The sequence below is a fragment of the Thalia democratica genome, chromosome 3, assembly GCF_965202585.1.
Source record: "Thalia democratica chromosome 3, ktThaDemo2.hap1.1, whole genome shotgun sequence".
Classification (NCBI taxonomy): domain Eukaryota; kingdom Metazoa; phylum Chordata; class Thaliacea; order Salpida; family Salpidae; genus Thalia; species Thalia democratica.
This window is the reverse complement of record NC_139167.1, coordinates 37306782-37378870: the sequence shown is the minus strand read 5'-3', so window position 1 is coordinate 37378870 and position 72089 is coordinate 37306782. Positions and strand designations below refer to the sequence as shown.

General features: G+C 26.6%; 3 protein-coding genes across 3 annotated transcripts; all 3 read right to left on the bottom strand.

Annotated features, from left to right (window-relative positions):
* Nucleotides 1-14022: 14022 nt before the first annotated feature.
* Nucleotides 14023-21203, bottom strand: LOC145832743 (small ribosomal subunit protein eS17-like). The gene is made up of 2 exons (XM_082940071.1): nt 21177-21203; nt 14023-14541 (listed from the first exon to the last, which is right to left on the bottom strand). Exon 2 carries the CDS (start codon nt 14518-14520, stop codon nt 14146-14148), a length of 375 nt encoding a protein of 124 aa, XP_082796197.1. The 5' UTR covers nt 14521-14541; nt 21177-21203; the 3' UTR covers nt 14023-14145.
* Nucleotides 21204-25134: 3931 nt separating this feature from the next.
* On the bottom strand, nt 25135-29149 carry LOC145831225 (phytanoyl-CoA dioxygenase, peroxisomal-like). The gene is made up of 5 exons (XM_082938374.1): nt 29039-29149; nt 28428-28509; nt 26361-26542; nt 25945-26094; nt 25135-25323 (listed from the first exon to the last, which is right to left on the bottom strand). Exons 1-5 carry the CDS (start codon nt 29147-29149, stop codon nt 25135-25137), a joined length of 714 nt encoding a protein of 237 aa, XP_082794500.1.
* Nucleotides 29150-34781: 5632 nt separating this feature from the next.
* Nucleotides 34782-57809, bottom strand: LOC145831978 (sodium/myo-inositol cotransporter 2-like). The gene is made up of 16 exons (XM_082939335.1): nt 57750-57809; nt 54057-54136; nt 53925-53996; nt 53715-53819; nt 52548-52607; nt 51128-51232; nt 50959-51064; nt 50714-50790; nt 46144-46279; nt 45761-45868; nt 43864-44014; nt 42023-42191; nt 41281-41496; nt 40889-41021; nt 40425-40535; nt 34782-35409 (listed from the first exon to the last, which is right to left on the bottom strand). Exons 1-16 carry the CDS (start codon nt 57751-57753, stop codon nt 35195-35197), a joined length of 1848 nt encoding a protein of 615 aa, XP_082795461.1. The 5' UTR covers nt 57754-57809; the 3' UTR covers nt 34782-35194.
* Between the last annotated feature and the right edge of the window lie 14280 nt (nt 57810-72089).

The following is a 72089-nucleotide window of genomic DNA, read 5'->3' as shown; positions in this document are numbered from 1 at the left end:
GTTGGCGTCGAATGTTCAAAAATCGGTCTGACCGTGAAAGACCGCACATTTCTAGCCGGAATAATCTACCTGAACCCTCTGCTGCAGAAATCAGTACGGGTGAGGATGCCAAGGTACAGCTTCGGCAGGTTCGCCAACAGAAACGACGTGCTGCAGGTCTGCCCGGATGCAGATCCGAGCATCCTCACGGACGAGATGCCTCAAGGCTTCCTGAGCGTTTCAAAACAGCAGTACGGCTTCAAAGACGAATGGATGCGGAAGGTGAGTGAAGTGGTGAAGGATCGAGTACACGCCAGACACGATGAAATTTTGCACACCTACATGGGCACCTCCAGCCCCTGGCTGAGCAAGCAAACCCCGAAAAGCGTTCGATCGAGCGAGGGCAGCCTGCTGAAGGGAAAGGTATACGTCACCATGACAACCGAGTACAGGTGCGATTACTTGCTGTTGCAAGAAACGGAAAACCACTTCGGATACATGCCCCCGTGCTTCAACGTCAGGGCAACGGTCGCTTTTCCACCGGTTTGCGAAAATGAGGTTTGGACTGTGGGCTTCATACAAGCTGTGACGAAAGCCGATGACTTTCTACACAAAAATAATCCCATGGACAAGTAAGTTAACCTGTTTTATTTTTATACAACAATTTACAACAAAATAATATTAAAATAATTATATATAACAGTTATTATAAGCATTTAGTTTTATTCAAACATGCCTGCTTCACTTGTAAAGTTTTTTAAAAAATCACTTTGTTTTATATTTTCAATTATTAATTTTTAGACTTTCTTTTTCTGAACCTCTCAGACTTGTTTTAAACTTTAACAAAAACTTACAGAACTTATTCGAATCTTATTAACCTCGACGAAGGGCTGCCTTACTGCATTGACAATGAAGCCGGGTATCCTTGGGCTCATGCGAATCAAACTGTCTCATTGGAAGGATCAACAAACAAATACACCCTTTTGCAGTTTTATGTTAGTTTTGTTGTGGATAGTTTTTTTCAAAAAAATTATACAAAAGTTTGTAGTTTTCAATAAGTCGTAATTTGGAATCTGAGAAATTAGTAACCTTAATAATAAGTACGTAAAAGTATGATTTATTTTAGGTTTTGATAATCAATTAATATGCTTTAAGTATTTTTGTGATATGAGATCATAAAACATTAGTTGTTCAGTCTTCTTTTACATTATTTAAATAAATTTTATGTTTTCTTAATTGAAGCATATTTGTATTAAAGAGTATCTTTCTTTTTCTCAAACAGTACAAACTAAAAGCAAGGTGTTTTGAAATGTACATGCTTGTATTACAATTTTACATTTTCGTTTATAACTTAAAAATTACTAAAACTTTTTTTTTAATGTAAGCACGTAAAAAAACGCTATTTAAATATTAAAAATGATAAATTTTATACAGCTTAAAAGTACTTTTCGAGTGTTACAAAAATAATCGCTTTTTCTTTTCAATACTCATAAACATCAACTTAACAGCACATGGACAACCCGTTCAGAGTGGTTCATCTTTCGGACGACAAGGGAAGGAGCAGTAAAAAGTTTGTGAGAGACTTGAAGTTTGATCTGATGCTGGCTGCTGTTGAAGAAAATTCAGGTCACATGATCGTTCTCTCCAATATTGAATGGGGAATCAAAGTCGACTTTCAGATTGACAACTCGCGGCTTATGCACTCGAGAGTCAAACCGAGGGAGTTTGAATACACTTGCCGTTTCAATGAAAGTTTGTAAATGTTATTTACTTGCAGAATGTTTTAAACTCGTAATCTACATTTAAAAGAATTTTAAGTAATTTCATAAAGTTTTTACAAAGGCATTGTTTGAAATATACGCAAGCTTTGTTCACTTAATTTTTTTTAACTAGACTATGAAAAAAAAAATTCAAAATAAATTAAAAATTCAACTTAATAATTTACATGGTAGTTGCAAAAGCTTATTTTTCAGATAACTTAAAATCTTTGACACCCGTTCACGCCGTCAGCAAACTGTCAGAAGCAAAAAAGCGGCCGGAAACCGACAACAAGATCTACAGCGCGTTGCACGGCCCGCCCGCCAACAAGTCGGCGTTCTTTTACGAGTACGTGCTCACACCTGAAGACAAAGTTGTGAGAAAAGAGCACGACTACGGAATGCGAAAAAAGTGGAAGAGAGTCGAGCCGCTGTACTTGTACCACGGCGAGAGGTTCTGTGTCAACGGTGAAGACATTGAAGATGTGGATCTCTTCAGCAAGGACGAAGACGGATCGAAGCAAATGTATGCTTACCACGACTCGATATACGATAAAGCCAATTCTGAGAAGCATTGCAGGAAATTGCTTCGCCGGGTCATGGGCGTGAATTATTTTTCTAAATTAGAGTATCCAACTAAAAAAGAGTTTATTTAACAATGGAGTTTATAATACGTTTCTTATATTGTATTGCTAAGTAAAGAATTACTTTTTTAAAGGGGTCTACAACCAATTGGTTTATATCCATTAAGGAATTTTAGATATTGAAAAAGCATGTATTTTTAACACATGAAGTTATTAATTTAAAAAAGAATAAGTTTTATCTTAATAGGTTAATACTTTATAGTTTAGTTTAGTGATTCTTAAATCGTATAGAAGGTTTGAAAAATAATAAAATGGTCTTGAATATATGTTTTTTTTTTTTTGAAATGTTTAGTAAATTGAGTATTTATAACTTAAGTTTCTTTTTACTGTCAAAAAACAAGTAAATTAGTTTAATCCAAAAGTCATATTTCAAAACAAACGTATAACTAATAACATTCATCTAACAACAGATTTTTTATTGGTAATCAACTTTAAGTATTTTGTTATTTAGAGAACCACTACTTTAATCAACCTTTAAATGCACTTTTTTCGTGTAAAAAAAGTATAATGGTATTAAAATAATATTTGAAAAAAACAATCTCTACAACTGTCAGTTATACTTTTAATTAAACTAAAGCGAGAAAATCAAAAAAAAGTAGTTGCTTAACATAAACATAGTAGACTGGAAAAGTTTTACAATTTGGAAACCCTAAAACTATATTTTTTTTTTTTTCTGAAGGGTTGCGGTTCCTACGTATTTCTACACTTTAATTGGGTTTTAAAGGATAAATGAAGATATAAAACGTACTGTGACTTTTGCTTAATCTGTGCGAGCTACGTTATAATCTAATATTATCAAATTCAAACGATGCGTAGAATTTTATTTTCACGATTCAAAACAGGTTAAGACTAAATAAAAACTATTTGTGAAAGGCTATACCAGTTGATTTATCTTATCGACAGCTGTGCACACTAAACTACTAAAGAAAAACTTTAGTGCACACTAAACTAGTAAAAAATAAGTTTAGTGAACATTAAACTAGAAAAACTATAAAATGTTATTTAAAACTAATAATTCATTTTATGGTTGAGTGTTTTACAATCTAGATAACGTGCTAACAACTACTAATTTATGTTATAACTACCTTTTTACAAAATACAAAAATAAGCCAAAGCAAAAATAAATAAATATATAAATTCATCTTTTTTTTTCTGTGCACAGTAGAACTATTTCTATGCAAACTGATGTGCACAGGTGCACACTGTGAAGATCAATTAAGAATTCATGCGATAAAAAATATAAACGGGTAATCACAAACGGACAATTCAATAGCAATTGTTAGAAGGTAGAGCTTAAGAAAAGAAAAATACCCTACACTTGGTGACTTTTAAGCTGAGTGACTGCATAAATGACACGCTTTCAAAAAACATTGGTGATACTTGTGCGCTTTCAACAAATTAATGTGCGTTTTGTGCAATTTCTACAAAACGCTACTCAGTTTTTTGTAAACTTATTTTTTACACTAACTTACATGAAAATATTTTAAAAAATAAATACTATTTCCAGTGCATTTTGAAACAAAATGCACTATTTTATCATTTAAACAATAAAAGAAAAACTTGTAGTCTATTTGAAGTCAAAACCGTAATGATACTTAATTACCTTGTTTAAGTTTTTAGTATGATATATATGTTAAAAAAAATATCAACAACTAAACGGTTGTTCTATTATCAAAACTTTCACTTTATTAAAATAAACCAACAAAAGAACTTAAATGGTTATTCAGTCAGTATCAATAGTTATATATAAATTTTTTAAAGAAATAAGCAAAAACATTTAACAGTAGCTGTCAATAAAACAATCTCTTGAACTTACTTGAAAAAGTATTAACGTATTTTAAAGTTTTATAATATAAGCTTTAGGTTAAATTTTAAGTATATTATTAGAAAATATATTACATTGTAGTCAATATTTTGGCAAAAATATTCTTTAAAAAATTAATACGAATACAAAATACTCGTATATATATATATATATATATATATATATATATATATATATATATATAAATTTTGTACTAACATTCCGTTTTGATTATAATTCAATGTGAACCAAAAACTTAAAACGTCGAAATAAAATTTTTAGAAAAATTCATGCTTAAATGTCAATTTGGTAAAGTATTACTATTAGCTGCTAATCAGTTAATTGAAAACAAAACGAAATGTAACAGGAGCAACATCTGTAAAACTATTCGTAGAAATTCGTTCATCTTCTAACGAGCTGTTGTACAGCGAAAGCAGCTCTCTAGATATTCTCTTCCTAAAGTGTCTTTTAACAATGCTCGTGCTTTTAGTTTTACCAAGCCCTTTTATATAAGTCATTCCAAACGAAAAAGGGCTAACAACATACGCAAAGTAGACTCTGTATTCCAAAAGAGCGATAAGGAAAAACTCTTGCTCCAAATAACTGCATTCCGACTTGTTCGAGAAGCAGTCCTCCAAAGACAAGTTCAAAGGCAGCATGTAGAGCTGGGGGAAGCATTTAGCTCCCATGTCGTAGAACTTTTCAAAAAGGAGGAAATTTTCCTCGCTGTTTTGATCCTTCGCCACCGTCAGCACCACGTTGTCGTCGCTCGCGTCCGAACCTTTCATCCGGTCGCAGCCTCCCTCGCCCAGCATGAGAGTGGAAAGCCGCAAGAGGCCGCTGCTGTGCACTTGCACGTTGAACTTTGCTGAAAAATATTTGCTTAAATGCTGTATAAGTAGCATTTTGTTTGGACACGTGCTATAGTCTCCTATTTTGAAAATTTGAACTCCAAATAAAATTAAACTTATAAAGGTTAGTGTACTTAAAACTAGATACTTAAAAAATTAGGAAGTCAGATTTTTTTTTAAATTAAATTTATGATCGAAGAAAAGCTTTTTTCTTTTTTGACATAGAAACTTAGCTTTCAAAATAACACACAACGTTATACAATCAAAAGTATGTAAATTTTTGCATTTTAATGTTAAAATTATTTGTTCTTAGATTTTTAATAACCCAAAAACTTTATCAAACAATGAGCCATATAGTATTTAATATGTATACAGGTAACTTTTCAATTATTAATATTAAAAAATATTTTTTTGATTAAAAAACTACATTTTAAAGATAAACGATTTCTACAGAAAGTTAAAATTGTATTTAATATTGTATGTATACATATAAGAAATATATTATTTAGCTTTGTGACAGTTTGTAGGTAGTATAATGATCACCAACTGAAAAAAATATACATAAAGAATTTTAAGTTCACATTTCATATTATAGAAGGTAACTATAAATGCTACTATTTTTAATAAAAAAGTAGTCTTAGTTTTCTTCGTAAGTCTAAGAAAATTTTAAATCTTTATTGAACTTGTTTTTTTTTTTGCTTTTTTTTTAAGTTTTATTTGTATATATAAAACACTACATAACTAATAGAAAAGCTTTTGAAAATAAAGAAATTAAAGTTTAAGTTTACATCACTTTTTTTCAAAACTTTTATGCTCCTTTATGTTCTTCAAATAAAACAAAACTAATTATTTTTTTATTCTTACTTAATTTGATTCTTAGATTAAAAAAGATATAATTAAGTAACTTAAAACTTTATATAAGAATATAAATACAACAGTTCAAACATCAAAAAAAAGTGTTCCAACTCACAATACTTGCAGTCTTCTGCTGCACTGCTTTCGGTGGATCCCTGAACACTCAGCCACCTTTTAGCACTTTTACCTATGACGTAACAATCATATGTTTCGTTATCATGACTCCTCATTTCAGTTACTAAGCTGACGTTAGATGCTTTCCAATAATCAAGAGCCAAAATTTGGTTGATAAGTAGGAAAAAATAAAAAGGCTTCATGATAGGTAAATGAAAAGAAGCTCTGGATGTGTAATTTTTTTTATTTTTAGTTTTATAAACTAACATAACTAACAATCTACAAAAGTTGGATATACTATTTTAAATTATTAATTAAGCAAGTATTATTAAAGTATTATTATTAAATTTCTGAAAAAAAGTACCAAGAATATTATTTCTTATCAAAATAAAATCTATTTTGTTAGTAAAGTTTTTTTAAGATTAAAAACAAAAAATTATCAAAAACAAGTGCTATTTGAAAAAATCTTTATATTTTTTTATCGTTAAAAACTTAAATTATTTTGTTCTCAAGTTTTTAAGATTTAGAAAATATTTATAAGCTTTTATTTTATTTATGTAATAATAAACGTAAACATAAGTAAAACTTTTGAAAGATGAAAGACTTTTAAAACTTTCATACAAAACATTTTAGCTTGTTAATAAAGACAGAGAAAAAATTTAAGTAAACATTTTATAGAATATTTTAAACTTCATTCAAAAAAAATTTAGCTTTACAGTTGAGTTTAGAGAGTCGAAAAAGGAAGTTTTCTGTCTCTGTTTACCAAAAATATTAAAACAGCTTTTGAAGATGCTTATTACAGCAAAATGAGACAAGTGGTATTTGTGAACAGGAAGCATGCCTCAAATAGTTCAAATACCAGACACGCCGCGATATTTTGTGTCTGGTCATTTTTCTTCTGGAGCTTATTTTATTTTGAACTTTTGACCTGCGGAGCAATCGAGTCAGACATAAACGTTTTGTGTGTTTGAGAAAAACTTTTAAACATTTTGCAAGTAACTTTAAAAATATAATCTACCTTACATACTAAACAAGTTTTATTTTACGTAGTAATATTTAGGTTGTACTGTTAATCGTCAAATTTTTGCGACATAAAATTAGTTATTAACTTTATTTATTTTATAATACTTAAATATTTCTTACAAAATTATTTTAAATTTAACTTATTTTAAAAAAGGAGTCACTATTTTTGAGCTTTATTTGCTATTCGTGTTTGTCAAATTAAATTGAAATAAATATCTTTAGAACTTTACTAAAGTTATAAGAGTATATGTTATAAATTTTTGCTATATAATAAGCAATAACGTTGATTATAATTCATTTCAGCATGTAAAAATACCTTATTTCTTAAAATGTTTACATAAAAAGAAATATTGAAAGTATACAGTATAAAAGCTCTTAAACTGGCTTCACGAAAAACTATAAATATGTTTTTAAAGGCTGAAAAACTGTTAAGTAATTACTGTTGAAATTTAACTTGAAAAAAGTTTTTATTTAAAGCGTGTCAACATAGTCATATACCTAACAGGTTACATGACAATTCAAATTCGGACAAATCAAATTCCGACAATTCAAATTGTTAGAAAAATATCAAAAAGACTATATCTCAATAAGTAATATAAATATGATAAAAATAAAAATACATGTGCAGATCTTATTAAGATCTACAAGGCATTTTTTTTCTTTTAGAAAAATCTTAAACATTTTTCAAGATATCTTAAAATTACTAAAAATAACTATGTTTTTTACTTTATTTAAGCCATAACTCAAAAAATATTTAAGGTTTAGCAAAAAGAAAAAAATGGCTTGCAGATATTAATATCACCTACATATTTATTTTTTATATTTGACAAATGTACATTACTTTTTTTATTTGTGGCCCTTTCAAATTTTTTTAAAGAATTTGAATTGTCGGAATTTAAATTGTCGGAATTTGAATTGTCCGAATTTAAATAGTCGTGCACCCACTTTACAAGTTTTGAAAAATGTGAAATTTTTTTACAAAGAAACTTTTAAAATAAACTATGTAAGCATTTAAAGATTTGTTAAATAATGTGAGAATAATTTTTTGAACAATGATTTTTAACATGTAAAAAAAATTATTTCATAATTTAGTACGAATAATTAATAAGTTCTTCTTGTTTTATTCACTATCTACAAAAAAAACTTCCTTTAACAATACTAACAGATTAAATCATAGAAAAATTAGTTATATAGAGTCTTTATCCAGCTCACCTTGTTTCTACCTTTTAAATGAGCATTCAATAAATAGTAATATGGAAATAAAAAGAGTTATATTCAAGCAATTCAATATAATAAAAAGAGCAGTAACGTAATTTTGCAGCTATTATTAGTAGAAGTAAAAGTTAACTTCAACCATTTTTTGTATACAAATTTAGGTTTTTTAAGTTTAATGTTTATGTTATTTTTTAGTATCTCTCTAAAGCTGATGGCTTTTTGGATTATAGGTATTAACTTTTAATCTTTTTTTTATTTACTTCTGATTTTTAGCTTACTCTCCTTTTGAAAATATAATAACTTTTACATTTCTAAGTAATTTTTTCCAAATTTTCACTGAAAACTGAAAGATTGCAACAGAATGCGATAAACTTGAAACAAGTTCCTAAATTTTATTCTAAACTTTTTTCGAAACATATCAGTTAAGATAAATATGTTTTTAGAATCATTAGAAAAAAAGTAATAAAAACCTTGAGATAAAACGTTGTACTTTTTATGTAGTATAACAAAACTTTTCTTATAAACAACCATCAACTTTTTCTGGACATGACGTTAAAAGTACCCAAGTTGTGTGCGATTCGACAAGCAGTATTTTTTTTTCGTGCATCAGGTCCTAGGACCAAATATTTTGAGTACTTTTTTTTGTCCTTCAATAAACAATATATCAAAAACTTTATACCAATCAATATGTTTGTGGATATCAGTAATTAAATAAAACGGAGCGAGTTTCAATTATAAAGTTTTAATCTTGCTGCCGTAATTTCTTGTTGAAATACGGTTTTGGATAAACACAAAACATTCATAAATTAACGTTAGAAATTCAATCACAGCTTCCTTACACCAACAAAGCAATTTTATTTTAAAGCTTTAAAAATGTAAAGATTTAACTTGTAAAACCAGGTACTTCTAAAATTATAAGCTTCTATATTTAAACTTAGTTTTCTTTTCATAAGTCACATTAAGTACTGTTTATTGTGTTGGGCAGAACAAATAAAGCAAGAAATAATGAAATTATTATACTGATTGTTAAAGCAGTTAATTTTTTTAATATAAATGGTATATTGGAAGTGTTAGAAGCTATAAAAATAAAATGATAAATTAAGTATACGCTAAAAGTCCTTATGTATAGTTTATTTTTACTAAATAATTACAAGTTTTATTTTTAAAACACAGGTAAAGTATGTAAATTACAATTGAAAAAAAAAGCTTTTAAAAAACTATCAAATTTTAATAATTAAAATGGAAAGAACTCTAGCTTATCAGAGTAGTGAACAGTTGACTGAACTACCTAACAACTTAAAAGACTAAAGCTATTTTTGAAAACTCCTGGTCGAACATAGGCTTGTTTAAGTAAGAAACTATTGAATAAAAAAAAATTAAAAAGGCAACATAGAGGCATTTAAGAGATAGTTTATAAATGTTTAATGACTAGATAGTTTATCTAGTCATTAATGGTTATATTAACTAGGTTTAGCTGACATTAGTGTTGTCTCGAATTTCGACTGTAGCATATTTTCATTTTATTATAAGTATACGTTAGATTGTTTGTAAACTATTAAACTGAATAGGTTCTATTAATTAACAAGTATAGTCATGACTCAATTTTTTTTTGGTCTTTTTAGGAGATTTTAAGTAAAACAACCATTTTTTGTAACTGAAAAAGTTTTAGTTAATACTAAGTGTTGTGTAGCTCGATGACCGTATGTTTTTTCATACACTAGGTCCTTTGATCATACCACCGGTTTCTTGATTTTTGTTTCATGTTCAATAAATTTTTTACTACTACAGGTACAGTCAAAAAAACTAAATCATCACAACCTTAGTCTCGGACATTTTTAACACTACAACTTGAGGTAATAGTTAAACGGACGTACTTGAAATGCGACATAGTAATATTTTAAGGTTCTAGACTGCTAGCTGAGTTTTTTCTTCTTTTAATTAGCACTAGACTGCACGATATACAAACGTTGTTTTCGATAGTATGAACAAACAAATCTTGCAGTATTTAAAACATTTTACAAAAGTTTATCGTGACTATATACTTGATAGTTTATAATAATAATGAAACCAAGGTCGTAGTCTGCTGCAAAAAAAATACTGGTAGACACACAACGCAATGTAGTCCTTTTTCTTAATTTTTAATAAAGTATAATGTTTTTTAAACACTTTTTTATTCTTGAAAATACTCTAGACACCTGTAAAAAAACTTTTTTTAACTTTTTTTTTTTCAAACTTTTAAAATGAATTAAAGATTTTATGATGAACTTGCTCGGTTGCACAGAGGTCTTAATAACGGTATTAAAAACTTTGATAGATAAATATTTTTTGATGAAAACTGGATAGTTGGCTACATTAGTAAGGTTTTGGAAGTTTCTAAATTCACAATAATATTCAAATGAGGTTAAAGTATTAATGCAGCAATATATTGCTAACATCTAAATCTTTAAAGCAAATTTTACCCAAAGGTTTTTAATTACACACGTACCTCTATAACCTAAACATTTTGCAAAAAAAAGTCAATTTTTTTTATTTTATCTTCAAACAAAAGTAAGTAAAACTTTAGCCAATTAGAAGCGCCAAGAAATTGCAGCTGACAGAAAAAACATAAAGCTGTTTGTTTAAATCTTTCAACATTTCGGTTTTGCTAAATCTTGTTAACTTTTTATAACTTATAGTCATCGTTTCATTTCACTACCATAATTTTTTATTTAGTCACTAAGCTGTTTACTTCTAACTTTCTTAATCATTATACATTTCCTATAAGCGTCAAAACGATAAACACTGAAAGTAAAATTTAAAAAAAAATTGATTTAATTCCAGAGTCGGTAGCCTTTTATGAGGAGCGGAATAAGTTTTGTAATTAAATGCTGGCCATTAAAAAAAGAAAAACCGATGCCGGCTATAAAACTTTTATTTTAAAGAAAGTATTCTCACTAAGAAAAAAAAAATTTATGAAGTAAATTTAAAATAGATACTAAGCAAATAAAAAACTTGTTTGTAAACTTTTAAAATTCAGAAACTTTAAACTCGTCCTCTTGCACATTAGCTGTTTTTTAGCTGAAAGAAAATCGATAGTTAAAAAAGTTTTCCTGGCGGGAAGCATTTTGCCCGCAGTTTGCCGACTCTTGATAATAGCTTCAAAACTTTGTCATAAACTACCACGGTGCTTTTTAACAGGGTCCGCGAACTGCGGCCAGCTATGTACTTTTAATTAATCAGCTTTTTTGAAACAATGAATTAGCTTTTTTTTTGGAAACTTATATTGAGACTCTTAAATTGATAACTTCTGCATTGTTAGTTATGTTTTAATTTAAAATAATTTTTTCTATAATATAACTACAATTATTATCAATAACTATGGTTCGCAGAAGACTTTATTTTATATAGTGCGGCAGACAGGCAACTATTTTAGCAAAATAACTTTTTACTTACTGCTGATCCGTGCTTTATACACAAGTGATATCCAGTAAAAACAATTAAAAATTGATATTAAATTCTAATACCTTTACTAAAATCAGAAATTTGATAAGAATTTAGACTTTTGCTAGCATTCCTTTTCTTAGCCTAAAGTAAACAGAATGAACAAAAAGGATACAAATTATTACGCTCAATTTTGTCATAAAAAATGTCATTAATTAAAACTATTTATGTTTTACTTATAAAAGCCCATTAATTTAATACTTTACGGATATGAGATGTATGGTAAATCATATATTTATTACATCACAACATACTATTGTGTTCTTAATCAAGTTACATTTTTTAGATGTTACTTCCGTGCGTGAGCTGCAGTTTGGTCATCGAAAGGTCTTTACACAACGAGTTAGCAGGCCGAGGTTTTAACCCTGCGTTCGATCAGGTATAATTAAGCTTTACACAGCTTGTTCAGATATCCGGACAGTTTCAGTCGAAAAGAAAATTTAAAACATTTGAAACTATTAAACACAAACATTTTTGATTTATACAAAAAATTAGGCTTATTTTAAAAACTATACTTAACTTCTATCAAAAGTTAGGGCAGGTGGAATTATAAACGATAAATTTCACTTGCTTGACCCTCAAAACCATTGTAGAGGGTTAGTAAGTCTGATAGCTCTAACTTAGAAAAAATAATAAATAAGTTAACCTATTTTTAACTTTTAATATTTTCATTTTATTGTCTAACGCTCATGATTACTATTTGTACTTACCATAACACTTGTTATTTTTTATGCATAGTATCCAGCTGTTATGTTTTTTGTTCTTATCCGGACATATAGAAAAAGCTTGCCCAACATGTCCGGATAAGTGAATAAGCACTGTACCGAGTTTTAAAATCGATGCAAGTATTAGTTAGATTACACATGGCTGCTAATAGGTTTAAGCAAAAATACTGCATTGTTATCCTAGGCAGATGATTTAATAGGCGTGTGGTTTTATTTATCATAAGCAAATTAGGGTGCAATATTTCAAAGAATTAGCTCTTAGCACAACTAGAAATTAAATAAACAACGTTATTAAAGAGGTTTACACAAGACTAGAATTTTAATTAGATTTTACAATGTGTGGTTAATATATATATTATACTTATAACTAAGCCCTCACTTTAATTACTAGCATTTGGTAGTGTTTTATTATTGCACATTTTAATAGTTCAAACTCTTCATCTACTAGTCCTTAGCAATGATTGGTTGCCACTCGTTTTCTCAAAAAAAAAAACAGGTTTTCCAAACTTTTTCAGGTTTTTAAAAGTACAAATTTGTGTTAAACAGTATAATAACATTTTAAAAAGATACTCTTAGAGCTATTTTAAATATATTAGAAAAAAAAAATTTCTGTATGACAGATTTTTAGAGTCGAATCGAAATTTTACGACTTTACATGTTAAAAATTCCAGGTTTTTTGCCTAAATTGTCAAATTCAAGGTAAAGTGGCAACCCTGTTTAAGAAAGTGGGCTAGTCTCTTTTGGAACCCTGTTAACCCATATGGTATAAAAAAGAGATTATCAAGGGACAGGCGTTGAATATTCTAATGAGTATACAGGATCTTGATCACTTTAATTTGAAGATCATACTACTTGAATCGCAACGAAATTATAGCTTATTAATGAATGATATCAAAATAAATCTTCCTATTTGTTGATTCCACACTAAAACATCGATTGGCATAAATATGTTTGTACTTTTAATTTGACCAAGTTAGTTTTCAGTTGTATTGGCAGAAATAAAGGATGGTCATTTTGGGAAAACAAACCAATAAATTTCCAATTTTTCTTCAATTTTAAAGGAAACTTCTTAAGTACAGGAGCTAGAAATTATAAAAACCATCCTTAGATTTTCCTTTTTCCATTAAGCTACTCAATTTAGAATACATCCCTACCTAAATTTAAGCTATAAGTTCTTGAATTAGTAATAGTTAGTTTCGTAAACCCAATTTTAGCCGATAAATAAACATGATTATTTGCAAGAGGTAATTCAAGTACATAAAAATTTAAGATTTAATTGAAATTCAAGTTAATATCGAAACAGTCCATTGGAAAATAAAAATAATTAAATTTTACATATACATGATCTTATTGATCAACTTATCAGTCCTATTAATTTTGATGAGCTTAGCTGATTCAAGAACTAAGTATTGAAAATAACTTTAATTTAAAACAATATAATAAAAGTTTACTTGATTCAACAAATATTTTCTTTTTTATTACAAAAATTAAGATTTAATCCATTACCAAAATTGTATTTAATAAAGTTTAATACTATGATTCAAAAACAATTTATTAGAATAAAAACAACAAAAGTGTTAATTAGCTACTTAAAGCCTTTTTTTATTTCCTAAAAGATCAAAAACAAGAACTAAAAAAGAAATGCAACCAAACGCAATATTTGGTCAATTACTCCGTTCTTAACTCCGCTTTGAGATCTTAGTATTTGTTGACCTCGACTTTCTGCATGTTGGGAAGATCGGTGAATTCGAGCTCCTTCAACATGGCGTCGGTGGTGGCGTCGACCTCGACGGTGGCTTCGAGAGCTGAGACGGCTGGCACGTAGTTGTCGCGACGTTCACGCTCCTCCTCCTGCAGCTTGATGGAGATGCCTCTCACCGGTCCCTTGATGATCCTCTTCATGAGATGGGTGACGTAACCGGCGATCTGGTTCCTGAGCCTCTTGGAAGGAATGACTGCTACGTCCTCGCACACGCGCTTGTTGGTGTGAAAGTCGAGGGTGAGCTTGGTGTAGTATTTCTCAATGATGACCTTGGCGGACTTCTTGACTGTCTTGGTGCGAACGTGACCCATGATTGCTATTTAGGTTTTTAGCTGTTGAGAATGTCAATGATTAATTTTGGCACTTTATCATAAACTTAGTTACAAAATTAAAAAAAAAATATTTACAATAAAAGGTTTGCATAATAAGGTCAACAAATTGTCTACTAAATATTTGGTGAAAACTTAGTAGGTAAAACAGGTTTTATTTATTTTTGTGCACACAATATTTAAATCAATTATAAGTTTGATAATCAAAGAAGGACAATCACCTCAGCCTGACTCAGATGTAAAGTTTTCATACTTGTAACATATATTTTTACAAAATAAGAGAAAACACATAGTTATAGATTAGAAATTTAACAGCAACTGAAACCAAAATAGCATCAATTTATACAAATTTTAGGCTTCTTAAATTATTTTTAAAATATTATGTTTATGTACCCAAGACATGTTAAATTTCAATTTCTACATAGTATCAGGGTTACCACTAGTTCTTTCAAAAAAATTTCCAGGTTTTCAAAAGTTCCTTCAGGTTTTTAATAGTACACATGTTTAGGTCTATTTATAGTTTTCAAGTTAAGTTAAACGTAAAAAACTGTGTAAAATAGTATAAAAACATTGAAAAAATACTGAAGCTACTTTAAATGTGTTTTTGATAGAAAAATCTTTGTTGATGACAAAAAAAAAATCTATATGATAAATGTTTTGTGTCATATTAAAAATTTTCTACTTTACATGTAAAAATTGTTCAAAATCTTAGGTTTTTTTCAAAATTCCAGGTTTTACAAGTTTTTTTTTTGCCTAAATTGTCAAATTCCATAGTTTTAAAGGTTAAGTGGCAACCCTGATAGTATGAGACCTATAAAAAACTTTCATTATCATAACTAAATCAATTCAAAATCAAAAACTGTAGTTAGAGATATTCAAATACTGTAAATTCAATACTAGTAATTCAATACAAATCAAGTTTAAAAAAACATCACAAAATCAACTTGTATTTCTTTTAAGTGAATTACATGAACCAAATGTCAATTGCTAATATATATTAAAATTTACAGAAAAAAATTCTATTTTTGTTGCAAAGATTTCAATAAATGCTTTTTAGACTAATTTTAAAAATAAATTGTTTTCTTCTAATTTATCTAAAATTTTGAATGTATTACAAGCTACAAGGCAATAAACATTAAACTAGATTAAAATACCAACAATTAGTCAAAATACTGTCTAGGTCAACATACTTTATTTAATCATAATACCTGGATTTATATATTTTAGACCATTGTATAAAATTAACTGTGCACAGTAGTTCTATTAAGAAACATGTTCTGTGCATATTTTACTATAAATGTCTATTTAGTTAAAACTACTGTCCAACCACTACACTCAAGTCAAAAAAATTGTGAAACATCATTTTATTATGACTAAAAAAATTTAATTAGTTTTCAATGAGATTAAAATTATACATATAAGTTACATAAGATTAATAACAATGTCATGGTTGCTAATAATGAAGCTAAATAAACCAAATTTATAATTATATTTCTTAAATTAATTACAATATTATCAATAGACTGGAATGTTTAATTTCGTAAATAAAAAATGTACTAATAGTGCAATTTTGATCAACTAAATCAAATATATACTTGTTGTACAATGATAATGTGACTAGAATCATAAAGGTTGCCACTCTCAGAGTCAAAAAAACTATAAGTGTGACTAAAAATGTCATGAGTCAAGATTTTGTTAAATCCTTATAAATCATTTAGGCATTTTTTTCAATTTTAAATAAAGAATTTAAAATGAGTGAAAATAAAGTTTTCTAAAAAATTGGAATTAAAATATAAAACATTGAAAATAGAACAATAAATCTCATTCAAGATCTAGAAAATAACTGGACTGATATTATCAAAAAAAAAGAAGAGTTTTTTTGGTCAAATGTGTCAAGAGTTGTTGAATGGTTTTCATTAAGACAAAATAATAAACTATCCATTTGTTGCAACTCTGAACCATTGGTAAGTAAATTTTCATTTTGTGAAATGTAGAGCTGACAAGTTATTAATACTTACTTGTGAACGAACTTTGGTTATAATTTTTACATTAGCTGACCAAAATATTTAATGGGGAATTAACCATAACTTTCTTTTTTTATTTTTAAGATAGTACCAAAGGTCTATAACAGCTATAGGGACAAGGTTTTCATAAAAATAGATAAAATTGACTCTTTTGATAATTTAATATGGACAACTAGCCTGTCTTCATGAAGAAACTTGAAAAAAAGATTAGATGAAGTATTTCTGTAAAAAGCTTACATAGGCAAAAATTTGGACCACAATTTTTTTTAGGGTTGCCATTGGTTTTTGACAAATTATTCAGTACAAAGGACTATTTTTCGTTTAAAAATTAGTTTAGGTGAAAAACTGTGTTAAATAGTATATCAATATAGAAAAGATACTTACTGTCAAATACAGTAAAGCTAATTTAAGGGCATAGGGGGGTAAACACCCTTTTTTGTTTTTTGATCTTATTTTATATAGTTTTTACAGATTTTAAAAATTCAAAATAATTTTTGTGATATAGCCGGTCAAAGTCGGAGGAAACAATAGGTTTCTTATGGGAGGCGCAAACTAAAACAGCAAAAATAGACTATTTCACTAAAAATCTATCTTCTACGTTTTTTGAGATAACTACCTCAAAATTTTAGGAAACGTTTCTTGATATATTTAGAAAGTTCTGTCGGAACAAATTTTTAAAAAATTGAAAAATAAAAATTTTATAAAAAAATTAAACAAAAAAGTTAGTTTTTTTTAGTTTTTTTATTATAAAATTTTTATTTTTAAATTTTTTTAAATTCTGTTCCAACAAATTTTCTAAATATTGCAAGGAATATTTCCTGAAAATTTGAGGTAGTTATCTCAAAAAATGTAGGAGATAGATTTTTAGTGATTTATAGTTATTTGCCGTTTTAGTTTGCGCCTCCCATAAGGATCCTATTGTAGCCTCCGACTTTGACCGGCTATATCTCAAAAATTATATATATATAATATTATTATATAATATAAGTAAAAACTATATAAAATGAGATCAAAAAACAAAAAAGGGGTGTTTACCCCCCCTATGCCCTTAATACAAAAAAAATTATTTGATGACAAAAAAATTTATCTATATGATAGATCTTTTGTGTCAAATCAAAATTTTACTACTGCACATGTAGAGTTGTTCAAAATTCTAGGATTTTTGTTAATACATGTTCTTTGTATTTGAAAAATTCAAGATTTTTTAGTTTAAACCAGGGTTTTCAAAACAGGCAATATCGCCCTCTGGCGGCATATCCTATTAGTTAGAGGCAATAATAAGTTAAGAAACCTACACTGGACATTCTTTAGTTGCAGATGAAGAGCAATAAAAAGGTCTGAGTGTTTTAAATGGTAGCCTTTTAGTAATGGTAAATTGAAAAAAATTGGGAAACCCTACTTTAAACTGTCAAATTCCAGGTTTTTGCAGGATTCCAGGTTTTGTGGCAACCCTGTATTGTGAATTCTTTGAAAAATTAAATTTCATTAAAAATCTACTTAATGAACATAAGACTTCAAATTTTTAGGAAATACTACTGAAGATTATTCCAAATTTGAAGTACTTATATGTTAAAAATATACAATTGAAATTTAAAGTTGTTGTCTCTTTTTTTTCAAATTTAAAACCTAATAAAACTATTAGAAACTTTAAAAAATTTAAGATCTGTTATAATTTTAATAATATTGATTTTAAAAGATGAAGATATTTGTTTAGTTAAATAGTCTATTTTTTGTCATTTAAGCTTTTGTTGTTCATGAGAATAGTGGAGCTCAGGGACTTAAATCCCTAATACTTTAAATTATTTTTATAACTATCAATTATTTTTTTTTTTTTAAGTTTCTGATAACTAAAATACACGTATAAAATTGTATGGGACTACCTTTTAGCTTTATTCCATAAAAGTCATTTAAAATATTTAAGTGAAATGTGCAAAAAAAATATTCTTTGGTTGATTTTATATAGTTTACAGAAGACTTAAATAAATATAGTTAAATAAAACTTAAGGGCATATGGGAAGGTAAATCATTTTTAATTATAATTTGATTTAATTTTGAGTAAGCTAAAAGTTGCTTTATACCGATTTTTATTATTCAAAATATTTCTAGAGATATAGCCATTATAAGTCAGAGACCACAATAGGCTCCATGTAGGAGTTGCAAACTGAAAAGGCAAAAAAAAAGATTATTTCACTAAAAATCTATCTTCTACATTTTATAAATATTTATCTCAAACTTAAAGTAGTGTTCCTTGCAAAATTAAGAAAATTATGTTTGATAAAACTTTTTAAGTATAAAATTAAAATTCTGATAAGAAAAAGAAATGCAATCCTTTGAAATATAAATATGAGTATGAAATAATTATAAGCAATAATACTTAATATCTTACTCTTGGTTATACTCATAAATTACAAATTAAAAAGTACCCATTTGAACATTAAATAAAATATTAATTAGTGATAAGTTTGGACTTAGTATTATATAAGGTATTTTTTTATCAATTAAGATATTAGAAATTTCAAAAAAAGAAATAATAAATCTTTTTGAAATAATTATTTTATATATAATTTACACTCTGAAATTATAACTTAATTTTTAAATGATAAGTCATCAATAAATTTTTTCTTGTGACATATTATCAGTAAATAATTGAAAAAACATGTGGATATGCAACTGATATTCATACTTGACCAAATTATATAAATCAAATATTGGCAAACTTATAAACAACCCTGAGCTGAATTGTAACATATGATAATAAGCCATTGACAAGCAGATTATAATGATTCTTAATTCAACTATATGATAGATTTTTTGTAACAAATTAAAATTTTATTACTTAATATGGTAAAATTGTTGTAAATTCTAGGTTATTCTGGAATTTTTAGTTCAAAATTATAGGTTTTTCTCAAAAGTTCTATAATTCCAGGTTTTTGGCCTAAATTGTCAATATTTAGGTTAGTAAATGCTTCCAGGTTTTAAGCAAACATCATAATAATTCACTCAGCAACAAAATAAAATTTTGGACAAAGCTTTGTAAATTTAAATAATTATTTTAAAACTTCTAACCTTTGTATACATACAATCATGAAAAAGCTTGGAAAATGATAGGTATATAATAATATCATACAATTAAATGTAGAAATTACTATATAATATAATATACAAAGATTATAACTGATATAAATTTTACATGACAATAATGAGTTACCATTTTAAACATAAAATTGTTTTTTTATTCAGGACACATAAGAATTACTGAAATTTGTAGTCTTGTAAGTTTGGAGTTTTTGGGGACAAGATGTAGTTTAAAATATATTTATACCATTGTTAATCAAAATTATTATGCTTTCCCAATTTTTTACCTAGAGAAGGGAAATTAGTTTTAAAAGAGCAGACTTCTGTGCTTTTGAACACAATATTTCATTTTTTAAAATTTAATTTTCTTGACAAACTTGAATGTATAACAATAATTTTTTCATAGGAGGATATGTTACTGATATAAATTAGGCAGTAACACTTCTTGAAAACTCTGATATAAGTAAAATTAATTTAAACTAAAAGAAAAAACTTTGAGCAAAGGTTTTGATGTCATTCTATAATGTTTAGATCTTTATTAAATTTTCAGTTAAAACAACAGTTGAAAAATTTTAATATAAAATATTTTTTAAAAATTTGCATCTAAAAGAAAAACTAGACAGAGTTTGTCAAGTGTTTATAACAAATTTTTAAGGTTTTTGAGATTTCTTCCAGGTTTTAAAAGTTTCATGTTTGGTGGTCTATTCTAGATCAAAATTAAGTTTAAGGTAAAAAACTAAGGTAAATAGAATAACAACATTGAACAGATCTTAAAATTCTAAAAAGGATAATAATAAAAATATTGATTATGACAAAAAATTTATCTATACAATAGTTTTTTTTTTCATATTGCACTGTTACCACTTAAACATGTCAAGTTAAAGGTTTTTCAGTATTTTTTGTTTGAAATTCTTATGGTCAAGGTTTTTTAGCCTAAATTATCAAATTCCAGGTTTTTATTGGTTTACAGGTTTTTTGGCCAAACATGACTTGGGCTAAAAATTGTAGAATTATTTTATCAACAAGAAATTCATAATTAGCTAATTTGTATTGAAGTTAACTATTACAATCATTAATTTTCCTCTCATGACAAAACATTACAAAAGTAAGAGTACTTTAATAAACACTTTACAATATCTGAACATACTCAAATTCAGTTGAAAAATATAATACTTTAATAACTTCGAGGTTTAAGAATAAATATATTCAGTGTCAAAACATGAAGCCATTTCTGATGAAAATAAGCAAATATAAATGCAGCTAGGTATTAAGGTTGTTGTCTTAAACATTAGGAATAAACATTAATTATTAGGTAAAACAAAATTTCAAAATCTAATTATATGAATAAAATTGAGCAAAGGTGTTCAAAATGTCTGTTAATGAAAATGTAAAGCTCTATCACATTGTTATGAGTTCACAACTTAGACCTTAATACTTTAACTCATAACTACATTTAAAAAATAATAAAGTAAAAACAAGTATTTAAAATTAAATAACATCTTTGTTGTAAAATTCTTAAAAAATATAAAAAATACTAACCAACTTCCAGCAACTGTTCTTACAGAGAAGTGTTGAATTTTTTTTAAGCTAAGTTAGTATTTTTAGACCATTTTAGTCTCAAACCATTTAAAACCAGCGACTAAAAATAAAGTCTCATTACTTTTATTAATAATTTTCAAAATAATTTTTTGTTGTTTGTAAAGTTGTAATCTAAAAACAAAAATTTCGATAAGATTATACTTTATTAGTTATAATTTTAAAAACTTATTAATATAAAAAGTTTTTTTAAAGTATATAAATAAAAAAACTAACATAAAAAACGAATCAAACTTTATAAATTTAAAGAAAATAGTTTTGCAAACTGTTTAAAAAGAAATTATTGTTTATTTCTTTAATTCAAGTGTTTAAACAAAAATAATAACTGCAAAAATAGAAATAAAAAAATTTAAGCTAAAGTTTACTTTATCTTTTTTTAAGTAATGTGTCTACAAAAATTTTAAAATCAGGTTATTTAATTGCATTATTGTACTGTTTGTTCATTAAAAATAATTTACTATACTCGAGTTTCTACAATTTAAGAATTCTGAACCCTGAACATTAAGAAAAAATTGTGGATCTAACTTAAACTGCTATGATTATGTATTTTTTCAGGTAATATATTTTTTTATTCCAGGAGTAGGTAACCCTTATACTATGGTTTCCCAACCATGGGTGCTAGCACGCCCTGGCTGTGCGAGGCAGCATTCCAGGAGTGCGAGATAGTTTTTCTTTTTTTTTTTTTTTGATAGTAATGGTTTTTTTTATTAACTTGGGCGACTGTAAGTCAAAATTTCCTACAAAGAAAACTAACATCTCTGGTGTCGACAATTGAAAGAGGCTACGTAACAAATTTTTCATCACTTGAAGAAGTGACTGATAAAGATTTTTTAATGTATTTAATTCCTAATATACATGAATAAATTATTGACCATTAGAAAATACTATCTAAGTCATTTGATGAATATTTTGGAGAAGGAGAACTTGAAAGTTCTGAAAAATAGATAATAAGTCCACATTCCTTTAATTTGGATTATATACCGGATGTAAAAAGTTAAAAGATAAAGATATTGAATTGTGCACGAACCGCTTTATTAAAACGCAGTTTGAAAGCAAAACTTTGGAATTTCAGAACATTATTGGTGTTTTGAAATGAACATTTATAAAGACTTTGTGAAAAAGCACTAAGTATGCTTATTCCATTACCGACGACTTACTCGTGCAAGTCTGAATTTAGTACTTTTTTGATAATTTCAAATTGACCTATTAATCTTTTCAAAAAATGTTGCATAAGTATAAGTTAAACTTTTAGTTGACTACCTTGTGAGTGTTTGCCAAACTACGTATCATTAGATTTTTTTTGTTAAAGATATAGGAGCAGTTTTTTTTTTTCGTTAGACAGAAATAAAAGTTTTGCGTTTTTGTTTAAAGATATAGTTATTTTTATTTTGTTTTATTAAAAGTTTATTAAGTTTTTAAAACAAATTTAAAGGTAGAGCAAGTAGAATAACAAGTGATGAGCTCAAAACTCACTTGCTTGACATAAAACTTTTATTGTTGCAGAGAAGAGAGTGAGTTTTGATGTTTTCTACCTTAAGAAAAAAAATCGTTTAAATGCAGTTTGTCGTATTTTTCAATGTCCATAATTTAAATTCTATTGATATAGAGCACTATCAAAAAAACTAACATACAAGTCTTAATCGTTCTCTTTGAAAATACTCTTAAATAAGTCATTGCATGTCTGCAAAAGGTGCTAGTACAAACTATAGTATTTTAGGGGTGCGAGGCTTAAAAAAGGTTAATTACTGAAAAGTTTTTTGTACACCAGGTTTTAAACATTTTTTTTTGTCCTTTAATAAACAATCTATGGTAAGTAAATATACAAAAGCTTTAAATTTTGCAACTTTATTAAGTTTTTTATTGTATTTATTTTTTTTACAATAATACTGCTATTTTTTGCTAATTTTCAAGATAAAATTTTATTTTTAAACTGCCTACTTTTAATAACTTATTAAGAGCTAACAGTTCAAAGTTTATCTAAATTGTGATTTAAGTAAGTTTAAATATCAATGGTAAATTTTTTAAATTTTATTACAATATAATGTTTCACTCGTTTAAAAAAACGAGATCTTCAGTCATTTAAAATCTGTAAAAATTTATGTAGTAACAAGTAGTAAGATATTAGGCTAAACTTAATATAAAAGAAGTTAAAAAGAAAAAAAAAATAACAAAAAACTGAGTAAAATCTAATCAAAACTTATAGCTTAAAGTTACTAGCATATGATGGTTTTAATGTTGTTAGGCTAAATTTAGAAAAATACATGTTACTTAATAATTATACAATCTTAAAACTTAAACAAATGAATAAAAAATAAACAATAAAAAATAATTATACTAACATTTAGTGGCCTAGTGAAATTTGTAGATAGTAGAAGTTATAGAATTTTAAATACAATAACTGTACACCAAGTTTAAAAAAAAACAATGTATGTTAAGTATAGATTATAAAATCATGGTTTTAAGATTTGATCAAATATTTTTGTTTTTAATTAAGAACATACATAATTTATTTTTAAAGATAGTATGGTTGTTAAATTTTTACAAATATGAAGCTGTATAACAACCTACAATCTGAGTATAAAAAGTATAAAGCTTTTAAATTATAATTTAAATAAACAAAAAAGTTATACAGAATAATTAATAACTGCAATCGTTAGTTTTTAAATAAATATATATATTTTTCATATTTTTTTTCTATTCAAGAAATATGAATAGATAAGTTAGAATGAGTATTTAACGTTTTCTTATTAAACTTAGTCTCAAAATTATGGTTTGACAGAGATAAAATTATTAATTAACAAAACAATGGCAAAACCTCTGAAAAAGCTGATTAAAATAATTGATGCTTGACAGAAAATAATAACTCTTAAATGCTACTTAAAATTTAACTTTGTTTTCAAGTAATCTTACTAAAACCTCAAGCTTTCTAAAAACTTGAGAAAACTGCATTTAAAAGTTTTCTACTCGAAAATGTTAAATTTTATTTCATTCATACAAATACTATTTATAAGATATGTATACAATTTAAGTACTGTATAGTAATATATTAAAATGGTTTCTTGCTTAGTGTCGTAGATATTGATTTATTATATAGAGTTGATTATTATCAAAGTGGTATACTCTAATACTTATATACTTAAAGTGTACTAGCTGTTCGTAATAACCCAGGATTGTTTATATTTAAAAAGAGTAACGTAACTTTTTACTGTCCTTAATTGTTTTTATTAGTAAACTGTAAAAGCAAAAAGTTTTTATAACACAGATCGTTTTTAAACTTTCCAAAACTCTTTTTTTTTGATCATTTTTAACTTACCACACTTCTCAAGTTAAACCGATTGGTTAGAATTAACTATCTTAACTGTTTCTTAACAACCCAGTATTTAGTTCACTAGTTGCTTAAAAATAGTCTGTTTGATTTAAATGTTTACCTTTGTTAAATTAATGAACTGTTTTAAGTATAAAATCAGTATAGTTTTAGTTTATTGAGGTTTTATAATGCTATATAAGTTAAAATCCATCGTTTTTTTGCGTTTGATGCATGTTGCAATGCTTTTTTATTTTTAATAAAATAATTTGTTAGATGAAAACAACACAGATAAAGTTAAACTATTTCCAATATTATCCAACTTGATTCTAGATTAAAAATAAAGATAGTGACAAAAATTAATAAACATAAATTTTGAAATAGAATTGAAAAAATCATAAAACAAAACCACTTAACAATCAGAAGAGAAAAAATTTAAAAAACGAGTCACAAAGAAAAGTTTATTATGTGAATCACCCAACAGTTAAAAAACTATTAATAAAATTAAAATTTTCAAGATTTCTAATTTTATGTTGCAGTTGTTTAATTCATGATTGCAGAAAGGTACAAAACGTAGCGCCACCGAGCGGTGAAAATTTACAAAGAAGTTCTTTCGCCCCTCACGAGCTGCCCCTTGGCGGCCCACACGTCGCTCATGGTCATCTTCACCTCCTCCCCGAACCTCTTCTTCACGATCTCCATCACCTCGTCCTCCAGGTTCTCCTGCACCGTCCCCTTCACGTCTATGTACCCGCACTTGCTGCTGGCAAAGTGGCACGATATCGCCTGTCATTTGTTTCATTGAATTTGAATTTTTTTATTACAGGTATTTAAAGTTTAAAGTTTTGGTGTAACTTAAACAGTTTTTAATTTAAGGCTGTTATTTTTTTGAATTTGCTAATAAAAAATAAGTTTCAAACATTTTTGTAACAAGTTCAGTAAGCGTGAAAAGTTGTAAAAATAAATAATAAAGGTCTATATTTGTTTGCTGTAAAAGTTATATATTTTGAAGTACATTAAAACTAAAAAAAAGTTACTTATAAAAAACTTAACAAACAAAAAAAAAGCACCATTTAGAAGTTGAAAATGTTTACTACTAATTAATAACTTTTTCATACACCAGATCCTAGGACCAATTATTTTGAGCGCTTTTTTCGTTGTTTTATAAACATTGTTTGTATTTATCTACGTGATAAGAGTATAACTATTAAAATTTACAATCAAAAACTTTATAAATGTACAAGAATTGCAAGAGAACCCTTATTTAACTTAACTAGAAGAAAAATTAACTATAAAAAATTAACTTAACCAATTAAAAAAAGTTTGTTTTCAAGCTTAGCTAACACATGATAACTTTTACAACTTTGTTATTCTTCAACATAGTCAAACGTAAAAACCACCACAAACCTTCCTGAAGCCCTTGGTAACGTTGGTACCGGACCCGTGGATGAGAAGGGGGTGGAAGAAGACCGTGTCCCCCGCCTCCATTTCCAAGTGGACCAGGTTGGCTTCCGGGTCGAGCTCCTGTATGCCGTGGTACATCTTGTTAACTCCTCCCTGAAGTATGCAAAGTTTATAAATAGTAAAAAACCTAAATGTTTGACTTTTTATAGTCTTGGTATTTTCTGTTTTTTTTTTGTTTTAATAAAAGTTATGTTATTATACAAAGCAACGTAAAATCATAAAAGCTTTCATTCTAATTTGAATTTCAATCAAACCTTTGCTAAAATTAGAAAAATATCATAACCTTTTAGACTAATGATAAAATCGAAATAATTTTTAAATTTTCAACTGCAAAATAGAGTACTATTTTTTTCACAAACCTCCCACTTTGGGTAGTCGTGGCCGAGCAGCTTTCCCTTGTGGCTTCCGGGGACGACCACAAGACACCCATTCTGCCGGTTCACCTTCTCCATGGCCGTCCACGAGGCTACGATGCGGTCGGCGGGCCGGAAGCTGAAGTAGTGCAGGTCCTGGTGAAGCGGGTGCCTGGACGATTTGGTTCCTGAAACAACAACTTGTCAACATATTTCGAGGTAAAATATTTTTCCATTTGTCGTTCTAATATCTTTTGGTAAACAAAAAGGTTACAAAAACTACGGGTAGATGTCTAAAATGCACGAAGGGGCACTTTTGCATGGCGTCAATTTTGCACGAGGGGTTATTTTTGCACGGGTTGAAAAAAATCTTGATAGTTTTTTTTAGTTAACTTTAAATTTCTACTAACTTTGTTTTACTACCACTATTACCCCTAACCCTTACCCTCGGTCGGTAAATAATTTCGAGGGAAAATTTAATTTATATAAAATGTTTTTGCGATATCTTTTGGTAAACAAAAAGGATATAATAGAAGTTTGAAGTTCTTAATCAAATTTAAAGTTTCCTTTATAAAAATAAATTTAGACACATATATGACGAATAGAAAATGTTAAATTTGAGAGTAATATAAAATTTTTACCAAGTTTAAACTCAGTATTTTATTCAACTGTTTCCAATAGAAATCAAAAACTATAAAAGCATGTAACATAAAAGAAGTAGAAAAAAATTTCATGCAAAAGACGAATAAACTATTAGATTATTTGCAACTGTTATTAAGTAAATACTAAAAAAAAAAGACTTTTGGACAAAAAGTTAAACGTGCAGTCGTTAAGTAAACAATTTTAAAACTCTTTAAGGTTGCAAACCGACAAGTTTTTGGTACTTATAGATAAAATTGAACAACATTTTTATATTAGATTATTCTTTTATGAATTTTATTTTAATTTGTTTCTAGAAAGAAAATGTTGCAATAAAAGTTTGTGTAAATAAAGGCTTTAGACTTATGCAATCTAAATTGCGTTTTCGCTGTAAAACAAATATGTTTGTAGTTTTACAACAGATTAAAGTCTGTTTCTTAACTAAATCTGATGCTTTATCACGTAATCATAAAAATCATGAAAAACAAAAAAAGTTTTATAATACTACAACAGGAGGAACTGCATTTTATAAATATATTGTTATAAACAAATATGTGATATATATTTTTTCAATATACAAATCTATCATTTAACTTAGCTACAATACTAATCGAAAACTTTTAATCAAGATTTACATCACAATAACTTTATAAAAGTTATATTGCCTAAAGTACTTTCAAAATCTTTTTCAGTAGGCAATTAGAACTGATTAATTCAAAATTTTCTCGCATATAAAACTAAAAAACAAAAAAAAATATATTATTACGTAACTATAAGTCAAGTTTTAAGATAAACATTGCTTTAAAAGTCTGTCTTTTAAAAGTGTTATAAAACATTGAATCAAACACATCAAAGTTTGACAATTTGATTTCATTTGGTCCTTTGTCTTTGATTTGATTTCATACTTTTTTATTTTTTATTTTATTTCATTTGGTTTTTGCGAGTTTAGACGATACTAATAAGATTTGTTAGTTTTACTATTTGAAAAACTTTTAAAAGACAGACTTTTAAAGCAAAGTTTACCTTAAAACTTGACTTATAGTTACGTAATAATATCTTTTTTTAAACTTTTATATGCAAGAAAATTTTGAATTAATCAGTTCTAATTGCCTACTGAAGAAGATTTTGAAAGTACTTTAGGCAATATAACGAATACTAATAAATTTGTAGATTTTTTTGTTAAATAAAAAAAACTTTTTTATTTAAAACGATCGATAAAGACAAAAAAATCACGAAAAACATCACACAGCCAAGGGAAGATTTGAGACACTTAAAACTAAAATATTCTTACTTTATAAAAGTTACAAATAACAACGTAGTTTTTTCAGGATAACTTAAAAAAAATACCATTCATAATCAAAAGAATCTTTGTATGTTTGTGAAAGTAAAAAGTTGTTTAATAAATCAAAATAACTATATTTTAATGTAACTCACCTGCATCTGGGGGCTTGTTGATTAGCATTGTATGCATCGCCATAATGTCTTTCCCTGTGAACGATTGCACGTAGTTCAGTATCTGTTGCAAATTTATATTGCTTGTTTTTAAAGTAAAACTACAAGCTTAAATTATTAAACTATAATTACATTTTTTCTTGTTTAGTATTTAATAAAAATAATAAATTTACATCAAGTTATGAAAACTTAAACATTCAAAAACGATTACTGATCGGTTTGGCTACTAATAATAGGAAACATTTTAAAATAAAAGTGCTTTTAATTAACAAAAACTTTGAATGAATTTTAATAAAAGTAGTTTTTGGATATAGCTTTTATAAGTACTTTTTAGCTTAAAACTTTGCATTAAAAATATCAATATCTTTACTTTTTTTTGTGTTTTGTTTCAGCTTCTATCTTTAGGTACTAGTATATTAAGTTTTAAAACAGATAACACACTTAAATTAAATGTAAAACTTTTACATAACATTTTATTCTATTCATAAACTTTATTCAAGTTTTTTTTAATACGCAATAGAATTATTTATTCAAACTTTTGTGTAACTTACCACACATTTAAAACTAAACAGCCACTATAGAACACCACTAACCCTTTCATTCTGGCAATAGCTGAACAAGACATCGTCGTTGAAGAAGTCCTGGAGCTTGTTGATCACTCTCTCACCAGGCATGTCCTCCCTGAGTAGCGACACATCTTTCATAACTGTTATGCCTGCTGGACGTACCTGTGTTGGAAAAAAATATTTAAAAGTGTGGTAAATGTGATTTAAAAGCACATAAACTGTAAATAATTTAGAAAAAGTTTTATTTAAAACATTTCGTTTGTATAAAAAAGTAGTGTTCCTACTCTTGTTTAAATAGTCCCGATAAATTTTATATGTTTAAAATATTTTCTTTATTTAATAATAACTTAGTGGTCTGTTGTTTAAATAGTCCTAACAACTATAATATCCTTGAATTTTTTTTTTATAATGCTCAAAAGCAGTAAATAGTAATTTTTTTTTAAAAAGTTAAATTCTAACTAGCTGGTCTTAACTTTTTATGATACGGCGCTATAGATGAAGCCAGTATTTCTTAATGATCTAATATTTTCTAGAAACTGATAAAAACATTAGAAACTGATAAAAAACATTATGAACTAAAAAAAAAAGTTATTTAAATCTTTATTTGTTTTGAAGATTTGAAACGTTTTTTTTTTGATTAGATAAAACATCGTCTCTAATGATTAATTTGTTGTTTCAATTAGGAAAACAATATATGTAAAATTCTTATTTTATATAATTATGAATAAAGGTTATGATGACTATAAGAAAAAACGCTAAATATAAGACAAAAAACTTTATTATTTACAAAAGTTATTATAAAATTCTGAACAGTTTTACCCAATTTAACTTACAAAAAGCAAACCTATTTCAATTGGTTGGCTGTAAAAATCTGAAAACGCGTTTCAAAAAATACTTTTTTAAAATCTCCAAACTTTAAAAACACTTCTGTGTTAACAACAAAATTATTAATGATTCAGTTATAAAAGTTTAATAAGACAGTTTAATAAAAAAAGATAACTTTTTTGTCGCATATTTCGTTGAAGCGATGAGCGAAGGCGTCAATTTCCTGCTGACTGACGAGCCCCTTCACCACGAAGAAGCCGTAATTTTCGTAGAAGGTCCGGTCCGCCGGGCTCAGAAGCTGGTTGGTGTCGTCCAGTGTGTACCTGAGCCCCTCCTGTCCGGCCTCCCTGCTCACCTTGTTCGGTCTCTGAGATTAAAAAATATTTTGCAAAGTTGCTGGCGTGATTAAGTTTTAGATTTATTTTTCTTCTTACATTTTTTTTTTTTCAAAACTGTAGAACTTTCGGAAAATAAAGCTCAATGTTTAATAAAGTTAAGTGTTTAAGTTAAAGATTAGACTAACGGAATTTTACGTAAATTCATATTTTGTTTAGATGAACTTATATAGATTACAATGAAATTCGTTACATCAAATTTAAACACTTTCGTAAAAAAAAGCATAAAGTTTAATCGCTTAGAAAAAAGATTAGCTGTAAAAATGATTTAATAAATGTGTATACAACAAACTTTCAAATGTAGATAAGTTTAAAAGTAAAACTAAAGTAGTACTAACTTAAAAAAATATAAAAACAAAAATTAGCTTTTTAATTAAGAAATTTTCTTAAAACATTCTTTGCTGAAGTAAAGTATTATTTATCAAAAGGAGTACAAAAAAAAACTAACCAAATGAGACTTCAAAATATTTAAACGATAGTTTTTAGTATCATTCATGCTTGATTTAAAACAAATAACATGTTTAGTATAGAAGCGAAGGTAGATAAACTTGAAAAGGTAAACAATTTGAAACACAAAGTTAATTATTTACTTAGTCACAGGCTTAATAAACTAAGAAATACTTTAAGCTGTTAATTTAGGCTGTATATATAAAAATAAATAAAGTAGTTAGTCTGTAACTTAATAAACAAATAAAAAAACAAAACTTATTGTTCTGTACTCATGTTATTAGTATATTTCGTACCTGGTTTATATAATGTTAATGTTTTTATATTCTTTATATTAGTTAAAATTTAAAACTAGACAAGTAAAAATAAGTAAAGCGTTTGTTTATAAACAATTAGTAAAAACAATCTTAAGAAAAAATCATAATTTTTACAAATGTACAACACAAAAAATAAAATTTAACCAATTTGTTATGAAAGGTATCAGGCCTTTAAATTTTTTTTTTTTTCGAGAAACTACACGGTAAGAGTTCTGAGGTTATACGGGTTTAAGCCAGGAGCTTAATTCTAGGGTTATGAATTTAGCTATTCATGTAAATATCCTACACAATGTATATTAAACACCGTTACAGTGACCAGATTGTGTTTTCAAGAAAAAAATGGTAAAAAATAAATATCTAATGTTTCAGCAAAGCTGTTTTTTCACAACTAGATTTATCTTTGTAGGTTTTTGTCAAGCATATATTATTCGACGAGTAAAAGCAGCTACAAAATTTATTTTGATTAAAACAAACAATAAGTCTGTTTTTGTAAAGCTAGCTGGAAAGGAAATATATTTTATTGGAATGTTTTTTGAATTCATAAACTATTAACGCAATAATTGCTTATTGTTGCTAACAAATATTCTAGAAAATTTTAAATATGTTTAAACAACTGTGCCATAGTAAGAATAGTTTTGATTAAAATAATGAAAAAGCCATGATCTGATTCGCAAAAATTATTTTCTATGGTAATAAAAGGTACACATTTCTTTTAAATTTAAAGAATACAAAAAATTGTAACATACTTTAATTAATCTGTATTGTTAAACTATTTTGTAGTTAAAATTCTTTTTACATAAAAAATCGTAAGATACTTGGTAAAATATGATTAAGCATGAATTTTCGTAAAAAAGTGTTTTTGTAAATAAAATTTTTATTTATCTTAAGCTGTTTATAAGCTAATATATAAGTTGCTTTGAAAAATAATTTAGAATAAATTTTTCTAAAGTTACTGTTGATTATTTGTCTAACTAAAATCTAGACTAGTTTACAAACTTTTTTACAAGGAAGAGTTACACTATTATAGAGCATTAAATAAAAAACTTCATTATACCTACAAAAAAAACACTTTTTCATTTTACTTATTACTATATGATAAACTTTTTCTATTCATGAGCTAAGCAAGGCAAGTTTTTATCTCAGTAAGGTATGTAAGTCAAAATGTTTAAAAAGTTGTTTTTTTTATAACTGGATGCTAGGAACTCAGTGATAGTTTTTACAATTTACAAAACTGTATATACTTATGTAGTATACTTGTTTAGTTTAGCTCTATATTATAGTATCTTTTTTACAACCACTAAGGCTGAAATTGGAAGGTAAGGCGGTAATTGACAACAAAATATCACAAAACAGTTTTAAGATATACAAAGTGTTATTGCTTATGATTTGTTAGAAAAAAATACTTTTTGCAAATTAAATTTAGTTTTTGGACTCATAATTTTAAATATTCTTGTGGCAATTAGAACCACAAAGTAGTTTAGAAACATTAAAAGCAATGAGCAGAAATAATACTGTATCAGCACCAAGAGGTACGATAGGCAGAAAAGGACAAATACTTTCTAATTTTTGATTCATCATTGTAAATCAAAGCACTATTAACTCAAAAGCTAACTTAATTCTTTTTTAAAGTATTTTATGAAAGTAAAAAGTACACATTACTATTCAACTTTAACTATTTAGACCATGATTATTTAAATCTTGGGTAAACTAAAACACTTTTTTTACTTTTTATTGATTTCATTAAAGATATTTTAAAGCAGATTCAGTTTCGGTTAAAGACCTCTTCAGTGCTTATTTACCTAAGATCAAAATTTAAATATAAGATAAACATAGTTTTGATATTTCCATAGATCTTTTTTAGTAGTTAATATGGCAAGAGCCATTGACATGCCACTTAATTCGTCTCTTTGTTAAAAAAGTCGTATTTCGAAAGCAGCTGTATTTTTGTCATATGGACATCATCTTTTGTATCAATTGGCAAACCAAGCTGACATGCTTCGCTTATTTGCAAATTATTTTGTTGTGCTGTTCAGTGACTCTATGCACTACCTTATACTTTTGGAGTAGCATCAGTTACCCTTTTGGAGTTTTACCCAAAACTTCATGTATAACGTTTTTAAAATCAAATAATATTTTTTTCTTTTGAACAATTTTTGCTTTTTTCTGGACTTTGAATCAAACATTTGCTTTATGTCTTCTCTTCGTTTTGCATGAGTTTGAAAGATTATCTTGTAAAAACAGCATTGTAAATTTTGTCAAGGTCAGGCTGAACGAAGGTATTTTTTCTACAGATTTACAATTTATTTAAAAGATTCGTTTTACGTTCACGTTTTTATAAGCTCTGGTAAACAATTATTTGTTTTAACTAAAAAAGGTTGCTTAATTTACTGAAATGTAAAGAGCTTATTTAAATAAAAATGTACAAATTAAATATTTCATTTACTACCAGGTTTCGGTGGCAAAAATGCTTTGCGATCTTTTTAAGTATAAGAAATTAGTAAACTGTTTACAATTTCATTATACTTGAAAATAACGCAAACATTTTTTGCCAACTAAACTGTTTACTATTTTATCTTACTTGAAAAAGTAACAATATAATTTTACCACTGAAACTGTTTACTATTTTATTATATTTGAAAAGGTCGCAAATTTTTTTTTGCCACCGAAACCTGGTAGTAAATAAAATATTTAATTTACACGTCTTTATTTAAGCTCTGGTATTAAATATTTAAAAGTTATAAACATTTCTATTTATATACTTAACCTATTGAAGTATAAATACCTTCGGATTCAATATTAGATGAGTCTGTACTGAAGCAGTCTATTTTTTACCGTTGCTCTTTTAAAATGTTTAACTACTAGCTAGATGGGTAATTTGAAAATTTTTAGGCTGTTTGTTTTTTGGCATATTATAGTTTTTAACTTGCTTAGACATCGTGCTAGAGCGTTATTATATTACCCAACAGAGGACGCCTTCTTATTTAATTTCAAGCTAACGTTTATTTCTTAAATTAATAACTAACCTTAAGCATAGATGGTGACAAAAAGTAACTTATAATGTTCTTAGCTAATAAAATGTTAACAAATATCTATCTAGCTAATTATGAGTTTCTATCTTGAGTTTTTTTTACGTGTAAATTCACGCAACCAGTGGTAAAAATTGGTTTTAAATACTATTACATTTCAGCAATTTAATTTTGTAGATTAGGATTAGTTTTTCACACTTTAATGCATGAGAGTGTAATGTAACTTCTACAGTTGGAAATTTTTCTCGACCTTACAAATAATTTTTTTTAAATATAATTTAATTCCTATAAAAGTAATCTATCAACAAGTAGATTTGGAAATATAAATATTTAACAATTTTTAGCTTTATATATATACATATCTTCCAGCCCCATTGTTTTTTATTGAGATGTGTTGTATGTATAACTTAATATGGTGTTAAACTCAAGAGATGCAAACAAGCATTATCTGGTCAAACAAGCTGTTTAAAAAAACTGAGAGCGTTTTGCTAGTCATAAAATATGCAGAGTCCCTAAAGATCAAATAAAGATCATCATTAGAATGTATAAAATTATTAAAAAAATACGTGGTAATTTAATAACTAATTGCAATAAATTGCTTTGCATAATTTGATAACAGTAAACAAAGAAGTCAAAGCTTTAACTATTAAAAAAAATTATTTACCTGAAAAACCTTAAAAATAAGTATGGAATAAAACTAATCACTTGATTTTTTTAATAAAAAATAAAAGTTCAACATCAAACAGTTAAGTACGAATAAAACAATATATGTATATAAATTTGGCAAAGAAAAGCATTGTGTAACATGATAAAACGACAGTATGATATAAAAGTATAAATAAAATGCTATATGAACTTGTTCAGTTGGATTGGTTTAAAAGTACATGCAAACTTTAACTTGTGTATAAAAACATTATTTTGATAACATTGAAAATAAAATGATTTAAAATTTTCACTGCTGTATGGCCAAATGCCACTGTTACTTTGTTTGCAATTTTTTTTTATAACGTATATCTAAATCGGCAAAATATAACAAACTAATCGGGTCATGACACTTAAAACTGCATAAGAATATACCAAGAATAAAAAACTAGATGATAAAGTGATAAAATAATTTGGATGTATTAAAGTACAAGTAAGCTTCATTGGATCATTTAAAATTACGACTATCAATTATCTGAAAACAATCCACATGGAACAACCGAACAGCACGCACACGTACAAGTTTATCTGAGTGAAGTTCCTCCAAAACGGAGTCTCCTCCATGCTTGTCTGCCTCACAACTACATCCTCCGTGTTGGAGTATTGGTTGTGGGTATTTCCCCTCGATGAAACATCAAATCCGCACAGAAGCTTGATCAGTCTGTCGCGTATGCCGGTTGAACAACCTGATGCGAGTTTTGTACTGATTTATTCGGTACAAAATTTTATACGCAATTGTTTCATAAAGGATACATAAGTTTAATAACAGAGTTTTTTGATATCATAATTCCAACACACGTTATTATTTTTCTTTTTATTATATATATATATATATCTATATATATATTAAAGGTTTTATACAAAGTTCTGATCGATAGTGCTCGACATTTTGAATTATAGTTTTTATATAATTAAATAAATAAATATCTATATATATATATATATATATACACACAGGTCGCATATTTCCCGCGGATTTGAAGCAAATGTGGCCTCCTTCATCACTTACACTCAACTCGGGACACGTCTAAAACCCACCCAGTCAAATTCGAGAACCGATTACCGATCGAGGCTACAGTGATAGTGAAAAATAAACAAGTAATGAATAAAAAAATGCAAAAAAAAAAAAAAAAAAAAAAACCAGGTAGATTTTGAACGCGGGTTGATTTTCAGGGTGGAGTTCAGGGTTTGGTTCATGTTGGAAACTGAGGCCTGCCGTTCATGACTCACAACTGTGCAGTCTTTAAAAAGTCTTTGGTTAAAGTTTTGGCCCAAACACCGCAGAAGAAGTTGCGTGCAACAGTTGAGTGTTTCAGAGAACGAATCGAGCGAGTAATTGCTGCTGAAGGAGGTTATATAGAAAAAAAGATTGTGTTACTGTTTTTTGAGGCTTTGAAATAAAAATGAAGCATGCAACTTTCGTTTTTCTTTATTGGAATTATATATTTTCCTCAGAGAGATTTTTCCATTTCAAAGAAACTTTAAAAGTTATAATTTTTATTATTAATCAAAATAAATTACCGAACTTATATCTAATAAATATTGTTACTTTAGATTTCTTATTAATTAAATTTAACTTGGATTTAAATTTAAAGTTTCTATAAACTGTAAAAGCAAATGTTCAAAAATTCAAAATAAAAACTACTTTTCTAAAACGATTAATACTTTTTTTTCTAAAATACATAATACAATGAGCGTATAATACTTAAACAAAATTGAATAATATTGTTTATATTAAAATTTAAAATAGTATTACCAAAATACGTATCATTCTTCTTCTAATGTTAAAAAATTTAATCTAAAATGATCAGGGTTGCCAAATGTTTTTGGAAAATTTTGTCCAGAATTTCAAAAGTTCCTAAAGGATTTTAAAAGTACACATTATTGGGTCTATTTATGTTTAAAGATAAGAAACTGTGGTATACAGTATAAAAACATTGAAAAGGTACTGTAAAGCTAGTTTAAATGTGTTTTTTAATAGTTTTTTTTTATGGTGACAAAAAAAATTACCTATATGGATAAAATATTTGTGTCAAAACGAACTTTACTACTTAACATGTAAAAATTGTTAAAAATTCCAGGTTATTCAATGTTTTCAGCTTTTTTGGCAACCCTGAATAGTGTTTAGTTCAAAATAGATATTTAAGTTTTAAAAATGTAGAGAACCTTCTTGTAAACAGTCAATGGATATAGGTTTAACAGTTGCATTTCAGAATATGTTCATATGATCACTATTTTACAAAAAGTACTAATCAATTAAAAACAAAACCGTTGTAAACTGTTTCTAACCAAATAACTATTTTACTTTATGTTTAGAAAATAACGTTTAATTTTCATTTCTAGAGAGACATATTGCTTTGAAAACGTGTTGAAAATATTAAATAAAAGCTTCACCTAAAACTGTATAAAGATTAAAATTACTTGATTTCTAAAAAAACATTTTTTTCAAACTACTTTAACAGATTTCCAGCTTTTCAAAAACTATTAAAAAAAAAACATATTTTATCTTAAAAAGACAACACGTTTGATTTAAACTTAAAAACAACAATTTATGTGCTAAATTAGATAAAACTAAAAAGCATATGACATAAAGTATAATAAAGACTAAACATATTTTCAACCGACTTACACCAATACAAAAAAATTAAAAAACATAATAATCTAATATCTAATATTTTTTGGAAATCTAAGACTTTTAAAGATTATTAAAAAAAAACCATTATGAAATTAGTGACCAAGATCAGTTTAAAAAAATACTTTAAAAACAAAACATTTAAATTACTTAAAGTACTTGGTTATGGTTAATCCAGGCATCTAGAAAATAAGAGATTTGAAAAATAACTGTTATTACATTTACTATAAAAAAATTCTTGAACCATGGACACTTCTTTTTATTTAAATCTTAAAAATAAAAGGCTAAAGTAAAACACTTTTACACTTGGTTTATACGTGTGTATTTTAAAAAACTGGTTCTGAGGAAATTTCTTTGGGTTTACTTAAAAAGAAATCCAGTTTTAATTAAAAGTAAAAAATTTAAAGATATCACTATTATAGGAAGGTTTTTAAACGTATTTATATACCATTTGCAACTTATTTAATAACAGATTACTCATTTTATTTTAAATTTTAATTCACAAAGCTTTTCTAAACTATACTAGTTTCATTTTCAAGTGATAAATGTCAAATGAATTTGAAAAAAATTTGGTTAGTAAACAGTTTAAAAAATTAGTTTAAATTATGAGGTATGAATAAATTCCAATAACTACAAACTTTAAATATTTAGTAAGTAAAACTAAAGTAAAGATATATAAATTAATTAATTGATTAATTTTTGTCTACAAATCATGTATGTGTGCATTAGCTAATGCTAACAAGACATTTTTTAAAGACACACTATTTAGAGAAACTTCTACAACAGAATGATAATATGTTACACAAAAGTTATTGTTTTGCAAACATAAAAATCAAGTTTTATTATATTAATTTACATATGTTTGCTTTAGTTTTCTTGCTATATCTCTAATTTTGTAGTTATTTTAATTCATTCATACATCATAATTTATATTTATTTTTTAAACTGTTTACTAACCAACATTTTTTTAAATTTATTTAACATTTATCATTTGAAAATGAAACTAGTATAGTTTTGAAAAGCTTTGTGAAATAAAATATAAAATAAAATGAGTAATCTGTTATTAATAAGTTGCAAATGGTATATAAATACTTTTTAAAGATATGTGATTGTTAATATAAATTTTATATTTTCGTTTTTCAGTAATTTCTTTTTACCAAGTTACTTAGTCATAACCTTTTTTAAATAAAAAGTTAAAAAAAACTAGATATTTTAGATTTTCCTTTAATTATTCAACCAAAATATAAACTAAATACTTTTCCCTGTTTCATTACAAGTAAAAACTTTCATAAATATCCTTGAACATTAATTGGTGAAACATAGTAGTTTCCAAATCGTAGAATGTTTGCTTTTTTCACAAAGGCTTATTCATAAAAAAAAATTATGATTGAACTGAGAGAAGCGATTAATCAAAAAGAATTAGAATAATATTTGATCAAAAAAAAAATCAATTTAGTGTGAATCTTTAAAAAGTAAAACAATGGTAATTAAAAAAACATAAGTATAACGTTTTCAAAAAAAATAAATTATTCTTTAGGAGTTACAGTTTTAAATATTAATTAAGTATATTTGTAAATTGTAAACATTAGAAACTTAGGTGGGTTCAAAAATTATTTATAGAAAATTTAATATTAGTTATTATTTAAAAGATAAAAATATATACTACAAAAAAATCTTAGAAAAAACAAAAGAATTGATTAATTTTAGCAATATAATTAGTTTAGTTATAAGTTTTAGATACAAAGTATGAAGAAAAAAATATTATTGTCAATTTTCAGGGAACTTTAAAAAATACTAAAAATATATCTTCTTTATGTTTTAGGCAACTACCCTCAAATCTAGAAAAAAATGGTTCTTGCATCATAAGAAAAACTATATTGTAGTATTAAAAATAAAAAATTATAGAGCAAAAAACAAAATCCTGTAAAGTTTCTTTTTCATAAAAAAAAATTATATCTAAGTTTAAAGATTTTTCCTATAAGGCTTAGTATTAGTAACACTTAGTAAACACAATTTATCACAATTACCAAGCCAGATTATCATATAATTATTTATAAGTTTAAATATATGTTTTACATTGAAAATAAAAGTAAAGTTTTACTATTTTTTAAAACTCAAAGATTAATAGAAAAAAGTTTATGGGTACAGCGCACGTTTTAAAACGAAAATACAGAAAATGATTTTTTTATGAATCTTATACTAACAGTTTTTGTTTATATTTAGGGGCTATTTTTGAATTTAAAGGGCAATACAAATGACATTAGTACGACTTATTTTGTCTACAAATCATGTATGTGTGCATCAACTAATGCTAACAAAGACATTTTTTAAAGAAACACTATTTAGAGAAACTTCTACAGAAAGATTATAGTATGTCACACAAAGTTATTATTTTGCAAACATAAAAATCAAGTTTTACTTGTGCTAAACTACCAAAAAACTTATTTAAGTTTATTGTTTCTACAGCCCTCATACTTTTAAAGCAGGGGTCAGCAGTTCTTATGAGGAAGTGGCTAGTTTTCACAAGCAAATAGAGACCATATTTGTAAATTGTTTTAATTAAAAATTTCGAAACTTGTTATTTTTAAGTCGTATATTTAAGCTTTAAAACACATAATAGGTCAGAAATTTTGTTTTGCTGGTGGCAATTGGCTTTTCGACCACAGATATATGGCCCCGTCAAAAAGGCTTCCGTTGTAAACTTTTTAATAAAAGTAGCATTTGATCAAAACTTCATAACTTGTATATATAATAAGTCTATGTTTTAGTATTAAAACAGTTTTAAATGTTTCTTATAAGATGTTCTAAAAAACTATATTTGCAAATCATTTACCAACACTATAGTTTACTTTATTAATTTGTAGACCTATAATTTAAAAAAATTTAGGAGAGTAGATTAAAGACTAACAATAAATGTTTTATTAATTCAGCTATAAAAATTCTCTTTTGTAATGTACATTAATGCACCTTTGTTTCTATAAAACTCTAGCTAAACCAAAGCCTGACATAAAAACTCTTCAAAGCTGTTGAATTACAGAAACATAATATTTATATATAAAACAGACTCACTGAACACATTACTTTCTGCAACCTGATCATTTTCCTCAGACGCACCGGATATTGGGTTGACAAATTTCACATTATTCCCGTCGTATGTCACCGATGTGTTGATTATTCCTCCTTTTTGAATATTAATTCATGTATCTAGTTGTTTTAAAAATTAAAAAAAATGTTGCTGCAAGGTCGAAATTAAGTTTTAAATTTAAAAACAACTGTTATTAAAAACTTAAATTTCAGAGCCTATTTCAAATTGAAAAATAAAAAATATTTATAATTGCTATTATTTCTTGGACATACAATTTAGTATATACTTTTTTTCAAGAAATACAGTATTTCAAGTTTACTTTTTTTTGAAACTCTAATAAAATTTAAAATGTGTTTTATTGTACAAACACAAACGTAGCCTGTATAAACTGTACGAATCAAATATAGCGGTTAGAAAAAATTAAATATCATAAATCAAAACTGCTTACTTGTAGCAATGCTTGCGTCATTATTAGAACTTGCATACGTGTTAATGTTGTCATCGCTTGTTAGAACAGAATTTTCATTTGTGTTCCTTTCTACAAGCTTTTCTTTTCGTAAACTCCATGTTAGTCCGTTCAGCTGTATGGTAAATTTTTAATTGAGACTTAATTTATAGCTTAAAATGCTAGATAATTCATATATATAAGATTTTTTTTTTGTTAATTTTAAACGCATAAGGATTATTTATTTTTCCTAATATAGTATTATATTTCAAATTTAGGTTGCCACACACAAAATAAAAAAACTTGTTTACTTTCAAGACTAATCTACAACTCTTAAACTAACAATCAACGACTCAGGCACTAAAAAAGCAAACTAATCAAAACGAACGACAAACTTTGCCTGGGTCCGGCGCCTCGGTGGCCAGACTGACGACAACGGTGACGGCGGCCGATATCGCGGCCAGTATTACGGCGAAGTGCAGGTAGTGCACGTCCTTCAAGTGCCCCGGTCTCGTGTCCACTTCCCCGCAAACCGGATCGGAGTACGAGAAGTCGACGGCCATCCTGACCAGTCCCGCGATCGTGCCCACCAGCAGCCCGAAAAACGCTCCCTTTAGTGGTGATTTTTTTTATTTTGAATGATTTTCGACTCAAGCTACATATGATTATCGGAAAAACAGGGTTGGCAAAATTTTTTGAGAAATTTCTTCCAGGTTTTCGAAAATACAAGTTTTTGGGTCTTAATTTAGTACAAATTTAAGTTTAAAGTATAAAACTGTCTTAAATGGTAAAATAACATTGAGAAGGTACAGCTATATTAAATGTCTTAAAAAAAATTTACCGATTTCAAAAACTTGTAATCTTTTTTATAGATTTTTTGTGTCAAATCGAAACTTTGTTTTACATGTGAAAATTGTTTAAAATTCCAGTTTTTTTGGTCTAAATTTTCAAATTCCAGGTTTTTTGGCAACCCTGTAAAACTAAAATTTTGACAAATTGCTCAAAGTTTCTCATTATTTTGAAAACAGAAAAAAAAGGAAATACATTATAATTTAACAATTTGAGATTAGTCTTGTCTTCTTAGCTGTAAAAACTAGCGTTCAAACATTCAGAAACTCAAACGTCACAAGTCAAAACCTTTTCGTTTGTGCGGTGCCAGAAAACGGCGAAGACGAAGCAGACTGCGATGGGGGGCTGCAGGAAGGCGGATATCTTCTGGATGTAGGAGAACAGCATGCCTCCCTCCTCGTGCTGGATGATGGGGATCCACAGGCAGCTGAACGCCACCAGCACCAGCGTGAACACCCTGGCATATTTTACTTGGTCACGTTGAAATTTTTTTATTAGTACCCAAAGGTTCAAGGTCGTCAACAAAAAATGTTGCGATTGCCTCAATTTTGATGAATATGTATGTGTGCAGTATTTTATAAACATCAGAGGTTTGTACTCACTTGTAAAGTTTGACACTAAAAAATATTTATATTTATACGCGCTTACTTTTATCATTAATTTGATTTTGATAAAATATGCTTATTTTAAGATCATTAATTCATTTATAACTAACTTTGTATTCTGTTTGTTCTTATTAACTCAAATTACATAACTTTTAGCTCGATAACACCTCTTGATAAAAACATTATTGCTAAAAGAACTCTTTGAATAAATGTTTTCTTATAAAAATACTATTTTAACTTACAAAGTTGTTGGCAACAATAACTAAATGAGTATACTTTTATATATGTACATTGTACATGTATGTGAAGATAAGTATTATAAAAAAGTATAAACTTAAGGTTAAGAAAAGCTCAACTTATACCTAAAATAAAACTAAATGATATTTTGAATAAAAATAACTTTTTTTCTGACGCTAATGTTCAATCAAACAAAAAGTTAAATAAAAAGCTTTTGTTAATTAAAAACAAATTTTATTTGGTAAAGTTTTATTAAAGTTATCAGACACTTTTAACTACTTTAAAAATGTTGAGGTATAAGGGACGAAAGTTGATGAATAAAAATAAGTAAACAATAAAAATAAATGGAAAGAGCAAACTAATAAGACGAAAAATAATTATCTTATACCCCATTTCAAATAATATTCTCTAAATTTTTACAGCTGTTTCGGTTCTAAGGGCATAGAGGTCTAACAATATCAAAAAAACATTGGATCTTACTTGGATGCTTAGAGTATATACTATAAGATACTACTTGTAGAACAAACAAAAACTTCAATTAACTTTTGAGATATAACCAGTTTTATCAAAAAAAAATGCGATACAATCATATGGTATAAAAAATTAGTTGCCAATTTTCTTTTAATTTTCAAAAAAAAATCCATACCCTCCATCATTTTAAAATCATTTTCATTCAGTTTTTTAGGAAACGTTCCTTTTTAATATTTTGAACAAGTTGTAGAAAACAGATTTGAATTTTTTTTTAACTTTTTATAAAAAATGCTAGTAAAAAATTATAAAGTCTGTTTTATACCAGTTGTTCAAAATTAATTAAAAATTAAACTGCAAAATTTAAAAAACAATTCCACAAATGATAAATGAGGAGATAGATTTTTAGTCAAATAGTCTATTTTTGCCTCCCATAAAGAATTTTTCGAACTTTGTAACTTTGATCGCTTATATCTGAAAAGTTTTTTTGAACTTTTTAAAATGGTAAAAAAACAACTGAAAGCTTAGTTTTAGCTGTAAAAAATAAAACTAACTGAAAATAAAATTTATCTACCCCGTAAGCTTCTGATATACACTTAAATAAAACTTTAATATTGAATTTTTTTTTTTTTAATCAAAACCCATTTTTTTGGTTTTTTATATAAAATTTCTATTTTTCAATATTTAAAAAACTTCATATTTTAGTTTCTTTTAAAACTAATAAGAAATTTATCCCAAAAATTTAAGGTCTCTTGCTCAAAAAAAGAAAGATTTTAAGCGAATTTAAAATTTAAGAGAAATTTTTGGTCCATGCAAAACCTGCCGACTATCATGAGTTCCTTTTCAGTAGAAGTCTTTCGAAACTTCAGCCAGATGTCCATGGTGAAAATGGTCGAGCTGCTGTTGAATATTGACGTTAAGCTGCTCATCAGCGCCGACAACATGACTGCTATCATCAGCCCCCGTGCACCTATTATCAAATTTATTGTTTGTAATGGTTTATTATCAATATTATTTAGAACAGCGGTTGACAGATCTAGTCTAATGGGAACCATTTTATTATGCTTTAAAATATATTTTTTTTGGAAAAAGTTTTAAAAGATAACACCATGAAATTTAAATGATTAAAGTTTGTTTTAAATTATTTTGAATATATTTCTTAAATGGTCCGAAGTTTGCCGACCTTTTCTTTAAGCGTTGAGTACTGCAAATTTAAAAATAGAATTTGCTCAGTTGAAATAAAACACCACTAGGTACTAATAAGAATTTTTAATAAAATAAATTGTATTCAAGAGGATTATAAGTTTGTAAACTTTTAAACAATTATATTTTTGATTATAGACGAAAACAGTATATGGAAAACTAAACTTTACAGTATTCTAAAATCAAGGACCATTTTAAACTTGAAAAAAAAAATTAACTAATTTTTTTTTAATGAAATTAGGAAAGTTTTTTATTTTACTAAAAACTTAAAGATACTAAATAAGATGATATTTATATACATTTATTGATGCTACTTAAACGCATGTTTATTCAAGTTAGTTACTTTTATTATTACTGATATTAAGCTTGGTTTACTTTTTTTATTTTGACGATATGAAAGTTGAACATCTTATATAATATTTCTTATTAATTTTAAAATCGATGTTACTTTTATTTTAAATAAACAATTTAAGAAAAGTACAAAAAACTGCATATCTAAAAAAAGTCATACCAAACTAATAAATTGTTATGCTGAGGAACAGAAGAACTTAGAAAATTTAATTGGTGATTAACAAATTTAAAAAATCTATTTGTTGTCATACTATTAGAAAATTAATTTTTATATTTTCAATAACTAAGTTTGTTTTTAGCTGGCTACTAGCCTTGCTTAACTTTTTGAACTATAGAAACTCTATAAAATCTTCAATTAAATATAATTCAAATATTTATTTATACTAAATAATATTTTTCTCATAAATAAGCTTTTAATTATCTAACAAAAATAACGTTGATCTGAATGAAACATTTATATGATAATAATTTATATAATAACAACTAATTTCTGTAAAATTTTTCAAAATAGTTTACACATTTTTTTGTCGAAAATATTAGAATAGTACTTACAACTTTTTAAATATAATGAAAGATGATATGCATTTATAAAATAAACTTTATTATGTTTTTACTGGCATATTCTGCTACAAAAAAACTGTGTCTTTGCTAATTTCTAACATTTATGAAAAGAAATTATAAAATGATCTAAATTTTCTTAATTTAAGTGTCTGTTTTTAGTTTATTTTCAAAGATTGTTTGCCACAAACTTTACTTTATTTAGTAAGTTTAAGGAGTTAATAGCTTAAAACGTAGTCAAAGATTTTACTAAAAAATAAAACATAAAAATTAAAAAAAAAAAACTGCTGTAACAACTCAGTTTTAAGACTATTTAAGTTAACTAGGCCAGCTTAAAAAAATTTAGAAATTTTGACTCACTTTTTGCCATATCTGTAAAACTTTTAATGATTTTTATGATTAAGTAACACTAGAATGGTTGGTAAAAACGACTTTCGGAAATTTTTTAGTTTTTAGACACAAGAAATTAATATTTACATATTAATTAAAAAAAAAAATGGAACAAAAAAAAAACATTAAATGAGGGAATTTAAAAAAACTTACAATTTAGATTGAAAATAGTTAAGTAAAATCTAACAAGATAAAAATAGCCAAATACACCAACCCTGTGGCATCAACCCGAGCACAAGTTTGGGGTAAGCAATATCCGAGCATGAGTGGGGGTTTTGACAAATATCCATGCAAACTTCAGGCACTACACAGCCCACCTCGTCTGTTTGAATTATTCATCTTGTATGCAAGATAAAATAATATTTTCAGAAATTTCAATGCTTTAAACACATATTTTTAGTTTTTCACTATTTTTATAAATAAACTATTTAGTAGACTGTACAAAATATTACTAATGTAGAAAAAATAATACATAGTATTTTTATAGTAAATTATATAGTATTACATTTTGCTTGAACATTTTATTACTAAAAAAATACTTTACTTTAATCAACAGAACCTTAAAAAAAAACATAAATCAAACACGTTTAAACAAACCGGGGTATTTTGCCCTGCTTATCATGCCTACCATGACCATGATGAACATGGGCACCACTTTCAGGTAGCTGCATAGCAACACTCCCCCCTTCGCGTGCGTGATACTTCTCGCCGCTAGGGTGCGCTGTACTATGACCTGAAGTTTGAAAAATTTTGATGTGTTTTTCAGATAATCAATTTTTTATTCCTATAAAATTTTTAAATGTCTTGAACTTATTTACAAATTTTAATCTAGAAAAAACTCATAGCATGAAAACAATCGTAAAAAAACTTATAAAAACAACATAATTTTTTATAAAGTTTAAAATAAATAATATGACAAAAAATCAAAATGCCATGCAAAGTTAAACAATAAAATTACTCACACTAACATTTAAACTAAAAGTTAAAAAACTTATTGGTTAGCTTAATGTTTAACATCTTTATTTCAGCTTAAAACATTAAAGATTATGTAAATAATAAAAGTTTCGTGTCTTATTTATTATGTAGTTATTTGTCTTGGCTAAAAAAGATTGCACAGTTTACTGAAATGTAAAGAGCTTATTTAAATATAAATGTGCAAATTCGATATTTCATTTACTACCAGGTTTCGGTGGCAAAAAAATAGTAAACTGCACATAAAAACATTGTTATGTGCAGTTTACTATTTTATTATACTTAAAAAGGTCGTTATATTTTTTTGCCACCGAAACCTGGTAGTAAATAAAATATTTAAGTTGCACATCCATATTTAAATAAGTGTCTTATTATTATCAAAAAAAGTAAAAATCACTAAACATCAGCAATACATCATAAAAAATGCTGATGTTTCATTTTAATTTCAAACTTTTAAATTCATAATAAATTATCAAACAGAACTTGTAAACATTCATTTTTCTAAATATACTACTTATTATATCTTATTAAATATATAAAACTGTGCAATATACAAATTAAGAAGAATTAACCTCACATAATTCAAATCTTGGTCTTAAATTAAAGTAGTAATACAGCAACTACATAGTTAAAGTTTTCCAACCTTATAAACATTTAATATATACGGTTTACTTATAATATATAAAATAGTAAAACACAAAAAAGGCTAATGTTTACTGTATAAAACTAATAATAAGTTCTATACTATTTCTCTCTTTAATACTTTTGTCTAACAATTAGTAGAAATTAGTGGTACTATATATCTTAACGGGAGCCGATCATTTCTAACCCGCTATCATTTCTAACCCGATCACTTCTAACCTGATCACTTCTAACCCGATCACTTCTAACCCGATCACTTCTAACCCGATCACTTCTAACCCGATCACTTCTAACCCGATCACTTCTAACCCGATCATTTCTAACCCGATCACTTCTAACCCGATCATTTCTAACCCGATCACTTCTAACCCGATCACTTCTACCCCGATCACTTCTAACCCGATCACTTCTAACCCGATCACTTCTAACCCGATCACTTCTAACCCGATCACTTCTAACCCGATCATTTCTAACCCGATCACTTCTAACCCGATCACTTCTAACCCGATCACTTCTAACCCGATCACTTCTAACCTGATCATTTCTAACCCGATCACTTCTAACCCGATCATTTCTAACAAGATCATTTCTAACCCAATCATTTCTAACCCAATTAAACCCGATCATTTCTAACCCGATCATTTCTAACCTGATCACTTCTAACCCGATCATTTGTAACCCGATCGTTTCTAACCCATTTACTTATGTTATGTTTTAATTTTTTTATCTGGATTTCATGAATAACAAACTAGTTTTAATGAAGTTATTAAAAAAAAAATAATTAAACTTTTAGTTACTTTAAAACATAATGATTTTAATGTGTTACGTAAATTTAGTATTAACGTAATATAATCTTAATATATTTTTTTTTCTTGATTTTTTAATTTTTTTACCTACACATAATTTTAGTTTTTTTCTATTATTTATTTTGTTTTTTCAATACAATTTAAGAGACGTTTTTCGTTAATCATATACAATTTACTAAAATGTTTACTTTAAAGTATTTTGAACTATTCTTTGTAGGATTTTAAAATAAGCAATGATAATTATATTTTAATTGGATCTTATTGTAATTAACGTGACTACATTAGTTTTAACATTAGCAAATCTTAAAAAGTAAATTCTTACAATTGTAGTATTCAGATACAAACACTTTTATATTACGGTTTAAAAACTACATAAAAAGTCTGATGTAAATGTTTTATTATTTCTTACTAATGCATTAACCTTTTATAGTAGGATAGTTTTAAGTTTCATCTTAATAACTTATTCAAATTGTTATGCAACTTGCATAGGCCTATTAAGATAATGTAATTCAAACAAACATTAGGAGAAGTTAAAAACTTTTGTTATATTAAGTGGAAAAGACTGGTTTTTTAGAAACCAGCTATTAAAACAGTTATGTCATATAATTAAATTGCAAAAGTTGTTATGTCGATTGACCGTCTAGATTTCACATCATTAATAAATTCCTACTTAGTTTTAGAGCAAAAAAAAAATTGTTAAACACTAATAGTTAAAAAGACAAGTTTATTTGTATATCAAGTTCGAGGGTAATTAAATCTCGCTTATGTTTTAATTGCGACTTAAATTAGTACTTTAATTGACAAACATTTCTATAAAATTACTTTATTATAAGCAATTGAAATAACGAAAGTAAAAACAAAATAAGTATTAAAAATAAAACATTTTGAAACAGAACAATAAATTAATTATAGTTAAATTAAGTATAATTAGGAGCAGAATTTTATAAAAACTACATTAAGTTCTTTGTTTCTTTTAATCAAATTTTTTTCCATACGATTATTACGCAAAACATATTTATTTTTTATTCATTACAGTAAAGCCAGCTTGCAGTCTATAAACTTTATTTTCGGTGGTATTTTGCACCTCTAAATTTCTATAAATATGATGAGTTTTTTCTTTATTAAAAATTTAAACATGTATAATAGGTTTCACAATACAAAATGGTTTTATTATTTTGTTATAAGTTTTTAAGTTATATAGTTTACTCAAATAATTTATACTTAAATTTCATATCAATGATCGCTAAATAATCCAAAGTTTTTGTGTTTTTGAAAACCTGTAAAACAACAATTTTCAATAGATATCAAGTAAATTATTTTAAAAATATCTACTATTAATCGTGAGAATAATCGTGTTTTTGCAATTTCAAAATTTGAAAACTTTTAAATTTTTATGAAAAATGTAAATTTATTTTGCCCTACATAAATTTTATTTCAAAAGAAAAAGAAAAATGCGTAATAATAAGTTTTCGACACTAAACTTTCATAGTTAAGTTTATTATAATTAATTATAACTTAATTGCAGTTAATCTTTATATACAATTTACCAGTTGATTTAAGAATTAATATTAAATCAAAGTTCGAGTAAATGACAAGTTCTGAATATTTAAAAAACCTTCTACCTCTACTTTTGGCTTTGTATTAAACAGTATACACTTTAGTTTAAAGAACTTAGAATTTAATGATATTAACTTTAAATGAAACCACCATTATAATTACAATTACTAAATTTTATTAACTGTATTATTAAAATTTTCATAAACGCTGATATTAATATTTTTAAAAAGTTGTATTTCATATAAATTCTCCCTGAATTGGCAAAATGGTAATCTTGTTTCTACACTTAAAAATATATATTAACCATTTAGAATAATTCCAAAAGAAAGTACAGAATAGACTTTAACCGCTGCGATACTCATTATACTTCTTACATTGACGACTATCAAAACTTAATATTTAATCCTTAGAATACAAAAGACTTATACTTTTCCTAATGCTTTTTAAAACTAATTAACTACACTTAATTAATGATCCAATTTTAAATCTTATTGTCAAAACAATAAATGAGCCAATTAATATCAACAATTAAATTTAACAAAAGCTATCTGAATATTAGGTTTTATTTTAAACAAAATAAACTAAACTTCACAAAAAAACAATTTTGTTGAGATTAATTTGTTTTTAAAACAAATTCTTATCTTAAAAAAAATAAATTAATGTATTAATACAGATCGGCTAAATAAATTTCGGGTTAGATATGATCGGGTTAGAAACGATCGGGTTAGATATGATCGGGTTAGAAATGATCAGGTTAGAAATGATCGGGTTAGAAATGATCGGGTTTAATTGGGTTAGAAGTGATTGGGTTAGAAATGATCTTGTTAGAAATGATCGGGTTAGAAGTGATCGGGTAAGAAGTGATCGGGTTAGAAGTGATCGGGTTAGAATTGATCGGGTTAGAAGTGATCAGGTTAGAAGTGATCGGGTTAGAAGTGATCGGATTAGAAATGATCGGGTTAGAAGTGATCGGGTTAGAAGTGATCGGGTTTAACCCACCGACATCAGCGAAACCTTGGGGTGTTATTTTCAGTTAATTGAAGAAAACCTAATTACTGTAATCATTAATTACTATAAATATTTATTAATTACGGGAATTAATTTAAATTAAGCACTAAAAATCTTAAAACTTAGCTAACTTTTGTGAACTTTACTAAACAAACAGTTGAGTTGAAACTATTTAAACCTACTGCAGTGAGTGCGATTCCACCGACTAGAATGATAATTGTTTGCAACGTGTCTGTGTAAATTACAGCAGCTAGCCCACCTGAAACACAACATACACTTGCTTGTTTTTTAAGTAAACCAGTCTTTTTAAACAGTCTTTTGAAGCAAAAGAGATATTAGTACAATCATATTTAAAAACATTTTTATTTAGCTACTAGTATGTTTTTTTTTTGTGGAAAACACTATAAGAGTGTCAGCTAAAACTTACCCCCAATAGTGTAGAGACCGGTTATGAACAAAAGAAGAAAAACGCACAGGAACAAGTTCCATTTCAAAGCTTGGCTGATAAACACCGCACCAGCGTACAAGTCCACCTGTGTAAAAACTCATGTTGAGGAAAACAATCGCAACTCAAGTGGTTTTTGCGGCAAACTCACAGATATTTTGGTGAATATGTAAATGAAGAGGTACACAAACGAAATGCAAGTCTGAATTCGCTTCCCGCCAAATCTTTTTTGTAAATACTCTGGCATTGTTACGACCTGGTCATTTGAATAATTGTAAATATGGAGAGCTATACTTAAAAAAACACAACATAAAGTATTACCAATGGTATGGTTATTTGAATAAGGTGTTTTAAGAATAAAGTGACATGTTTGTTTAGTTTTTCAAGTGTAACCAAATACTGATTTTAAAATAAGAAATAATTTTAATTAATAAAAGAGACTGCAATATTCTAAAACTCGTTGAGCCTTAATTATTTTGTAGTTTGTTTATTATAGTGACAACTAAAAACTTTTATTTTGAAAAAAAAATATCAGAAAAGTTATTAATGGTCTACACTAAGAATTGATTAAAAAAATTATTTAAAATTTTTGTTAGCATGAGTCTACATAAGATGTAGTTTTAAAATAAGTCAGATGATAATCTATTTTAGAACTTATAAAGTTAAACTGCTGACAGTCAAATATTATTTAATTGTTTAATATAATTTAACATCATTATATAACTTAATATCATTTAATTTTTAATTTAATCAATTTTAAGAATATCAAATATTGATATTTTAGTGCAGATTTCAACAAGATGGAACTCAATTACAAAAACTTTACCAACTAAATTTGAATGCTTTGTATTTAATAGTTCTTTTGATAGTATAAGAATTAAATAGCTAAAATAAGGAGTTAATTATTCTAATCTTTACACCAGGCTGAACGTGTTACAATCCGTCATAAACTATGTTAACTTATGTACTTTAAAAACTTTAATTTCGCAGTATTTTATTCACAAAGTTTTGTATTTAAATTGTAAAAATACTTAAAAGTGAGAACTTAAATATATAATAAGATGATACTTCACACAGTTTATGAAGCTACACTGCACCCATTGCTGCTACTAAAAACTAAGAATACACATTTTTCTAACTTGTTTAGGTAGGTAGCTACAAACACTTTACTGTGCTGATTTAAAGATAATTATACATTTTTTACTTTTGTTGCTAAAAAAGATTTAGGAATTAAATTGACTAATTTTTCAAGTTCTGAAGTTGTAGACTTGTGTATGAAGTAGTCAACTTTGTAAAATTAGTCTACAATAAATTGCCAATCTTTATTAAGATTTGAAGTAAGTTTTTGGAAATATAAATCTTAAGAATTAAAAAAAAAACGCATATTAACATTCTCATAACTCAATAAACGAAAAAGTATCTAAATTATTTAAATTAAAAATTATAATAAAATGACAACGTTTATATTTGAATTTTTAATGATATATAATGCTTAAAAACAGCTTTAAATAAAAGTTCAGAACTAAATTTATTTACTTTTATAAGAACCTCCAACTTGTTGTAAAACAAACCTTAGAAGAAATGTAGACTGGCAGAAAAACCCAAGCAAGGAGAAGAATGACAAACATGGCCTATAAAAAATAACAAGTCAAACACAAAAGGTAATTATACCAATATTAATTTTTGTTAAATGACATATAAAGTGATGAAAATCAACATAACACGTAGAAAAAACTTACTTTTTAAAACATTTGTCATCAAACTTTATTTTTTGTGCCTAGCTAATCAGCTAGCTATGAATGAAAGCACAATCGTTTTTAAGTAAATTTGTTTTAAAATATGTTAAATAACTTATAAAATTTGACTATGAAATTCTAATAACAATAGAATTTTTATATATTATCATGCTTAACCTAGGTAAAAATGCAAATATATTTAGCATTTTCAAAGAACTAGGCCAAATTCAAAACTAATCTATAAATTAAATTCAATTGGAACTTATTGCATGTCAGCTTTAGTTAATATGAATTTCAACCAAATGAGTAGTATTAAAATGCAATAAATGTATAAAAAATAACAGTCTATCAACACATTTAAAAATAATCAAGACAAAAACAAATCACAAAAACTATTGGCATACCAGTGAATTTGAGGAAGTTGAAAACTATAAAATTATTATTGTATATACAAGATAAATACTTCAATATTAAATTCTGTTTTTGAAAATGAAAATACATACAGCAAATATAAAGTTGCAAAACAAAAAGTCAATTACACATTGTTTTTTTAAATTTTATCAAGGTTTAACCTACTATATAAAAACTGATCTAATAACAAATTTTAATTAAAAATATTGAATTCTTTCAAAAATTTTAAACCAAAAACTTTTTCATAACATACAAAGTTATGAGGATGCAAATTAACAAGGAAGATTACTGTGAATGAGTTAAAACTTATCATTAATTGTTAAGTAATATTTTAGATAACTTTTTAAACCATCTTTTTTTTTTAAGAAAAATAGACTTAATAAAAGTACATGTGATGTAATAATAAAAATAACTAATCTTTAAAATTATTACATTTTTAAAAGCAAAAATTACTTGTTAAATAGTATTTTTGAGTACTGTAATAAGTAGGACTGTATGTGCAATGCACATTCTGCATGCTCAACTAACTAACGTTTTAAAACCGCTTAAAAACTCATTTTAATTCAAAAATACTATGTATAAAATACCTACATTTAATTCGAAAGCTCCCACAGCAAATCCGCTGGCAGCACCTGAACCTGCCAGCCCAATGAAGTGGCCACTTCCCACGTTGCTGGCGAACAACGAAGCTCCTATCTGTGTGAACAAGTAGAAAAAATTACTTGTTTGTACTAAAATTTCAAATTAAGTTCCTAGTTGAAACTGGTGTAAAAAAGCAAATTAAACTAGATTCAAACTTACAGGCAACCAGGTTATGTTTCTACCAGCAAGAAAATAGCCGCCAACTGTACTTCTGTTGGTTATTACCATTGCCTACAAAAATAAGAAATTAATCAAGCTAAATAAGAAAAAAACTAAACTATTTTAACTCACCCATATTCCAACAAAAAGAACTGCAACAAAGTAAACCACAATGACTCCGAAATCTAAGGAATTGAGGCTTTCATCCTGAGCTGTAAATAGTTTTTTAACAAAATATTAGAAATATTTAAAAATTAGTAACAGCAGTAAAAACTATTAGACTGATTTATAATAAAAAACAAAAATTTAAAGGAAGTAATGTTTAATAAAAACTTTCAGGTTAGTTTTGAAATTTTAATTTATTTCTCAGTTTTAAAAACATGTAACAAAAAAATATTTGAAAAGCACCTAATTTAAGAAATACTCTAGTAATTTTGATAATAAAATTAAACTAAAAGACTTTTTTAAAATATTGGGTTATGTTTAATTTTATATGCTTACATTTTTCTTTAACAACATCATTTTTTCAAAAATTTAACAGTTTTGTTTGTAACATTGCATGGCTAGAAAATATAGAGTTATGACTGAATGTCATTTTATCAATAAACCCAAGCAGAATTCTTGGGAAAAAAGAACTCAAAATACTTAATAAACATTAATCTAATTTAACTAAGAATGTCATTCTAAAGTAAATTTATAAATCCATAAAAGTTAAAAATGGTAATTTTGAGTCCAGGTGTCTCTTTCATTCTTAATAAAGATGTAAATTGAATTTTTATAGAATTTATTTTTATAAACAAGTATGTTTTTTGTTACTTCCTATATATTTTGTTTTATTAACATTGAAAGGCTTAATGTATTCTTGTAAGTACTTGTGTAACTTTAATAGTGGAATAGGATATCACTTTAGAATTCTGTATTACAATTTCAGTTAAACTTTTCTAGACCTAAAATATAATTGTGTAAAAATATTGAACCTGATATTTTAAATAATTGTGTTTAAAATAATAATTTAATTATTTTACGCCACACCTAGTTTTCTTTTTATGCTCTGAAAGTAAATCACTTAATTTGTTATCATAATATATACTCAATAAACAAACCTTTTAATTAGGTTTATAAATTCATTTCTAATGAAATTGGAATATATTATTTCTCATGAAATAATTTTCTCATAGTGGTCTTGAAATTTTAAATTAGTTTTAAATTATTATTTTTTAATTGGCTTCAAAAAAATATTAAGCTTAGGAAAATAGCCACAAACAAAAATAAATAGTAACTTAAGTAGTTTTTTTTTTAATGTTTTTACTTATAAACTGGTGAGCACAAAACTTTTTTTCAGTAGTTAACTAATTGTGCGCAAGTTGTTAAGGGTAAGAAAATTACTGACTTAAAGTACATAATTTTCTTTCTTTCACTTTAAAAAAAAGTTAAATAATTGATATTGTAGTACTTTCTTTATCCTAAAGTTCAAATTAATCTTTATAAATTTAGTTTGCTTTTAAACATTTTATGTGTGATTTTTATACAGTTTTCAATATTTTCAATAACAAAATAAAAAATATCGGTTATAGAAGTGTAAAAGTACAATAAGTGATGGAAAATCATTCAAATGCATTACAAAAAAGGTTAAGATATTGTAGGCCTTTAAAAAGCCTTAATCATCTCTTTAGTCACTTAAAATATGAAACAAACAAAGAATTTAACATCAATGAAAGACTTTACACAGGGTTGCCACTGTTTTAGTCAAATAATTGTCTTAAGTCATCCTGTGTCTTTATGTTACACAAGAACATTTTTTTTTAATTTTTCAAAATTAATAAAAATCTAATTCTTCAACAAATTCTTAAAAAATAACAAAATATTGAAATCTAAGCAACTAAATTATGACCTGAGACTATTAAAAAACCTAAAACTGTCCTGATTTTTTATAGAAAAAAAAATTCTGAGTCAGCATGAGTTAAAAAGAGTACTCATCAATAATACGCTTTCTGACTCTTTATCAATCTACAGTGGAGTACCACAAGGTGGTGTAGTTGGTCCCCTTCTCTTTTTAATTTATATTAATGATATTTGTTCAAACATTGATATTAAAAGTGAGTTAAGCTTATTTGCAGATGATGCCAAAATCTTTAGTCAGTCAAATACTTCAATACAACTATCTTTAGATAATATTTACATATGGTTAAAAACAAGAAAACTAAACTTAAATCCTAGCAAATGTAAAACTCTAACTATTAACAAAAAAGAATCTTCTCCAACTGACCTCTTAATCAATAACATCAAGTTACCAGAAATTAAAGTTTTTAAAGATTTATGAATTTATTTTTCCAAAGATTTGAAATGGAATAAACATATAAACTATTTATATAAGATTGCAAAAACTACATGTTATCAAATATTAAAAAGTTTTAAAACTAATTCTGCTTCAATTACTATTCTGACAAAACTATTTAAAACATACATTCGCCTTAAACTTGAGTTTAGTACCCAAATTTGGTCACCCCATTTAAAAAAGGATATTAACAAAACTGAATCTGTGCAAAGGAGTTTTACCCGTCATATTTGTAGTCGTTGCAACATATCTTACATATATAATGATAGAATGATTAAATTTGGCTTGAAATCACTGGAATATAGAAGATGGGAATTTGATTTATTTACTCTTTACAAAATTATCAATGGCAAATATAAAAGTTTTTTAACCAGTTTTTTAATTTTTCCCAAAATAAATATCAACAAAGAGGAAATAATTTGAAAATAAAATTTAAACATGATTTTCAAAACAGTCAGTGGCAAGGCGCATTTTTTCACAGAGCAAAAGCTATGTGGAACAGACTACCTCAGGATATAGTATCTTGTGAGAGGGTAGAACAATTTCGTTTAAAGCTAAAAAGATTTGATTTAAATACGATAAATACCAGTAAAATTTACTAATTTTTCACTGTAAACAAAAGAAAAAATATTCGTTTCCCTACGCCTCCCCCCTACAAACTATTAGTTTACTTATATATTTTGTAGTTATGAATTTTGTTTTATAAGCCATGATTTTAGACAAACTTCTTTACTGTGTGTACTAAGTAATATATAAGTTTGAATTTTTTGAATTGAATTTTCAATTTAGTTTATTTGTTTATCATATTGTGTTTAACTTTGTGTTTTCATTTAAATTATGTTTGTATATATATATATATATATAATTTATCTTAAAGTTTTGAATATAAATTTATTTTCTTTTTCTCTTTTTGTGTGTCCTGTTTAAGTGGCTCAGGTTTTGATGCCTGAGTCCAACATTGCACAATAAACAATATAATAATAATAAAAAAAAAACAAATTCAGCATATCTTGAGTTGTCCTGAGATTTTCAAAAGCACCAAAGTATTCAGAGTTATCTTGAGTGTATTTTAACAACCCTAACAAACCAAACAAAATTTGTAACATTGCTAATATATTACATCAGTTCAAAACTCAAGTTTGAAGTATTTAACGCCAAAAAAAAAAAACGCTTAAAATATTTGAGATAGTTCAAAAAAAGTTTAACCTTCAATTAACTAAACGTGGAATTTATATTATTTATTGAACAACAACAATAAACGCTTAAAATATTTGGTTATTGAAAAAACTCTTTCGGTTATCAAGTTGCACACCCTGGATACCTTTTAACGACTTGTACAGGACAATTTTCATTTGTTGAAAAGTTTAACACATTTTTTTAATTAAATTTCCAGTAAAAGTCTCATCATTTTATATACAAGTAATGAATAAACAAGTTTATAATTTATTGTTATTAATTCTTTGTTTTTTGAAAGTATATAAAAAACTTACTCATTTGTGGTTCCAGAGTTGTAGTTTTACAACTAGATAAAAACTTGTTATGTGTTAACTTCTTTCTGTTAGTGTAAGTATCTAGAAACTTATGAATGTGTGAGTATTATGTGACTATATGGCTTATATTTTGTTTGACCTAAAACATACAAGTAGAAGAAACAAACTTGATTGAAACTAAAATTTGTGGTGGGGAAACTTTTATATTCAGTAGACCAGACTAACAAAAAAAATTGGTTCAAAACTTTTTTTAAAGTGGTCTTTTTTACGGTCTGCGTAAACTTTAAAGTTATACTACAAATCTTTAGCTAGAATAACTTCGTAAAAGCAAAACTGTAATGACAAAATAATTTTATAAGCACTGCTTTCAGTAAAAACAGTTTAAGTTTTTTTTAAACTTGATTTTTTAATCGTTTTGATGCTGTTAATTTCAATCAAAAAAACACGTCTCGATACAGATAATTCTGCTAGGCGGATCGTGCGTTGCCCACCCCTATTTAAATGAGTATTTTATTTTTATTTTCTATAAAGCTTTATAAAAAATTAATTTAGTTAATTAAAAGATTTTTTTGTTTTAATCAAACAATTTTTAAATAGATTTTTATATGAAAATGTAATACCGATATATACTAATGATGCTACACACGTAGCACATTCTTTAGAGGTTATTCACACACTACTGAGTACTGGGTCACTTTTATCGGCATGCTCAGTTTTCAGCCTGACCATTAGGCATTGTCCTAAGCAATGGAACATGTTTTCTACGATCAATCAGGTTATTAGCAAAAAAAGGACATCAAAAAAATATCTCAAATTGACTGAAACAATGCGTCAAACGTTTTATTAGACATAGAATTTAATAACCGCATTAGTAAAGCATCATGCATATTTTTTCGATCGACTGGAATAATTAGAAATAACCAAAAGTTTTAAACTTATACAAAGCTGGCGTTTATTTTGCATGTGTATGCAGCACTCTGCTAGCTGGTAAAATACATGAAAATCAACACAACACCTTCCATCAAGGATGCCTCCATCGTGTCTTTAAAATTGGATATCTACAAAATCACCAAAAAAAGACAGACTGGTCTCACCAATATTTTCTTTACCTTCAGCCAGCGCAGGATTCGCTGGTTCTATTATGTTCTGAGGATGGGCGACGAGCGAGTTCCAAAGTCTCTATTGTACAGCAAGTTAGTTGTTTGTAACGCAACCGCGGTAGTCAAACACTACGTCTAAGAATTTCTGCAAGCGCGAAATAAATAGTTTGAATGATCTTTGATGAGCAGCAGAAGCTCGCTAATAACGTCGACAAGTGTCGGTCTTTTATCTACAAAAGACTGAAAGAGAAAGATAAAGCAACACTTTAAGGAATTTAAACAGAAAAAGAAATCAAAATTATATGAACTCAATTTTATCTAATTGTTTATTATAATTTTTACTTCATTTACTTGGTTACTTTTTACTTTTTTAAGGCTTTTTTAATTCTTTTTTTCATCACTGTGTTTGTCTTTGTTTATAGAGCTGTGTTATTTTTACATAATTAAGTTTTTGATCAAAAATCGCATAACTGATTTTAGCTGAAAGCAAACCAATTATATTATTATTAAAATAGATCAGTAGTTTGTAGGTGTTCTAAGTGTGCTAGCAGGACAAAATAAAGAAGAGTACTTGATGACAGTAAAGTACAGTTTGATATATGTTTTTTATATAAAAAATCATATTTGATTCACATACTTTAGCAGGTTTTATAGTAATCAGTAGCTTTTCATAATTATTAAGTAAGTCTTTAGAAGTAAAGTTATGAAAATTTGATATAAATATCTCATATATGAAAAATTGCAAAAAACTATCATTTATTATTTAATTAAATAAAAAATAAATATATATGATATATATAACATTAATAAATTAAACAGTATTCTTACTTTATTAAACTATTACACTTTTCTGTGTGTAAACGGGTTAACACACTTCAACGGAGTTATGAAAATCAACACGCTACTTAAAAAAAAAAGAAAACAGTAAACACTTATAAAATAATAAACAATTTATTCAACAGTTTTCAGTAATTTTTAAAAAGGTTAAGTTAGTTATTATTTGTTTCTAGACATTATTTTGACATTTAAAAAAATTAAAAAAGCTCTTTTATTCAGTTTCTATTGTATCTTTTCTTTCTACTGTTCTGTTTTACAGCCAACATCATTTATTTATACTTGATTTATGCAAACAGCAACACCCTATAGTAGTTTAATCACTGTTTTTTAATTTACTACTTTACAAAATTAATTTTCAAATAATTTCTCAACATAACATTTTCTAATTTAATAACAAAATTCAACGTTTCCTACTAAATGTATAAGTTGCCTACTAAGTTGCTTATACAAAACGTATTTCAACTAACTCTAAATAAGTTTTAGCCAAAATAAAAAAGTATTTTTTGTGTGAAATAAAGCTATGTACAATATCTAGATTCTAGAACATAAAAAGCTTTACATGCCAGTAGATTAATGTTACAAAAAAATAAAATTATAACTGCTTTAAATGACTTAAAATAAAGTTAGCTCTATGAATAATACTAAGTTATAAAAACAAACATAAGTAAACCTCTGTATAAAAAAATATTTTTTGCTATAAAAATAGCAAAAAAAAAATTGACATAAAACAAGTGTATGACATAAAAAAAGTGTACCTTTAAAATATTTAAAAATATTGATTTTAAGTCAAAAGCTTTAAATGTTTTTTTTTAATTTGTTAGAAGTAAAAAAAAAGTGTTAATAGTAGTACTATCTACTATCGACTTTAACTAACCTGTTTCTTAAAAAAAGATGAAGTTGAAGACATAAATATGAAACTATGGTTACAGAAAAGTACTTTTAATTAAAAACCTAGAATTTGGTAATCGAATTTAATTTCTGAAACGTAATTTTTTTAACTAAAAAATAGCTGCAATATGAAATAAATTTAAACATTAAAGGTTTTATGTCATAAAGTTTTTGTGCAACAAGCTTAAATACTTAATCTATTTAGTTTATAAAATGTGGTGTAAGACTCGATAGCCGAAAAGTTTTTTTGTACACCAGGTCCTTAGACCAAATTTTTTTAGCGCTTTTTTTATCGTTCAATAAAAAATAATGATATACTATTTAAACAAGCAATGATTTGAGTTTTTAGTTTTATTAAACTAAAAGTTGATTTAAAGAACTGCTACTTCGACTAAACGAATGTTAATTAAGACAGGGTTAAAAGATTGAAAACAATGAAAAAAAAAATTAACATAAGTAGTCAAGTGTTTAAATAAAAATCATTTTATATAAACAGAAAATACTTTAAAAACTGAATACATTGTTTTAAAAACTAAAGTAGAATTTTAACGAATTGAACTACTGAAATATATCTATATTTAAAATGAGTATAACTTTTTATAGTCGTTCTATATGTTATTTTCGTACTAAAAATATTTCTTTAAGTACCTAGTTAAATGCAAAATATAACTTAGTATACTTTACATAATACTTGATATTTTTATAGCTCTAACTTAAATAAGTAAGAAGTTTTAGAAAATGTTTGAGAAGACATATCTATCTTTTAAATTTAAACAATATTGTTGGAAAATTAAGAAGTTTTAAAGTTATAAAACTAAAAGAAATAATGTAATACATAAATATACTTTTTACAACATTTTTGATAATAAAGTAAAGTTCGCTATTTTTGTAGTTTGTGTTGCAAAAAAAAAAATAATTAAAGTTGAACTAGTTTTAATGCTGAACTATAAATTGAAAAAAAAAATTATACTAACACTATATGAAAAATTTCATATTTTAAACACGTAAAATAGAAATATTGCACCTTATTTTTAAACAAGTATAAAAATTATGAAACAGATAATTCAAACTATAAATTTATGGGTAACAAATATTCATTTAAATACGTAAAAAATAGTAATTTGAACCTTAGCTGTTCTGAAATAAAGTTTTAGTTTTTTCTTTAATGTATAAAAGTAGTTTTTGTTTTCGAAACTTAAATTTATTGTAAGCGTTGTTTCAACTTTAAACTTAATTTAAGCTTTTATTATCAAAAATTGTTTTTCATTTACGTAACATAAATTAATAACTTTTTAGATTACATTAAACATGCAATAAAATATTATTGTTATGTAGCTACAACAAATATTGAATGTTCAATTTTATACTTAGTAGCCACATGATATAATAACAAGCATCTGTGCAAAATCACTAATCTACAAATTGAAAAAAAAAACAAATACGAGGATATATTTAAAGTTTAGTTTCTACCAATTTAGTTTCGTTTGCTTTTAAGTTTAGGAGAAAATAAAGCAGTAAAACTTTCTTTTGTATTACCTTTTTTCCTTGCTTCAGCAATAAACGTGTTTTAAGTAAATCATTTAAAAACTTTTTCATCGTATATTTCGTTTTAGTGTGTGCGTATAGCTTAAAAGAGATACTTTTAACTTTCAAGTTTAAAACTAAATTTAGTTCCTTAAAACGTTTTTCTGGTTTATAGTGTTGATACTTTTTTAGACAGTCAATTTTTTTTGATTCTTTTGTTTTAAAACTAATATTTAGTAAGAAATTTATTCAATGTTTAGGTAAATGTTGTGAAAAGCGAATTTAGTATGTTAAAGCTTAGTTAAGTGTTACGTAAAAACTATTACTTAACTAAAAATCTGCAGTACATTAAACAAGTAGCTAAAAGTTATAAAAATTTAACTTAAACTTCTAAATTAAATTTGATTAAAAGTTAGAAAAAACCAAGATATTTTGTTAAAATTTTTAAATTTAATGTTGCTTGTCAGTAAAAATTCGAACTCAAAACCAAAATAGTTAGTTTGTTTTTAAGTAGAGTTAAGAAGAACTGTTTAAAAAACTTTTACTTTGACTACTTAGTACAACTAAGTCTAGTTTACAGAACCATACTCGTTATATTCACATTTTGTTTAAAACTAATGTTTATTTTTTTAATAAATATTTTTGTTGTATAATAAATATTTTTAGCTACCATATAACTTTTAAACAGTTTTACAACAAAAACTTTATATATTTTTTTAGATTTTAAGAAGCAGTAAAATACTATCACGGATTAATACTGTTTCAGTCGGATTGATATGAAAAATGTCCGAAGACTCAAACCTAGATAATGAAAATAGCAAGTTCGTCATTGCTTCTTTTTTAAAACTGAACTAGTATTTATTTTTTTGCTCTTAACTTATTTTAAATGATTAGTGAAAGCTGTAAGTTTCTTAACACAATCGAATATAGTTAAAAATTTAAAAACTATAACTGTGTTTATTACGTTAAAGATTGTGATTTTGCCAATTGCTTATAAGTTATAAAAATTTGTTTACATAATAAAACAAAACTACAATAGTATTAACATTTTTTGCTAGCGCAGGTTTTTTAAAAGTTATCATATCGTTAATGACTTACCTAAATCAAATGTTTTCAATAATTAAAGATAAGCAAAACAATTTCGTTTAATATTTATGCTATTTTATTGATATATATAACTTAATAAAGTAATGTTTCTTAAGAATTTAGGTTTATGACTATACTGCTATTGAAGAATTTATTTATGTTATGATATCAAATAAACGTTATCTAAACATAGTAACCACTAAAAAAAGTTAAAAAAAAATTTCTAGAAAGTAATTCAAAAATTAATTAAGACAAAATAAGTTAAGAATAACTTTTAAAAACATACTGAGTTGTTGCTTTATTCTGTTTTATTTGAAAATGTTCTAATTAATGTTTTTAGTATAAACAAACTTGTCTTTTTACAGAGTGAATTTCTCAGGAGCTCACATACAGCACCTTACAATTGCTATGAATGACTTGGTTTCAAACGGAGCAAATATAAAAGGTTCGAGTAAAGTTGACAGGCCGTCTGTGTCTCACTTCGACGTGCAGTTGCAAAAAGGTTTGATTGGTAATTATTTTTTATGGTAGGTGAAATTAAGCTTTCCAGTATGATATTTATCATTTAACAACATTAAAAAAATCTTTTTGTGTCTTAGTTACGAAAAATTACTACACATAAACTTCACAGGTCTAATTTGTTTCATAAAGTAGAGTGTTTATAAAAGCGTTGTATAGCTTCAAAATAAAAGTTAAATGTACAGATTTTACTAAGCCATATCCCAATGGAACAAAAAGGGTTACTACTGAGATTAATATCAAACGTAGCTATGATAATCCAGCGAATAACAAAAAAAGAGAAACAAGAAGTTGTATAATTTATCTTTACTTGTTAATTTTTGCAGAAGCATGGAACAATGTAGATACTCCTGAAATTACAGCGACTCAAACCACTGAGTAAGTAACAAATATCTTATTACGTTATATTTTTCTCCTAATTTATATTTATTCAATGCAAAGTACAGGGTAGCTTTAACTTGCATATGTATTATTTTTCAGAATATATCAAAAAAATTATATTAAAAAATTTTAAATGAGAAAAAAATGCAGGGTTCCAAACGCGATAGTTGAAACTGCGAGCCAAATACTGACATACCACAAAAGTTCCAAAAAGTTCGTGTTTTACAAGGAGGCTCTCGAAGAAATCATAGAAGAAAACCAAGTGGGACACCTGCCGGTCGTTTTCATATCGGTCGTCGGCCCCTTCAGGACCGGGAAGTCGTTTCTCCTGAACTTGATGTCGCGCTACTTCGCAGCCGAGGACAAGGACTTGTGGCTGGGAGGAGAAGACAAGCCGGTCGACCTGAAAGAGTTCGCGTTCAAATCCGGTCCGAAAAGGGAAACCACCGGGATGGTGGTGAGCAGAAGGGTGCACGTTGCAAAGGATGAAAACGGCGAAGACGTCGCGGTGCTGCTCGCCGACACTCAGGGGCTCTTCGACTCGCTGACCACCCAGAAAGAAGCTTCTGTTATATTTTCTCTGTCGACGATGATCAGCAGCATGCTGTTGTACAACCTGCAGGGCAAGTTGGACTCTTCCAACTTGGAAAGCCTGACCGCCTTTCTCGAGTACGCCAAGTACACCAGCCGCAGTTTCCAGGAAAAGCCGTTCGACAACATTCACGTTTTGGTGAGAGACTGGCCATGGCCGGACGACTACGTTTACGGGAGGCACGGCGGAAAAAGGTACATCGAGTCGTGGCTCAACGCCGAGGACTCCCCCGCGCACCTAAAGAAAATTACAGACTCGGTCAAGTTCAGCTTTAAAAACGTTTACTGCTATCTGTTACCGGAACCTGATGCGAAGCTTAAGAGAAGCGGCTCGGGCGCTAAGCTGACAATCAACGAAATGGGTGTCGAGTTTATCAGGCACGTTAAGGACATGATAAAAAGCATGTGGAAAAGTTTGACAGTCAAGAAAATCAACCAAGAAAAGATCACCGTGTTGGAGCTCGTTGACCTGATAGATGAGCACGTTAAACTGTACAACGAAACAGACGTTCCCGACCCGAGTCTTCAAGTTGATGTATGGGCCAAGCTCTACTACAAAAGGATTGTAAAAAAGCTCAGTGGTAACTGTGAATCAGCTGTACAAAACATGATAAACACAATCGACAGCGTTGAAAGCTTGTCGTCGGTTTTTGAAGTTTGTAAGAGCGAAATTTTTAACGAGTTTAATTCTCATCCTACTTACAGTGAAAGTGAGAAAAAATTATCTGAAGAAAAAATAAACAAAATTTTAAATTTACAATATCAAAGTTTAACAGAAGACTTTGAAAAAGACTTAAATTACGTAAATTCTGAAATAAAACTTGTAGATAAAAAGCTTGAGGACGTTTTTGAAGAATACAAACAAAATGTTCAGTCTAAAATTGATAGTGGTGAGATAAACAGCGAAACTTCTTTTGACTCTGCACATTCAAGATTGAAACACCATGCGGAATACAGTTTTTCTTCTTATTTCACAGACATGCAAAACCGAGCGTGGAATCCAACTTTTAACAAATTAGAACGATTTCGAAGCAATGAAGAAAAGACAAACAAAATTTCCTACCTTCAAAACCTAATTGAAAGAGAAAAACCAAATTTTTTGAAAATTGTTTCAGAAAGAGCTCCAAAAGAAGAAGAGAAGAAGCGAAATACAGTTGCACGTGTTGGTAAAGAACTTCGCAGGTGGAAAAGAAAATGGTAAAAAAAATATTAAAAGATATACAATTCTAGGTAATGTGTTAGTATGAATTAAAAGATTTTTCAACTCCTTGTTTTAAACACACATTTTGATTTTACGCCTTTCGGGACAGTTAATAGGTAAAGCATAAACTTAAAATTAAACAAGCTTTAAATTTAGTTTTAAGAAACATTTTGAATTTAGCTTACTTTGTATTGAGATATAAAATATCATGATGCAAAAAGAAATTCACGAGCACTACATTGTTGATAGAATAACTTTTTTGACAAAGTTTCAATAGAAGTAACTTACTGTTGCTCGCAAAATGAAAACGTATAGAGAAAAACCAATAGGAAACAGAAGGCTTATGAGTACGATGAGATTATGAGTACGATGTAAACAGTAGAACTGACTGAATTGAACAGTTTAAAGTTTAAACTATACATGTATAAAATAAGTTTAGTGTTTTTAAAAGCTATTAGGTCAAAAAATATTTTAAGACTTATTTTAAGTTTTTACAAAAAAACTAATACATAATTCAATTTTGATTTTGTTTTTTACTTTTATTTAATTTTTACGCTATATAAAAAAATGTCAACTAAATATTTTAAGAATCAGTAAAAGCTGTTTTGAATTTTTAAATGAATTCAGAATTAAAATAGAAGCAGTTCAACAGAAATTGTAAAATTCAGTTAACCAATATTTTAGAAATTTATTTACTTTAAGCTCTATAAAAAAAAAATTATTGAGAATTAATATTGATAATACTTCAATTTAAGTTTGATTGTGTTTTTCCTTCAAATGTTAAGAACATATATTTTTAAACATAATATTCAATTACTGTTTTTACAAGTTATTACTTTCAATTACTTACAGAAAAAAAAAATCATTTTTTTAGTTTGAATTATTTATTTTTATAGTAAAAGCTTTTAGTTACGAAATAAAAACCTTGTGTTTTAGTTTTTAAATTGATAATACTCATATATAAAAAAAAAACCTTATTAACAGTTAATTAAATTTTGTATTAAAAAGTACTATTACTAAAGTTATAAATAAGAAAAAAAATTCTAGACTTGTTTTTTTACACTATTACATTAACTATAAAGTTACGAAACTTAATTAGTTAGACTGTATGAAAACAACTGTTAGCTAAATATTGTTTTACTTAATAAATTTATAATATACAGAATCTTTTTTAAAATCTGAATGTATAAAACTGTTCGTGCAATTTTTGTTCTAGTTTATCTTTTATCTCTAAGTTAGCTCATAAGTAAAAAAAAGTTCAAAAAACATTTAGGTAATGTAAAAGCACTGTAAGTATTTAAAAGTTATTCGTATTTTTACTGAAAATTTTAAAGTTTAGTTATTCATTAAGGAAGTTCATTGTTTAACATAAATATAATAACAATTAAGAGAACGTCTTACAAGTTCTTAGCTTAAAATTAGAAAATGTCACTTTTTCACATCTCAAAATTTAGCTGAAGCTTTAATGGAAAACTATTGTAATTAAACAAAATACATTAAACACAAAATCAACCTATGACTACATCACACTCGGTAGTCTATTATAAATACGGGAAAGACTTACCGAAATAATCCTTTGCAGGCAAAAATAAAACATATAAGTCTTTCGCGAAAAATGTCAAGAAAAAACACTTTGAAATTTATTTTATAACATCAAGTGTTTATCAAAGTAAACGTAGAATAGGAAGCAAAACTTACAATCTAGTAAAATAGAAACGCATGTGTATTTTAGTTGTTTTAGCGAAAAACACGTTGCCAGCCACTTTTGGCTCGAGAGCCGCAGTTTGTCGACTCCTACTTAAAATATTTCGCAACTTTTTTTTTATTAAATGCAGTTTAAGTTTCTTGAACTTGCATAAAATATTACTTTCAAAACTTTACTTGTTTTCTTAATTTTACTAAAAACTCTCTTTGAGCTGAATTTATACATTTTAATTTACAACATTCTGTCATAATGAATCAGTTTTCAGATAAATTTGTCTTACTTTTAAATACAACTATAAAAAAACACCAGTAAACAACATCTAAGCTCTTAACTGGTAAAAATAGTCAACAAATTTAGTTAACTTGTAGAATACACTGTAGGGCTCAATAAGTTGCAAGCCACCGCGGTCATACTTTTCCTATATAACCCTTGCACACAATATCTGGTTATTATAAAAAAAAATATTTTTTGTAAATTCAAACAGTGAGGAATTTTAGAAACGGCATCTTCTTAAAAGGATTGAAGATTCTTGTATCGAGAAAAAAGTTGAACATGAAAAATTTTAAATTACCGACTAGGCGGCCTAATTAAGATAAAGGGGAACGGGTCTATATTGCACAAAGATAAAATTGCACAAGGAGACTAAATTGCACGGGAACAAAACTGCACAAAAGCACAAAATTGCACGAATCCAAATTTGCACGAGGGCACAAAATTGCACAAGGGAACAAAATTGCACGAAGACGATTTTGCACCAAGGGTCAATTTTGGACGAGTTACATTTTTGCATGAGAAAAAAAAATTAAATAAACAAAAAAAAAAAACTCAAAAAAATACGCTCGTGCAATTTAGACAGCTACCGTAGATAGAGAGGGAGATAAAGCAAAATGTTAAAAAACGTAACTATTATAAATCCATTATGGTGTTGTATAGCCATTAATTTATAATTAAGCTATAATAAGTAGTAGATTATTATGTCCCAATATTTGGTGTTTTTGTCCTCAAATTAATTTAAAAATGTTGATTTGCTAGTTTGTTTGATTTGTAAGTAAATGTCAAATAAATGTTAAAATTGATTTTTTAGTCAAAAAAAATTGAACATTCATTTTTAAATCAGGTGCACTCAATGCCAACCAAAATCAAATTTAAATATTTATTTTATTTTTTATATAAATCCGCTGTTAAACATTATATTTTCAATGTTTGAAATTATATAGACGATAAATTTGTGCAAATATTATTTAAATAAAAGTTCAGGTTTTAAACTGTTACGCTTTATAACACCTTGTTTAGTAAAAAAAATTTTAGTAAAATTTTTTAATTATTTAATATAAAATATAAATAAAATCAACAAGTCTTGAGCCGCTGTTTAAGTTGCTTCCAAAGTAAAACAGCTTCCAGTTAATTTCTATTGTAGATTTAACAGACATTAGCAATTGTACATGCTCAAAATAGTATAGTTAGCTTTAAACTTGTTTTAAAATGTTTATGAAAAGCTTTCATAAAACTATTAGTCGAAATGTGAACATTAATGTTTTATAGCAGACGAAACGAAATCTTCACTATACATTACTCAAACCAATGCTTTTGTACTAAATGAAGATAAGGTAGCTAATTAAATATTTAGTATACAATAGCCACCTCTTAAACATATTCTTATTATTTTTAAATTTATATATTCATATTTTTCATCACAAAAGACCATAATAATCAAAAATACTTATGTTTAAATAAAAGAAATTACTGTAAATATATAAGCAATAGAGTTAAAGAATGAAAACAAACTAGTTATTGAAAGAGTAACTCTAGTAAAAGAAGTAAAATAAGCTTAGTAAAGTACACAATTAACATTATTTTTGTTGCATAACTTAAAAAAAGTAAAAAAATAAATAATTTTAATTAAACTTTAATAGGTGCTATCTTAAATTCATTAGTAAAGTTTTGTAATGTTGATTAGGTTTATTAGTAACAAATAGTTTAGTTCTCCCAAAAATCCCATCAATTATTAAAAAATCCCAGTGTCTTAAGTGTTTTTTTTGTGGTAACAGCCAAAGTAATGTTAATAACCTTTTACAGTCTGTAGTTTGTGATAACAATGCAGCACGTGGATTTTGTGAATATTATTATGAGTAATGCCAGCCCAAACACCCTGAAAAACAAAGTCAGCACCTTCGATGAGATCTCCAGTGTTGGAATGCACTACAACAAACTTTCGCTCAAGTTGAGCAACGGAAACTCTTTGGTCAGGTACGAGCAGGCTACCACCTCCAAAAGTGCAATGAAGAGCAACGGATACTCCTTCGTCAGGTACGAGCAAGCTACCACCTCCAAAAGTGCAATGAAGATCACCGGAAACGTGAAAGTCAGGGAGTTTAGAGTTGACGTTTGCATGCTGGCCGCTGCAGCCAATCAGCATCCGTTTTTTGAAGCAACATCATTGGCTTGTAGTTAAGACCCTGAGTTTTCTCGTACCATAGCTGAAAGAACCAGTGTGAGTTTAAAGTTTGTCGACTTATCTAATGATCAAGAAAGATTATTATCCATCCCAAGAAGAATAAAAAAAAAATTCTAGACTAGTTTTAAGGTTTCAAAACGGTTTTAAGTTGCTAAAGGACGACATTCGAAAATTTTCATAATTTCTATATACTCTTTGTGTTATTTTTGGGATGGCTTATGAACACCTTATACTTAATTGCATTTATTTTTTTGTACTTTTATTTTTGTTAATACTATGCCGTTTGTTTTTTTATGTTTTTTGTATGTATTCGTTATGTTTTTAGCTTTTGTAATTTTTTGCTACATTTTTGCGTTGTATTTAAAGAAAAAGGTGCCTTAATTGAACTTAAAATTAATACGCGTTTGACTCTTTTAAACTCTTTAATTTTTTATAAGTGTTAAGGTTTGTATTAAAAATTGCTCTATATAATTAATGCGTGTATAACTATATCAAAAACTTTCTCAGTAATAAAGTAACATATAACAATAAATGTGTTTTTAATATATCAAGGTTATAAACTAAGCGTTTTATAAAAGTTTTATCTGTTCTACAAGGTTTAAAATACTGAAATAATCCTATTCGTAGAAACAACTTTTACCTCATGCCTATTTTACAGAAGGTTTTAAAATTTTAAGGTTGCTGCAGTTTAAGTTATTTCTAAAATTCAAGACTAAGTGAGATAGGATTCTGAAAGTAAAATTATAAATATGTCTTAAGCTCTTACAAGACAGCTTAAGTTTCGACAAATCAAGTTCTTAGGATATTTTCAAACGGCAGAATCTAATAGATAAATGTGAAACGAAAGAATTTTAAAAGCTATTAAAAAGTTCTAATGGGCTATGTTGTTATAACTAAACTAATAGGCAGTGTCTTTCATTTGGTTGTAAGCACAAGTTTGGAAAAAAAAGGAAAGTTTCAGTCTAAATTAAAGAATGTTAATCTTTAATTGCAAATTTTGCTAACGAACCTTGTATTTTCGTACGTTTTGCTCAACAAAAATATGTAAATTGATAATTAAGTGATAAATAACTATTTAAGTCAAAACGTACTAAATTTGTACAATTATAAAAACACTTTAATTTCACAAAACAACATTTCAAAATTGGATAAAACTAAAACATACTTGATAATTAAGAAAAGTTTATAAATCAAAGTTTTTTTTTTAATTATACAAATTTAGTACGTTTTGACTAAATAGTTATTTATCACTTTATTATCAATTTACATATTTTTATTGAGCAACAATCTTAAAAAGATCATAACATTAATTTTACAAAACAACATTTTTGTACAAGAGCGTTTAATTAAATATAAACTTAATAAAAACTAAAGCTTATTTAACTAAACTATAAAAAATTTGTTTAAACTTATTTGCCAATGAGTTTTTACATAAAAAATATATAGTAGAATATCACTTCTCATTGAAATAAATTTACTTAAAAATTACAGAAAAATAGAATAAATAAAATAACTATATTCTTAAATACTACGGTAAACATAATCTTTAATTTTTCTGTAAATGTTTATTATTGTTAAATTTTTCATGAAGTTTGTTGAATGAATGTTTTTGTTAAGTAAAGTCTAACATCCTATGCAACAAGATAAAAACATATGTATACCCTATTAATGCATCTAATTAAGGCAAAGGCAAGCAAGTAGAATACACTTCTTTCTTACCTTACAGTTACGCTTCTTACGTATTTAATAGTTTTAATTTAGTTTAGTTTTTAATAAAATTAAGAGTACTAAAAACTTGTAGAAAATTCAAAAGATTAAAATATTTAATTTATTTTTTATATAAATCCGCTGTTAAAGATTATATTTTCAATGTTTAAAATTATATAGACAATAAATTTGTGCAAATAGTATTTAAATAAAAGGTCGTGTTTTAAACTGATACGCTTTATAACACCTTGTTTAGTAATTTTTTTCATTTTCAATAACTTAGCTTAAAGTTTGTAGTTAAAAAAATTAAAAAAAAGATGTAAAAAGCTAATTCAGAAGCATGATT

Bases quoted from the DNA above. Each gene is read 5' to 3' on its own strand.
- LOC145832743 (XM_082940071.1), bottom strand. From the start codon at position 14,520: ATGGGTCACGTTCGCACCAAGACAGTCAAGAAGTCCGCCAAGGTCATC.
- LOC145831225 (XM_082938374.1), bottom strand. From the start codon at position 29,149: ATGAAAGATGTGTCGCTACTCAGGGAGGACATGCCTGGTGAGAGAGTG. The intron at 26,095-26,360 runs GTTTGTGAAAAA...TGCATACTTCAG, and splicing joins ACGACTACCCAAAGTGGGAG to GGAGGAGTTAACAAGATGTA. The intron at 25,324-25,944 runs GTTTGTGGTGGT...AACAAATGACAG, and splicing joins TTACCAAGGGCTTCAGGAAG to GCGATATCGTGCCACTTTGC.
- LOC145831978 (XM_082939335.1), bottom strand. The intron at 53,820-53,924 runs GTAAGTTTGAAT...TTGTTCACACAG, and splicing joins GAAACATAACCTGGTTGCCT to ATAGGAGCTTCGTTGTTCGC. The intron at 51,233-52,547 runs GTTTGTTTTACA...TCAAATGACCAG, and splicing joins CAGTCTACATTTCTTCTAAG to GTCGTAACAATGCCAGAGTA.